This window comes from Miscanthus floridulus, chromosome 2, assembly GCF_019320115.1.
Source record: "Miscanthus floridulus cultivar M001 chromosome 2, ASM1932011v1, whole genome shotgun sequence".
In the NCBI taxonomy this organism is placed as follows: Eukaryota; Viridiplantae; Streptophyta; class Magnoliopsida; order Poales; family Poaceae; genus Miscanthus; species Miscanthus floridulus.
In genome coordinates this window covers 60,545,801-60,617,729 of record NC_089581.1, presented here as the reverse complement: position 1 = coordinate 60,617,729, position 71,929 = coordinate 60,545,801, and the positions used below count along the sequence as shown (strand labels likewise).

General features: G+C 46.1%; 1 protein-coding gene and 2 long non-coding RNA genes across 5 annotated transcripts; all 3 read right to left on the bottom strand.

Moving 5' to 3' along the window:
- Window positions 1-10,400: 10,400 nt before the first annotated feature.
- On the bottom strand, window positions 10,401-16,825 carry LOC136525056 (double-stranded RNA-binding protein 6-like). 2 transcript variants are annotated; one of them, XM_066518136.1, is made up of 3 exons: window positions 14,227-15,207; window positions 12,613-12,832; window positions 10,401-11,995 (listed from the first exon to the last, which is right to left on the bottom strand). In XM_066518136.1, the coding sequence occupies exons 1-3, from the start codon at window positions 14,227-14,229 to the stop codon at window positions 10,845-10,847; spliced, it is 1,374 nt and encodes a 457-aa protein (XP_066374233.1). In that variant the 5' UTR covers window positions 14,230-15,207; the 3' UTR covers window positions 10,401-10,844. The 2 variants fall into 2 exon arrangements, with proteins under 2 accessions (XP_066374233.1, XP_066374232.1); XM_066518135.1 differs by lacking the exon at window positions 14,227-15,207 and adding an exon at window positions 16,434-16,825 and having other exon boundaries at window positions 10,404-11,995.
- Window positions 16,826-46,460: 29,635 nt separating this feature from the next.
- LOC136538948 (uncharacterized) lies at window positions 46,461-48,664 on the bottom strand. Its single transcript, XR_010779490.1, has 3 exons — window positions 48,551-48,664; window positions 48,312-48,421; window positions 46,461-48,098 (listed from the first exon to the last, which is right to left on the bottom strand). It is a non-coding gene; the product is annotated as an uncharacterized lncRNA (long non-coding RNA).
- A 5-nt stretch (window positions 48,665-48,669) lies between these two features.
- LOC136538947 (uncharacterized) lies at window positions 48,670-67,670 on the bottom strand. Of its 2 annotated transcripts, XR_010779488.1 has the most exons (4): window positions 67,554-67,670; window positions 67,227-67,466; window positions 66,467-66,533; window positions 48,670-50,814 (listed from the first exon to the last, which is right to left on the bottom strand). It is a non-coding gene; the product is annotated as an uncharacterized lncRNA (long non-coding RNA). The 2 variants fall into 2 exon arrangements; XR_010779489.1 differs by lacking the exon at window positions 48,670-50,814 and having other exon boundaries at window positions 66,331-66,533.
- Window positions 67,671-71,929: the final 4,259 nt, after the last annotated feature.

Below are 71,929 nucleotides of genomic sequence, written 5' to 3'. Positions count from 1 at the left end.
GTGAGGTAGGGTGAAGTGGGGAGAGAAAAAACCCGAGAGAGGGGAGAAAGAAGAGGAAGAACATTCGGGTAGGAAGGTTGGCCGGGGTTAAATGGCAGTGAGCTCGGTGCCCGTCACTCTAGCGCCGAGCTCGGCGCCAAGATCTACGGTGCCGAGCTCGGCGTCAGAGTGACTGGCGCCGAGCTCACTGCCATGTCATCTACCGTGCCTAGGAGCTCGACGCCAGCACCAATGGCGCCGAGCTAAGCTAAGGATTTATTTTTTGAATTCTTTCTGTCAAGGGTCTATTTGTAAGAAACTTTTAAAAAAAGGGTTAAAATGTAAAAAAATTGGGCGCAGTTAGGACATTAACACCTCTTGATACCTCCTGTTTTTGAAGCAACAAATTGAATACAAACCTCATTCAATTTTACGAGTTTCCACATATCATCCACTACAGTTGTCGAACTCGTGGTAATATCAAATTCTGAAAGATCTTGTAAATTCTTCGTATTCCCAATCCCATCAAGTAACTTTGTTACCCCATGAAACTTCCAAAGAGTAGCTATTGAAGCTTTGTGAGATGAACAATACCCAATGGTAGCTCAGTAGCCCTTGTTCCTCATAGGTCTGGTATCTCCAAGTCATTTAGGGCGTGTTTGCGACCCTGTACCTGGCCGGCCTGGCCAGCCCAACTAGCCTAGGCCTAGGCAGGCCTGCCCCAAGTGGTACAACAGCTCGTGTTTGCGCCTATGTACCCAGTGAGCCTGGCTCAGGCGAGGCTGTGTTTGTCATCGAAGAGGCAGCCGGGCTGAGAGGCTAACCGCCACCAACTACCACACCGAGATAGTGTTTATCATTTGGCTATGGTCGGCCAGGCCCATAACGACAAACAGAAATGGACATGAATGAAAGGAGAATGAGGTTGCTCTTCCATAACCATTACAACAACAAATCAAAGTTTCAGCATGAAATAGTTGGCCTCAGACATGCTAATTTAACAATTCATGGCATTACTGGCTATATGGGATAATCAAAGTCAATAAAGAAGAACAGAAGCATGGGTTAGTCAAGTTTTGAAGGCAACAAACGAAAAAGTTCACAGAAACAGATAAGAGACAGCAAAATGATATGTAGCCAACTAATGCATCGATCCATTGTGTCATCATTGGCCAAAATACAACAACCATCAGCCTTGGCAAGCCGAGAAGGGCAACAAGTTAACAAAAAGCATGTAGCCAGCTAATGCAGTCATCCTATTGTGTCATCATCGGCCTAATTAAAACAACAGCTGTGGCACATGAACAGCTTGAGTGACAGACCAACTACAACCATAAACAAGATCAAGATGATAGCATTTTTGCAACAGCCTTGCAGCCCAGGTGAATGAGGATAGATTTTAGAACCTTGACCTGTCACCAGTTCATGGGATGCTGATGCATCCCCATGAGGGGCATGAATTGGTAACAGCAAGGGTTCTTGAGGTACCCTTGCATTAAAATCTCTAAGAGCATCATCATAGTTGTTGTACTTCTGATAGATAGCCCCTTCTTCCCTAAGCACTTGCTTAGCACACTCATACCATGTAAAATAAATCCCAGGTTTCTTCCCTTCAAAGACCACATAGCAAGGAGGCATTCTCTAAAACCAACCAAATGTAGAACATGTAAGTGGTCTGAATGACATGCCTCAGTCGACCATTCAGTTTGAATGATGGTGAATATCATCGGCAACTTGATAAAAAAATTAGCCTCAGCTGTTATTTTCCTTGTTTAGTCATTGGTGGCTACCAAGAATTGTAAGAACCAAATAAAGAGACAAATAAACAACAGTTGCACTCACTGCCATCAGCCATCACAAGAAGATGTTGTTGCTGTGGAGTACAACTGAGCAAATAAAGAAGAAAGCACAACACTGTAAACCATCAAAACAAGAATAAGGTAGCCACCTCAAGTTTGTTTTATGCATCATAGGCATAAACAACAAAAAAGGCAACTAGTTATCAAATAAAAAGTAGCCAACAGAGGCTACAAATAAGTTTCTTACAATACCAAGTTCAGCCCAACAGCCAAGGGCTCAAATGTTCCCAAATCCTTGCCTATTGTTAGCCACCCTTCTAGGCAAACTACACCATCAAGGTCAAGTATCAAAAGAACAAGCAGACTACACAAAAGGTCATGTTGTCAAAAGAAGAGAGAGTGGGTGAGGGGGGGGGGTGGAGGAACTATACATCTCTATAGTCAACCCCCTCTTGGCATTCTAGCCCTTCATGTGTAGTGGAACTACACATAGTAGTTTTTGGCCAGGAAGGTCCTAAGCCAAAGGGCCCTGTGGGCATCACTCATGTTCACAAAGCCCCTGCCTTGGGCCTTATTGTCCAGGAGGAAGGTGTAGGAAACAATAAGTGCCTCCTCACTGAAGCCAGGCATCTCCATCACAGCAAGGTACAGATTGGCATCAACATGGGCAGGTCCAGTCTCCCTAAGAGCATTGGCCACATTGTTCACAGCATCTGACATGTTAGTCAACATGAGCATCTCCTCCTCAGAGAAGTTCCCTCTCTTCCTCTTTGGGTCAGCAGCTGAGGAGGTAGGAAGTAGTTCAGTGGCCTTGCTATCCCCTCCCTGTTCACTAGGAACTATGGTGTGGGTCAAAGGAGGACCATCAGCCTTGGCACCAACACTGTCAGCCAAGTTCTGCCCTAAGGCTTCACCAGACCCAAGTGCAAACTTGCCTGTGGCCATGGCATTAGCAAAGATAGCCTCCATATCAGTGTAGAACCTAATAGGGTAGTTAAGAAACTCTGCATCTTTAGGATGGTCCTACAGAGTTGGGCAAATGTAGTTTAAGAAAGGCAAATGTAGGTAGTCAAGGCAAAGACGAGATCAAACTGCTACCTTGCAGTGGCCAAGGTAGTGCTCTTGCTCAAGTATGATAACATGAGCCTGGTCATCCCAAAGAGCAGCACTAAGGTCCTTCAACTTGCTCACCCTAGCCCATTTCTACCTCCACTTCCTCAAGTGGTTGTACACTTGAGTTGGGCTAACAACCTCCCCACAGAACTGCTTGAGGGCTTTGGTCACAGAATTCACATCTTTATCCTAGAAAACCTTCTCAGGTCTGCTACCATCACTAACAAGGGCAGCCATCCTCCTTAGCATAAAGCCAGAGGTGGTGTTGGTCCACCTCATTGCCCTCACAGCCCCATTCTCAGCTATAGGAATAGCAACATCAACAGGGTTTGCTGCACCTGGAGCAGCACCAGCACCAGCACCAGCTGCAACAGGGGCAGCAGCACTAGCACCAGCACTAGCTACAACAGGGGCAGAACCACCATTGATGAGCTGCTCCATCACTAAAGTACCAGCAATAAACCCACCCTCAAATGCACCTGAATCCATCCTAGGACTGGCATGTAATGAAATCAACAACAGAATTAGTCAAGAACAGGCTGACAACAATATTAACAGTTGTATGAACTAACCACAGACTAATAGATCATGAAGAACAGAATGTTTCAAGAACAGAATGAATGAGGCATAAAATTGGTCTCAGCTTTGTCCACCAAATTATTATATCACCATCACACACATGAGTTCCATAGCAGGGTACAGAAACTAAATTCAAGAACATATTACATCAACTAGTGTATGTTCCCCTCCCTTCCCACATAGCATTGCAAATGGAATCCCTTATTTCAGCCGTGTCAACAGAGTCTTGGTCCAGATGGGCTAGGGGCAGGTTGGTTGGATCAGCAGAAGTAGTGAAACCTTCCTCATCAGGAACTACTTCATCAATGCCAAAACCTAGGATCTAGTTATGCAAAATGGCACAGGCAACTACAAGCTTCACTTGTGTCCTATACTTGTGGAAGGGTTTGTTGTCCAAGATCCTAAACCTGCCCTTCAGTGCACCTATAGCCCTCTCCACAATCACTCCAAGTGATGAGTGCCTAAGGTTGTAGAGCTCCCTTGCATTGGTGGGCCTGTTCCTTGGGCCATACTCAGACAAATGGTACCTAACCCCCCTGTAGGGAGGTAGGAAACCATTTTTGCATGCATACCCAGCATCTACCAAGAACATTTTACCTACACAAGACATCTACTGTGAGAGTGTGTGTTAATAGGTCATGGAATATGTAATTAGTGTTGGTGTGCAATTACCTTCTGGCAAACTCAAGCCATCTTCCCTGGCTACAGCATCTGCCAAAACAGTTGCATCATGGGCAGAGCCCTCCCAGCCAGCCAGGACATAAGTGAATTTTAGATCACAATTCACAACTACCATCACATTTTGGGTGGGATCCTTTTTCCTACCCCTAAAAGCTTGTTGCATACGCCTAGGAACCCTTGCTAGGAAATGAGTGCCATCTATAAAGCCAATGACATCCTAAAAAGTATGGGTCAGTCATTGCAATAGGTCTAATGTAACTAATGAACCCAGGGTATACAATTACCTTAAAATATGGATTCCATGTATGGCTTCCAAGAATCTTTGGGTGAGTGGTAGTGCTAGCTGGCTTTATCATTTCATTCCTAAGCTCACCCACAGCATACAACACCTGATGGAAGTGCTTGTGGACAGTTTGGATGGACCTCCTAAAGGACTGGTGGACAACCCTAAATCTTTGGTTGTGCCCTACAACATGTAAAAACATGGCAACCTGCTCTTCTACTGACACCCCCTCCCTATCAGTGATAAGACTCCTCTCTCTAAAAGTTCTCACTAACTTAAAAAAAGCAACTCTCTTCATCCTAATCATAGAAATACACTCTGAATCAGTGGAATTGTATATCATTCTCAGTGTTCTCTATCTATGCTGTTCATTTTCATCCCTAATCAGGGCTAGTGCTATAGGATCAGGCAGTGGGGTTTCAGGTTCAGGGGTTTTCCTTTTCAGCCTAGTGGATACAAAGGTAACCATAACAATAGTCAAGGCAGCTGCCTTCCTACACAGCAGTCATGGCTCAAAGACAGATCCATCTACAAGCATGTAAAAATGTAATATGATTTCAGTTAATGAGCCTTGCTAGGCATCAACATGACTGTGAAATGAATGCATGCCAACAAAAGCACGGCTGCATCTTTATGTGATGCCTCCCAGTACTATGTGGACAACATCATCGACCAATGATGGAACAAAAAACTCAGAGCAATAGTAATCAGAAACAGATCAACATCCCTAACAGATCAAGAACAGCAAGGTACAAGTAACACTAACAACTGTATCAAACAGTTATGAACAGCAAGGTACAATACAAATCTGAAACAGATCAACAACCCTAATAGATCACGAGCCCAACAGATCAAGAACAGCAAGGTACAAGTAACTCTAATAGGAGCATGAAGCAGTTATAACAAGTATGAAACCCTAACAGATCATGAACAGCAACGAACAAGAAACCCTAATAGGTTCGAGAAGCACCACAAAAAAGAAGATTAGGGGTCGATTTCACCTTGGCTCGGGGTCCAAACAACAGAGAGGAGGCAGATCTAGAAGTAGAGGATGCAGATCGGGAAAAAGACGAAGCAGATGCAGACGGAGAAGAAGAGGAACACCGCTGCCACGGAGTCCCAGCAGCAGCCGGAGCGGGGAAGCGGCGAAGAAACTTGGCGCCGGTGACCTAACCCACAACCAGCCGGAGGTCGTCGCCGCCACCGCCACGCACCACAACTCACCGCCGGTCTCTCACGAGGGAGGTGGAAGAGCAAGCACTGAGTGGAAGAAGGAGAGAGTGGAGAGTGGGAACCCGTATATAAAGGCCGGCGAAATCGCCGCCATTTCGCTTCGCGCGCGGCGGCCAGAGCGGGAGCGGAGAGCGGGGACGCGCGCGAAGACGTTTCCCCTTCCCGCCAGAGCCTGCGTGAGCCACCCCGCCGCCGCCCAAAATCACCCACGTACGTCGCAGACGAGCTCGGCTCTGAAGAAACGAGGGTTTCGGTCGTTTCCAGAGAGCCAGGCGGAGAGGTCGAGTGTTGCTCTGCGAAGCCAGGCTCGTTTGCGGGCCATCGACCACAAACATGGCAACTTGCAACCCACGGGCGCAGCCGGGCCTCCAGGCCAGGGTCGCAAACGCGCCCTTAGCTTGACGATTTTGAATAGAATCTCTAATATCAATGCATCACGCCGGCTCAGGTATTTAAGGTGGGCAACACTGGCGGAGCCAGAACAATGGCCAAGGGGGGGGGGCTAGATTGAACACTTAGACTGATTTCCACGGTTATTAATAGTTTTGTCCCGATCAACATCAATAGCCACCTTAAATCTTTATAGTTTTGTGCAAATCAAGGGGGGCCGGGGCCCAGGTTGGCCTGAACGTGGCTCCGCCAGGTAAGTCTGTCTACTTTATTAAAGTTGTAGTGATCCATACCAGCACCCCTAGAAATAAATAAAACGTTCAAACCAACTAACTCGTGCAAACTTAAAAACTATCAATCAGGACCACTAGATGCTAATCTAATAGATGGGGTAAGAGGTGGGATTTTTTGCGCTTAAGCCCCCCACCCGCCGGCCTTTTTTTGCGCTTAAGCTCCCTCACCCTATCCATTGGATCAGCATCTAGTCATGATGGATAGTTTTCAAATTTACACAGATTGATTGATTTGCACATGATATGTTGCCTTTAATAGGACCAAAGGCAGTCAAACATGGCACCTTTGTTTAGGGGGAATATGAACCTAGACGTTGCTGTAGTGACCAAATTGGTTAGAAAACGAAGAAGCTTAGGCCTTGTTTAGATTGGGGCTAAGAATCAGTATTTGGCACTGTAGCACTTTCGTTTGTATTTGACAATTATTGTCCAATCATGACCTAACTAGGCTCAAAAGATTCATCTCGTAATTTACAATCAAACTGTGTAATTAGTTTTTTTTATCTACATTTAATACTCCATACATGTGTCCAAAGATTTGATGTAATGGAAAGAAAGTGAAAAAACTTACAATCTAAACAAGGCCTCGGTGTTGAAGCAGAAGTACATTTGCTGTCACTCGTTTTACATGGACTAGTGCCAAAGAGGTGGAAGCAAAGCATGAATTCAGGAAGCTAGTAGACTCTAAAGACCAAAGTCGGTAGTTCTCAGGCTCGAAAATTTCTGCTGACTTATCTAGTTTTCATGACGCTGTCTCTCAAATATGGGAAAATTTCTTTACCTCCTGAAGTTAATGAAAATGCTTCTGAATCTATTGGTTGTAGGTTCACAGTTATAGGGAAAATTGAAAGAACATGGAGTCAAACAACTAAAAAGGATTTGAGTATTACAATGAAATGCATGATTACAAGGAGGGATTATCATATCCCTTGCATGGAATGGCACCACAATAGCTACACGATCAAAGGAAAAGTATACATATTACTCATTTATTGACGGGTAACGATCATTAGACTACTGATGGATCTTGCTTCATATATATTTACTATTTTAAATTGCATTCGTCTCGTTCTTGTGTTCTCGATTCGCTTGCAGAAAAGTATTTTCGGCTAGATTAATACGTTCTGCGTGGTTGACAACCAATGAAGCAGTTGTGTAACGATTGTGGAGACTTGGCTGGAAGCTTAGATGGTAAACGTAGAGTTGTCCGCCAGTCAAAGTTGCGATAAGTTCTATAGACATACAACAGTGTTGTTCGAAATGGACACTTCAAATACAGGAGAAGTGATATAAATAGATGATACTTCGCACAAGCGCGCAGTACTGCGAAAAGCAGCTACTCGTCTTTTGCCTCTGGATGAGGGTCATGAACTCATGATCATGACTCAGTGCTGGTTTAGTTCCCAACTAAGACTTTGTTTAGTTGGCGAAATTTTTGACGAAATGGTACTGTAACACTTTTATTGTTATTTAACAATTAGTGTCCAATCATAGTCTAATTAGGCTTAAAAGATTCGTCTCGCGAATTTCGTCTAAACTGTGTAATTAGTTTTATTTTTTATTTATATTTAATGCTTCATGCATGCGTCCAAAGATTCGATGTGACGGAAAATCTTAAAAAAATTTGTAAAATGGAAGGGAACTAAACAACACCCAAATTCCTAAAAAGTGATACAGTAGTCATCACATCGAATCTTACGATACGTGCATGAAACATTAAATATAGACGAAAAAAAACTAATTACACAATTTGGTTGAAAATTGCAAGACGAACGTTTTAAACCTAATTCGTATTTGCGCCTCCCGTATTCCGCAGCGGACTGTCTGCTACGTCGTCCTACCCTAGAGCCTAGCAGGCGAGCACACGCTAATCTCGAGGCGAGACGGGGACGCGAACGCGGTGGCGAGGCCGCAATAAACTCCCCGTTTGGACGCCATCAGTGCGCCATAAATCGGCGCCACCTGTTAGCTGGGCCGTCCATGGCATGCTGCTGCGCATCTATGGCCATGTTTAGATTGAAAGTTTTTTCAACCTGATGAATAGTATCACTTTCGTCTTATTTGGCAAATATTATCCAATCGTGAACCAACTAGGCTCAAAAGATTCATCTCGTGATTTCCAACTAAACTGTGTAATTAGTTATTTTTTTTACCTACATTTAATACTCCATGCAAGCGACTAAAAATTGATGTAATGGAGAGAGAGTGAAAAAACTTGGAATTTTGAAGGGAACTAAACAAGGCCTATGGAGCGCTAGCTGCCTCTGCCTGCCGCCCCCTCCAATAATTGTCGTCTCTGTTGGGCACAGCAGGCAAGAAAACGATGGCGTCTGTCTTCCTCCTCGATGGCTCGCCCTATCGGCCTTCCCAGGGCTACACATGCTACTCGCCCCCGTCCATCAAAATTCATTGCGAGAATTGCTTGCCGGTCAGACGAACCACTGAAGCAGGCGGCAGGGCAGCCGGCAGGGCAAACCCCTACACTACACGCCTCTGCCTCGCCCAGAGTGTCATTCATGCCCGCTGTACTGGCACGTCGTACTAATTGCTAGTGCTATTGTGGCCCGTGGCCCATGGCCCGGCCCCGTCTCTACCCCCTCTGTTTTTCTATCCATCTTTTCTCTGTTTCGGCCAGACCGCCAGAGTGTGCAGTGCAGTGCAGTGCAGTGCAGCAGAACGGCAAGCGGACAGCGACTCGCGGCTTTGTTTGGACGCGGCCAGCGGCCAAGACGCAGTTGCCACTTGACGGCAACGGGTGTTTCCTACAGGCAACAGCCTCGCTTGGCTTGTTGCCGTGCGGCCGGGTCGGGTCAGCACGCTGTAGGCAGGTCAAATGGGCAGGAACCGCGGCGGCAGGCGAGCACAGGTGAGCATTTGTCCATCATTGTGGAGATCAGGCCGCACACATGCTCGGCATGCAGCCTGGCCCTGCCCGGTGCCCGGTGCCCGCCGCCTGCCTCGCAGTGCAGTTCAGTGCAGCGCGGCAGCTGCGATTCTGGCTTCTGATCGCCTTTTTGTTCTTTCCTAGGGAGAAAAAAAGGAGCGGAGGAGATGCGGTTCAGATCGGCTCATCATCAATTCATCAGCCGTGGCTGGCTTTTGGCCGGAGCCTTTGGTGGTTCCAGGTTACTAAATGCATTGCCATTATATACGTATTTTCTTTTACAGAAGCCCAAGTGTGTGGTATGCGGTCACGACCCAACAACCAATTTCTAGTTTCTAGTGTGCCCGAACTCATTTTTCTCTTTTAAGCCCTTTCGGACGATGACGAGATGTGTAAAGCACATGACGAGCGAGAGCAATACGCGTGGTCCCAACTCCCAAGTTCGGTTGCCACACAAGGGCTGGACCGACCAACGTCAGGGTCAATCCCTGCCTGTGCCTGGCCTCTTGTGCAGCACGCCTGCATCATCCAAAATCCAAACGAAAGTGGTTCAGATTACCCACAAGGATGATGCGCAACAGAAAATCTACCGCTTTGATACAACGATTTCTCTTTCATCATAGAAGCCAAGACGAAAAGCGGCAGAAAAAAAAACCCTTTCATCTGTCTCAACTTTTCATCATACACCAACCGCCAATGCATCATCATTTGCATGGTACTACTGGAAAAAAAGAAGCTGAGGCCCTGTTTCCAAATAAGTCACCTACTTATAAGTTAAAAAGTGACTTATTTTGCCGAACACCACCAACTTATTAGTCACCCCTGCTTATAAGTTTTAAGTTGGTTCACCCCTGCTTAAGGCCCTGTTTGGTTTCCATAAGTCAGGTGACTTATTAAGTCAGGTGACTGAAAACCAGTGATTTATAAGTCATGCCTGTTTGGTTGTAGATGACTTATAAGCTCATTAAAGGTGTGGGCTCCATGCGAAAAAGGTTGACTTATAAGTTTTAAGTAAAGATGAACCAACTTAAAACTTATAAGCAGAGGTGACTTATAAGTTGGTGGTGTTTGACAAAATAAGTCACTTTTTTCACTTTTTAACTTATAAGTAGTGACTTATTTGAATCCAAACAGGACCTAAAACTTATAAGTCACCCTTTTTCACATGAGACCCACACCTTTAATGAACTTATAAGTCATCTACAACCAAACAAGCATGACTTATAAGTCACTGATTTTCAGTCACCTAACTTAATAAGTCACTGACTTATGGAAACCAAACAGGACCTGAATAAGATTGCGGCGGATCGACGCCGCCTCAGAATCCTTCCCTAGAGGCACCACCTCATCATTGGGGTAAAAGCAGACCAACTGCATATCCAGGGAAGTATAACCGTCTCCAACGGGCAAACCGCCTACCACCACTTATGTTTTTTTCGCTCTCGGTTTTTTTTCTCAACAGAAAAACTAGGTGTTCCTACCACAATGCAGCTTGCCCAGACAGCCCTAATCTGAACCCAAGGCATACAAGAACTAAACAGAACAGAATGTGCACGGGAGGCAGCTAATTACAAAATCTGGGAGAAGATGCCGGCGCACATTTTCTAAAGTCAATTGATCTCCAGCTGCCTGATGGCTGCCTCTGCCACTGCTTGAGCCTCGGCCTCGTGCTTAGCTTCCGCCCTATCATCGTCCCCATCCGCAGCCCTTGATTGCCTTGCCATGAGAATGTCTGATGATGTACTGCGTTCCACAGCAGCATTATTCCCAGTAGCAGAAGATGGCACTTCGCTGGTAGCACCGGCTGAAGCTTCCTTGCCTTGAGCAGGCAAATCAATCTTAACGGAAGGCCTGATTGCTGGAACTGGAGCTGCCAGTGATTCCTTTGGGGCTTGGGTTTGCACATCCTTCATCTGAACTGGGATTGCAGTTGATAGTGATTCCTTTGGGGCTTGGGTTTGCATATCCTTCATCTGAACTGGGATTGCAGTTGATAGTGATCCCACAAGAGGCTGGCGTTGTGCATCCTTTACCGAGACAGGAATCACAGGAGACATTGAACTCTTCCTTGCTTGGTATTGCACATCCTTTACCTGAACAGGGATCACAGATGGAGCTGTTTCCTTCCTTGATTGATCTTGCACATTCTTTAACTGAACATGCATCACAGGTTTCGGCCCTTGAACTGCAGCTGAGGCAAACATTGGAGAGGCTGGCCTCATGCGAACTGGAGATGCCATCCGAATCGGTGGTGGGTGGCTCATGAGTGGAGGAAGCTGCTGTGGGCGTGCAGACGGAGGTGGGAGAGGTGGAGCTGAGAACACAGGAACAGCAGTCCTAATTGTGACTGAAGGAGCCATGTTGTGGCAAGGCATACGGTAGTGCCCAACTGGCACATAGGGGGTTGCCTCTGCAGCTGGAAATCTTGACCTTGGACTGGGAGTGAGGCTATCCATGGCCCGACCAGGAATTTGTGATACACCATCAGTAGATGCTGGGGACTCTGGTCTGGATCTTGAATTAGATTTAGGGCGGAATAGAGGGAGAATCTTCGAGTAGCTGGACTGAGAAGATTGACCAAAAGAAGGCTTCCTCTCTGGCTGCATGGGAAATTTCTTAGGGAACGGTGAAACATGAGGATAATTGGCCATCGCCATCTTCTCCTTCAAGCGATAATTGAGGAGGGCTCGGGCAATCCTGATCTGCTCCTGCTCATCATTGTTTTCTGGCTCATTGGATGAATTCACTTCCTCGCGTACCACTGTCGCAGAGAGATGAAACAGTGTGAGGTGTCAATGTATGAATAAAGAATGTCATCCCAAGATATTTCACTTCTTTCAACGAGACCAAACAGAAACAGGCATAATGCACAAGATAAACTTGGTCCAATTCCACTAACATAGTAAGTGAAACCAGGTAACCTACTTGCTTAGCTTTTCACACTAGCATGACTTTTTAAGTATTAAAGGAAGATAAACTAATTCATGTTTAGCTTGATGAAGGGGTTCCAGATGAATTCAGAACATACAGTCCAAATTAATGAGAAGTAGCAATGCTAGAGATAAGATATCACCTGACTTACATATAATGGTATAAAACACAAAAGTACAAATGTTGGATGACTTGACTTGATAAAAATATAATTAGTTGAAAATTAGCTCAAATTTCTCATGATAAATTACTAAGTCAAGATTGAGTCAATATCCATATCCTAACCTAAAAAATATCTTTTCAAGCCATGGTGATACCAATTTTAACCAAGTTGCAATACTTCTCTTTTTGTCAATTATAGTTATTGCAGACAAACATGAATAAGCAACATTGCTACAATTTCATTCATCAATTTGCAATGCACAGAACGCAATGAGTGATACTCACATTGTTTCAGTGCTGACCATGCAGCTGAAGCAGCATTTTTTTCAGCCTGTTTCTTATTCTTAGCAGGATCACCTGTAAATGTAATACCAGCTAGCTCTACTGTGCATGTGAAAACCGGTAGGTGGCCAAGGCCAGATCGCTCTGTTGTATACAATGGCAATGGCGCCCCAACTCTTTGAGCTACTTCCTGCAGAAGGTTCTTATAAACCCCTGTTTCATCCTGTGTAACAGAAATCATCACCATAAGCAAGTGACTGAAATTACTGTAAATCAAAGAATAGAAGTTGAAGATGCAACATTCTATGAAGGTTAAAGAATAATCAATCACATAAAAATATTAAAGCCCAACCGACAGATTGTAGAGAATTTTTTGCCAGGGCAAACACCCGTTATACATTTAGTCAGTGAAAAAGCTTTTATTCCTGGTCATTGAAACAAAAGTAATTGAATCAGAACAAAAAGTAAGGGCTTCCAGAATGCTAAGGAAGATGACTTCGGGATCAAGACAATGCTAATCAGATAATACTTCAACTGCAAGGATTATGATTCAAATGATGCTCAAATAAGTTGAAGTGGTAGTTGAGCTGTCCACTAACTGACTATAAGAGGCAATGAATACAAAGGGACATCTACTAAAGTATAAATCCAAATCGCAAAACCATGATTCACTGAAGTAATAATCCAAACCGCAGAACCATGAGTCAGTTCCAAAATTAAACAGGCAGATAGTGGATATAAGCTAGCCAATAAAAAGAAAATAGCATTCTTGCAGATCAGTTCTGAATATATTGACACAAAAGGTTTTAGACAATAATGCCAGCAGCAGCTGAAGGAGAGAAGGTAGCTAACCATGAAAAATCACTGAGATCAAGTAGTGAGAAGCTACCTGCACACTACAAGGTAAGATCTACGGACCTTCAGATATTTTTTCATAAGAAGACATGGATGTTATAATGTCCGTGACAGGATACATTTCCAAGCTGCAGGACTATGAGCTCCATGCCTTGCAGCTAGTTATTATTTACCACCACATACCAAACCATAGTCACCTACAAAGTTTTCTCATTTTCTTTGATTTTGATCTAGAAGAATTAAATATATTTCAATGATCACGTCACAGTGAAACAGCAATCCTCCAACCAGGTGAATCACTCCTGTGATAGTCCAGACTCCAATATTTTACATACCCCCCCCCCCCCACCCCCCACCCCACCCTCCCCCCCAAAAAAAACTGATACAGTCAACTATGAGGATCATTGACCATGCCTAACATTTTGCTGACCCGATGTTCAAATTTATTCTAGCAACCAAACCATCCAAAATACGCATTGACCAGTGATAGCAACCTATCTACTTGGAGACCAATCTGAACTTACATGATACCGCAGGGCCATGTCACTACAAGCCACCTAATTTTGATCGATACATCAAAGTAAGAACAGAAATAATAAAAAATATCAGAAGTAGACCCCTCTGCCATCCAATTCCAGATCAGCCTTTTTAAAAATTATAGCCAAAAAGTAGCTGCTTTTTTATCATGTGGTCACAATCCAAACTCCCAAATTCAAAGAACAAAACCCCTGTGCAGAACGCCAGACCGACAAGAACACCCACCATTCAACAAGGCGGCCATCGCACTCGGCCCGCAGTCCTGCACCAAGAACCCTGCCTAAAAGGCGGGCAACAAAGCGACGTTCCCGCACTAGCACCAGCAGCTACACCCACATTGTCCCGGCCAAAGCCCAGACAGCAAACAAAGCACTAGGGAGGCGCGCACTTGAGGTAGCAAGCCGGCTCCCAGCACTGGCAGCAGCCCATGGCTGACCTGATCTGACCGGACCCGTATCGGCAAAAGATACCACGCATATCAACACCAGCACCACCCCTTCCCAGTTCTCACTGCCCTTGCCCCATGGTGGGCTGTGAGGGGCCTGCCTGCCACTAAACCACCGGGGCCCACCGGCATTGACCTGCGATGCCCCGGTTAGGTGCGGGCGGTCTCCAATTCAATTCCCCCCACCCACTCGCATTAATACCATGGCACCACTATAAAGACCGAAACCAAATCCCCCTTCCCCACCGTTTCACACTGAGTTTCCACGCGCTGGTTAATCCCGTTCCGTTCAAAACCCCGTGTGTATGTACTGCGTACCCTGCATTCCAACTGGGCTTCCAAGTCAAGCGTACGCGGCAACTTTTTAATTCCACCACCCATCAATGCGCCCATTAATACACAGGTTTGGCTAATCGGGGTTTAGCAATTAATGGCACGCGGACTTTCCAACTCGAGCACCAATAACGGTGCGAGGACGGACGGAACCCTAGCGGTAATTCCGAAGCTGTAAGAATTTCCTAATCGGCAGTTAATGCGGAGTGTATGCTTGGAGTCTGTTTTGACAAGGCTTTAAGTATAAACATCGAGAATATGAATCATGAATAACTTTTAAATTAAAGGTGAAAACTATATATGTATAGATTTACTTTGAAAAATATTTTCATAAAAATTTACATATATCCCTTTTTGATAAATATCTTTATAAAAAAAAATAGTAAAAGTTATATTTTAGAGATAGCGTCGCTGTCCATATAATCGCCCGTACTAAAAAAAATAAAGTCGTTTTAGATAAGGCTGGACCTGGATTAAATATTGGGAATATAAATCATGAATAAATTTTAAGTTGTTGGATTTAGAAATGTAAAAACCATATATAAATTTATCTTGAAAAATACTTTTTAAAAAATTAAATATATTATTTTTTAATAAATATCTTTATAAAAATAAGTAGTCAAAAATGCTCTCGAGAACGCGTCGCTGTCCAAAACACAACTTCATTATTTATACGGAGGGAGTATATATATTATCAGAAGCACCGTCGACGTTCCGGCGCGAGAGCACATCTAACGAGGGATTAAAGTATAGTGGCGTGTTAATGGCCGGCGCAGGGTACGAACAAGTTAAGAGGCTTGATTGCGCTTAGTACATCCATCGCGTAGAGTGGGGAACTAAGCTCTGTTCATTAACTAATCCGCGCCCACTTTTATAATACAAAATGAAATTACGGTGGCAAGAGTACGACATGATTGTATTTTGGTCAAAATAAAATAAAAGATGAGGAAGATTTTTTTTCAACCCGATGTCTGGGGGAAAAAATTAACCGGACTCGAGTATTGCGACTTTTTCTCTCGGGATCAAAGGAATCCCCTTTTATAAAAACAAAAAAAGAAAAGGCACCGAGAGAGTTTTTGGCACGAAAAGAGTTGCAGCTTTCCGTACCAATTATCCGCAGCAATTCATGCCGCTCAAGAGCCAAGCTATGACTTCATAGCTCGTTTTTTTTTTACCTAGAAACCAGATCAAACTACGAGAACGATTCAAAGGCAACGGGTAATGTATTGCTAAATCTATCCAAAATCGCCAACATTATGCTGAAATAAAAAAAAATACATGCCGCGGCGCTGGAACAGGAGTTATCACGAACTAAACAGTCAAACGAGACGCCATTTTTAACCCGAGCAAAACGCAAACGACTCGCCCTGGATAGTCAATAGCCCACGAGAATTCCGTGACGAATTGCAGTAGCAAATGGTTCGAGCGATCTACTTACGATCAATTATACTCGGATTAGAAACACCAGCAGATCCCCAAATTCCACCACCGAGAAGCGTTTGAAACAAGAACCGCGAGAAATACAACCAAAAAAAAAATACCACGACAGGAGAAACGATTCGTAGGGAAGCGAGGGGCACGCGGAGGAGGATAGGGGCAAGGTGGGGGGGGGGGGGGGGGGGGGGGGGGGGGGTTGCCCGCGCGGGCGGCTTACCAGGATGCGGGCAGCGAGCGAGTAGGACGGGCCGCGTCGCGCGAGCGCGGCTAGCGCAACCTCCGCGGCGGCGTGCTCCGCCTGGCGGAGCGTGGTTAAGAACCCGGGACTCTCGAACTGCTCCCCATTGAAGTTCACCGCCGCCTTGAACCGTGGCGCATGGTCGGGCCCCTCCCGCAGGCACGTGTAAGCCGGCAGGTTGAAGCAGCTCCGCTGGGCCAGCTCCTGCAGCTGGTTCTTGTACATGGCCGCCGACCTCCGCCCCGAGCTCCACCGCTACTCCGAGTGCCGGCCGCCGTGGCCGCAGACGACGACCCCGGGAGATCTGCCGTCTACGAGAAGGAGAGCTGTTTAGGGGGAGAAGAGAGAAGTGGTGCGTGTGGAACGGGAGGGGGCCGTTTATATTTTCTTTATTTATGTTTCATTTTTGGAAGATTTTAATGCCACTGCCTGCCTACGGTTACTACTCACTAGCCAGGCGGATGACAGCTGGGTCCCAGCACCAGGCACGCTCCATTGTATGTTCGGGTTTTCCCCCTGAAAAGTACTGACCGATAAACCTAAATGTTAGGCTTGCGTAATTGTATTTGCATTTGCATAAGCATAAGCATCGTGTATTCATATATGAGCATTTACATGTGAAATATATAATTGAAACATGTGAAATATGTCTTGTTATTTTACGTTTTCATATGTATATGCTTATGATCATATATGATTAAGTGCAAGTGCTAGATGTTGGTCACTAAAACACCTTAGCTACACTTAGGATGCCTAATGAAACAATGTTTATGCGGAACACTTTACATAATTAAGCTCCTAAGTGATGACATGCTTAGTTTGATCTAGGAAGTACTTATGTGTGACTAATGTATGAAATGCTTGTGGGACCTTAGGAGTACCTTAAACATGTTTAGAATGTCACTAGGAACAACTTTGGTATTTATGACTAAGGCTAGTTTGGTCTCTAAGTCATATCTATAGTATAAATTACCATTTTCATGATGTATGTTTGACCTATATTGAACTATAGCATAAAGTGTTTGCATGGCTATGTACCTTTAAGCAAAGTTGTAGTACTTGAGTAGTCTAACAACTTTTATTTTTTAGTCATAGGCTAATTCAGCTCCTAACATGCTTGGATTTGGATCACAAAAATCAATGCAGTGCTGTTTTTCAAACTTAGAAAACTTTCTAAGTCAAAACTGAGTTTACAGTTTTGATGTGTCCTACTTTGTGATGATGTAACTTCCAAACCTTTACGAATTAGAGGATGATTTCTAAAACAATCTTGTAGCCCTTACATAGCTCTCTAACTTTTATTAATGGAGTTTGTGCTAACTGACCACGGTTTACGAGTTAGGAGGGGGTAAATCTATGCTGTCAGGCGTTTGATGTCGGGCTTGATGGCCATCGCGTTCAGGCCGTCATGGCCGACCGCCGTCAGACCGCTCGCACCAGGTGGAAGCCGTACGCCGACGGCGTCCCCACCGGTCAGGCCGTCGCGGACACCTCAACGCCCTGCGCCTGATGCTTCACCTTGCTGACCCCGTTCGCTTCGCTTTGCCTCATCCGAGCCACGCAAAGCAACGCACTGCGCCAACGCCATTGCCACCGAGAGCATCGCCGCCGCGTAGCTCCTCCGCCGGCCAGCCATTGCTCAATTGCTCGCGCACGTAGACACGCCCTGCTCTGCTCTACTCCCTCGACCCATTTGTAGCCCCGTTCAAGCCAAGGTGAGGGCCTATTGGCCATTTCCGCCACCGCCGCCATGACTGGAACCTCGACGGACTTCGAGCTCACCGTGGCCCAAGCAAACCATCGTGTCTCTGCTTTTCCTTTCCTTCACCTCGTCTTCCCCGTGTCTCGTAGATGCTCTAACCCTAACTCGCCGAACCTCTATCCCTCTGACCTCACCGGCGCGTGAGCCTCACCAGAGTGAGTTCTGCCGCCGCACGGACATGCTCGCGGCCAGGCTTTCCTAGCGCACCCACTAACCCTAGAGTAGCCTTGATAGCCTCGCCTAAGCACCATGAGTCCATAGCCGCTCTCGCCTAGACCTGCCGTGGCCAGAGATAGCCGACGTACCTCCGCACAGCGCCGTCGTGCCACCATGGCCGACGACAAGCCATCTCTGGTGCGCTTCCATGCCAACCACCTACCTCTATAGACGCGGGAGAGAGTGAGGAACATGATGGTGGGATCGGTTTCGTCAAAAAGTTCGCCGTCGGTGAGCTAGCGCCAGTCAAACCACCTCCCCTGTCTCTGTGTGACTAACCAGTGGGGTCCGCTGACTACTGGGTCCCGCATGTCAGTGTCTGAAGTGGCAGGTTTTGTTTATTTTTTTTCTAAATTTTGTGCTAACTTTGGAAAATGATATCTAGAGCTAGGAGTGTCCAAATTGAGTGAACCAAATTTTGTTGGTTTCCTAATGAAGTGCAGTATTTGATAAAAATATGAAATGAATTAGTTCTGGTATTTTTCTAGAAGAATAAGATAGAGCTAGATAAATTCTTTTAAATGGTTTCAATCTTGTAAAATCTATAACTTGAGCTAGGAAAGTGATAAAAATGTGATTCCAATTTTGTTGGTCTTGTATGTTAATGTACTACCTGGGAAAAATATTGGTTGCATAGTGATCTTGCTAGAAATAGGAGTTTGCTATTTATCTTAAATAGATGTTAGATTCTTGTGCTATTTTTCATGGTAAAAATATGTATTCAATGAGCATAAAATTTATTGTACAGTGTTATTGTGCTATGATGAAGCCAAAAAAATATGAATTATGTTGTTGGACACTTTTCAATAGGATATCCTATTTATGCTATTTTAAGCCCTACTGGCTTGTTATTTTTTGTGTAGGATGTTCTACTTGTTTAAATGCTATGAAATTTAGCCTACTGGGGACATGTATAAGCTACTGTAATTTTTGTGGAATTTAATGTACACTTTTGCTATATGTTTATTATTTCACCTAATTATCTAAATAAATTAATAAAGGCATGAAAATAATTTATTTAGGAATGGCCACTATGTTTTGTAGTGCTCATTTGAGGTATGTTAACTGTTGGTAACATTGGTGGTGCTCTAAGTATCATTTTTGTATGTAGTGAAATATTATTTTCCCTAAAATTCACTTAGTGACTTTCTAGGTAGATTCTAGAGTTGAGCAAATTACTTGGTGAAGATGATGTTTGCTATGAATATTATCTATAACAAAGTTGTAGATAACTCACTTATCTAGCTTGTGTTAAATTTTCATGGTATTTGGTCAAATGGTTTGTGAGTTATGCTTATTCAAATTTGGTCTTCAGAACTTATAGTTCTCTGGAATTTCTGGACCAGGTTTGATAAATGTGTCTGTTTTGTCTTGTTAACTTGGGAATCATGCTATGATGATTAAATATGAATTGTATATAATTTCATAAGATTTCTAGATTGTCTTGTTACATGTCTTTTGGGTTAGTACAACTCCAGTTATAAGTTAAACTAGCAGCTGCTGTCTGCAGCCCTAAATCTGTGAATGCAGTGAATGACTTGATTGCTTTAGATGAGTTGATGTGATGGTTTAGATGCTTAGGCTAATTAAGATAAATTGTTAGTTGTAGGTGCTAGACCTCTTACTAAAGATGAACAACTTTATCTTAGGTTGTTAAAGCTTGGTGAGTGTGTAGTTCTTGTTTTCAAGAAAAGATTTATACCTACTCAGTAAAATAAATGTTAATCTTGTATCATCATGTCATTCATGTGTTCCTCTATACATGGCTGTATATTTCATCATCACCTTCCATCTCTTTTGCATTCATGACTCTTATGCTGTGCATATGCATGTAATAGGTGTTCCAGAGGGAGTCACTCTTCTGAAATTTGAGCAAGGACTTTCGGAGGAGCAGCAGCAAGTTCAGGAGCAGGAGGTGCAGGCCCTAGAAGGAGGAGTCAACAAAGAAGAAGTTCTTGAGTGTCCCGATCACCAACCTTCCTCTTTTCTGAAAGGCAAGCCCCGGAGCATTCTAAGTCTCCTATATTTTAAAAATGTTAATTTGAGTATCTTTATATGTTTGATGCATTAAGTGATAGGGGTTGGATGCAAACACTTATTGCATATCTATCTATTCCTTGTCCAGTAAATGTACCTTGAATCCTATTTAGGTCCAGAAACAAATCAATGCTTAGTCATGCTTAGACCGGTAAAGTTAGGTGATTTCCTGTCACCTACAAGATAGGATGACGTCTGGTCATAGTTGACTATATTTGCTATCATAGAAATAACCATGTGTTAATAATGAATAGAGACGTGGTGGGATGTCGATAGAGAAGCAACAAGACATGGAGGTCTTGGGTGTGGATCTATCCCCGTCTGTGTTGGTTAAGGACCAATTCATTGTATGTTCTCATGTCATGTTGAACGTATGCCTATCACTTAGTTGGCCGGATAACTCGTTCCGACCACGAAGCCGAGTAGCTCAACTCAGGCCAGAAGCCGAGAAGTGAAAGTGCACACTCTGGTGGTAGTAAGGATGTGCGGAGAGCCATTGGCGTAAGTCCAAAGGGCAGATTGACGTCCTGGCAGAGTGGATTCCCTAAGAGTGCGGCGTTGCTTGGACCCGTGAATTTGTTCCTGAGCTGTACCAAAGGTGACCCGAGGCGACCACTGATCAGGTTGCTTGAGTGTGTGTTAGGAATAATTCCCCAACTGGGTAGGAATCGATCTGAGTTACCGTCTCTCCCGGATAGTGAGAACTTGACTGAGTAGCGGCAACGTAGAGACACTTAATTGAACTTGATGGTTATAATGATGATGATGATGTTACAACATTATACCAGATATGGTTACTAATGTTTGGATTCTAATCAAGTGCTTGCAATAGTACAGGTGCTAATCTAGATGACATGTTAATATTGGTAACTTGCTGCTTAACTAATAATTTAAATTATGCTCTTGTATCATTAAAGCTATTATGCAAAATGGTTGTTAAGCGAGATCCACCGATAAAGCCTTGCATACTCTTTGGTGTCATTTATTTTTGGTTTATGATGGGTAAGTCTAGCTGAGTACATTCTCGTACTCAGGGTTTATTTTCTCTTGTTGCAGATGACGTGCTTTATAACGGCTACTACAAATATTGTCTCCACCCTACTAGTGATGAAGACTAGATCAGGGGCATAATCTTCTATGTTATCTTATCATGATGCTTTTGTTGGATATGACTATAGAACTGGCTTGTATTTGAACTAAGTGTGTGTGATGGTTTCCAACTACTTTGCTTCCGCTATTTGTGAACTCGTGTTGTAATAACTATGTGAACTCTGATGTACGAGATATTTGTGAACTACTTATGAAATGGATGTAACATGTGGCTTGTTATGTTGAATCGAGTATGATCTTGGTTGTATGCAAGTTGATTTGAAATCCTTCGTGGTTTTAGTTGACTACCGGGTTTATATGGGTTCAAGTATGATGGTTTGATCACTCCGGTGATTGCTATTATACTTGTACTCTTATAAATTGGTCGGTTCTGTTACAGCTGGCATTGGAGCAAGGTTCAACATTAAACATGTCATATGTGTATTTAAAACAAAGGTTTTTGTTTGAAAAAATTGGTTTTTATAACTATAGCCACTTATATATATAGGTGTGTTCAAATCTAAAAATTTTACCTAAGTGTGCCAGTGGCCATATCCTCTATGCCCAAATAAGTGCTTTTAGATGGCTTATTTAAGTACTAAGTTGGGGGGGTAATTGCTTGCATTTTTTTTTTGTCGTATATACGGCGTGCTATTGTATGGGTGCCATCCGCTTGGGTGGTAATGTATGGATCAATTGCCTCTACACCCAGGTAAGTGTGAGTTGTGAGTGCATGACCATCCAATTGTCGGTCTAGGGGAGAGTTAGCTGTGGTTACTGGAATATTTATATGTTACACACATGTATATATGAAGGTACTTAATTGTGGATATATCTATCGGGTAGCTATGGATACCGAAGTATATATATCTAGGGATGTATATATAGAGAGTATCTTAGTTTATTGCTTTCATTGTGTGCTTATTTATCTCTTGTGGGGATGGGCTGCAATGAATTTGCCTGTAGGTACACTAACAATGCAACGTGTAGCCGATTAGATACGTATATGGATAGAACGTGTGTATGCCACCGCCTATGTCGCTAGAATTATAAATTTTTCCTAAGCTTTGTGAGGATGTACAGAACGTGCATGCATCATGTTCACTCATGTCCTTACATTTTTGCATCACTCCCTCCCTTATCATTAATTATCTCATTATATATTTCTTACCCTGTAAGATAATCCTCTCATGCCTAAATTGCAATGTTACTATAGATGGCCGCACTAGCACTCCCGCCTAGGAGCAGCACATTCCTGAATATGTTTGGCACTCCAACCCTATTATGGAGGGTGCTATATTCAGTGGGATACGCTGAGCCGTCTTGTTATACTTGGAAGCAAGTAGAGACTGAAGGACGGTCGCTGTGGTACGATGTTGAGGTGGTTGTGCCGCCTCATGAAAATAGACCACAGTGGCTTGGCTGGAGCATCGAAGCTGATGGACAAACCCCTTAAGAAGATGCCCAAGTGATAGCCTTGGAAGTGCTAGTTGATATTTGTCAAGAGTTTGGTGATGAGTTGATCAACAGGCCAGCTGAGTCTATTCCTCGAGTAGCCCCGTCAGAGGAAGATTGGCTAGATTTTGGGGATGATCTCTTGGTAATGACTGAGACAGAGCGAGCATAGAGCTCTGGACCAGCCATGAGTGCCATGATGGCTGTTCTAAAGATGTTCTATGATCGTTAGAGCACTTATGTTAGTGTTTTGATAGCTCTTCAGCAGGCACAGAATAAGCAACGCAAGTGGAAGAAACGTGCACGCAAGTATGGTAAAGAGATCAGGGTAGCCCAAAATGAGATAGGTGGTTTTATGGAGGCTTTGGAAACTTGCAGGCATCAGTTTGTATGCGTTATCAGGGAAAGAGATGGTAACCATGATCAGATCATGCAGTTGACTCATGAGCGGGATGACGCAGTCCATCTAGCCCAAACTAGGAACAATGCTAGGGTCATGGCTGAAATTTAGGCTAAAATCAGAGAGAATAAACTCCTCTGCCAGATTGAGGAACTATAGATTGACGTTCACCGTCTCAATAATCAGATCAATCTGATTCCTCACCCTATTCTAGTGTACCTCATGGTGGGAGGACCATAGGTGATCTTCGCTGATGATGATGGCATGGAAATAGATGCCAATGTCATCGCAGTGCCTGAAGCTGTAGAAGAAGAAGAGGAGGAACTGGAGCCTGTCGAGGATGAAGATGGTGAAGGAGTGATTGATGCTGACACCAATGAGGATGCATAGTTTACCTATAGCACTAAGCTAGATGCACTAGTTTGTTATCTTTTGCTTTGTTCTGGAAGGACATGTGTCGGTACAGAAAGTGACCAACTAGTAAATATTTATAGTTTTGCTGTACGTTGTTATCGAAGGTGGCCTAGCACTCAATGACACATGATTTATACTGGTTCAGGCAATGTGTCCTACGTCTAGTTTGGGTCGGTCGGCGACTTTATTCCCGAGCGCAGGTGCTCGAAGTCTGTAGTGGGGTTACAAATGAAAAGGAGAAAGGAGGGGTGTTCAAGAGGCCCGGTCAGGTTCGACCGGAAGGGCCGAGGGTGACCGGAACTCCGCTATGAGCTAGAAGTCCAAGCGTGTGCTTGAGGGGTTGTGAGCTATCGATCTAGTGAGTCTAAACTTGAAGAAGTCGACCTCCTTTGTTGGAGGGAGTGCATCCCCTTTTATAGATAAAGGGGATGGCTTTATAGGTGAGAGGAAGAGAGTACGAATGTTTCTAAGCCTTGTTGCCCACGCCGACAAGGGTAGCGATGATGGTAGGCGGCCACAATACTGTTGATGTTGTTGTAGAATGTCAGATGCACATGGAAGGTTGCGTTGGCTTCTTCGGGAAGGGTGGATGTCGGTACCTACAAAATACCATTGTTATGTGAGGAGCCCTTACCACGTGCACCAGGTATGGTGAATCCTGGCGCCCACTATCGATGCCTAGAGGCATGGGGGGGCTTTTTGCCGTATGGGAGCTCGATGGCGCCTACAATACTGTAGACACAAATGTCGGCGCCTACAATATTGTTTGTGTCAGGGTGGTTGTGGAGCACTGCTCATGCAGGCATACAGGGTATGGTCCCGGTATCATGGTTTGACTTTATGTACTGCTTTCTCTGTTCACCCCTGGTTCTTTCCGAGCGGGCGTCCCCGGTCGGATGGCCCTAGTCGGCCCTAGCCACGCCAGTTGGAGAAGAGCGGTAAACAGGCTTCCTACGGGGTCCTCGGTCGGAGACACGAGGTCGGAGTAGGAAGTAGTGTTCTCACTTACCCCGATCAGAGAGACAAGGGGTTAGAGTCAGAAGTCAGGCTCAGGGCAGGCCTTCCGATCGGAGGGGCCGTTCGGAGGCGGTTGGAGCCTAGAGCGAGTGCTCTAGTCGGATAGGTGGGCCGAAGAAGTTGATGAGCGGGTGTCGCTCTTCTTGGGCCAGACCTTCTAGTCGGCTGCTGGGCCATCCCTTTGCCCTGTTGTTTTTTAGACTCTTGGGTTGAGCCTTGGTGTGAAAGCCGATCCCCGAGGGACCCCAAGTTTATGAACCCGACAGGAGCCCCTGAGCCCCTAGGCGATTCGGGTAGAATTGTTCGGGGGATTTTTTGTCTTGCCGGCGGGTGCGTGCGAGCGCAACCACGGGTGTAGCCCCCGGGCGGTTCTGGTAGAACCAGCTGGGGGGTTTTTCTATGTTGCCAGCGGGGGAGGTTTTTGTTCGGCGGGTGCACATGAGCGCACCCACAGGTGTAGCCCCCGGGCGGTTCGGGCAGAACCGTCTGGGGGGTGTTTGGAGCGTGTGTGTGTTTTTAGTCTAAGATGGTTTTTTGTTAAACCACGGCGTCATTGTGCAGCTGAGGCATTTTTAGGCGCGGGGATTGGATCAAGATAGAACCTACTGATCTCGGTGTTGGTGCGCGCCGGGGATCGAGCGAGGAAGTTTAGTTTGAGACAAAACCTGGCGTCGGTGCACGCCGTAAATGGAGACAACTTAGTTTGGATGCGGCAGAGCTCACTGATCTTTAGCATCGATGCGTGCCATGGGATCGGGTGAGGCGGAGTCATGAGTAGACCCAGGCATCGGTGCGCACCGTGGATCAAGAGAGTTAGTTTTTTGTTAGTTTCAGTTAATGAAGCCATTACATGAGTTCTGAGTCGCGGTCCCAAGAGCCATAGCCGGATGTCGCCGATCCTATCGATGCGAGTTTGGAGTCACGATCCCAAGAGCCGTAGCCAGATGTCACCGATCCTATCGATGCGAGTTCGGGGTTGCGGTCCCAAGATTTCTTTGGAGCGCAGTCAAAAGTGAAGCCATTGCGAAGACGTTGTTAGTTAAGTTAAAGATTGGACGAGGCGGTGCTCGCGGATCCTGGCGTCGGTGCTCGCCATGGGACCGGGTAAGTCGTAGTCGTTGATCTAGCGAGTTCAAGGTCGCTGTCCTTGGTGTTTTTCTTGAGCCCTCGAGCCCTATTGGGCCTTCATGGGGGTCGATGTGAGTATTGTGCGTTACCCCATCCGGTTCCTCACAACTGGAGGGGCTGAGTTTTGTCACCTGTCCCAATCGCTCAGGCTCAAAGACTAGCTCGGTGAGCTCACTAACAGGTGTGATCGAGTGGAATTTGGGTCCATTGTTCATGACGGGGTCAGCATAGCCCTCTTGTGACATTCCACTACTCCTTTACCTGCAACCCAACAGATGCCTAGGTCGTTCCGGAGACCGACCCAGGTGGCCTAATGGCCTCCCCTTCGATGGAGATTTTGTGGGCCTGGTAAGAGGTTCAGGATCGAACGAGAAGGTTGAGATGACCCGATCTACCGGACCGGGCAAGGGCCACACGGTGCTCATCTACAGTTTTCTCCCCTGGCTCTGTTGGTTGCTCATGTCGAATGAGGCTACCACCGCTTCGTGATGCAACATGGAGCGTTCTAGTGCATTTCGCTGCACGTGCAATGCTTAGTTCCCGAGCCCTCGGGCGGTTCATGCCCTAACCGTCTAGGGGGTTCAGGCGTATGAGATGAATGCACGTATGGATGTATGAATGATTTGTAAAGAAATAGAGGGGGTTTTGGTAATGTTTACCTTGACGACTAGAGTGACTGGGCTAGGAGAGCTTCAGTCGGAAATGTCCGACCGAGACCCGTGCTCGCCGTTCGAGACGGAGTCGGCATGGCCTACATGAGGCGTCCCTTTGCTCCTTACCTATTGCCCGGTGTCCCTCCTGAGTGATTCGATCGACTCAGGGAGGTCCGGTGGTCTCTTCTAGTGGAGATTTCATTTTTGGTGGTGGCGCGTCGGTTCCTAGTACGTCTCATCTGCATTTAAATGGAAAAGAGAGAGAGATGGTCGCAGTAGTATTTGTAATAGTAGAAAATGTAATAGTTAAGTTTTTTGGGTAAGTCCTCGTGTAAATAGTTCCTTTGTATCAATGAATACAACCGTACTACCCCTATGATGAAACCACCATATATGTTTCCTTGTTTTTTGTCCTAGCATAACCTTTGTTTTTATCCTTTCTTTCTCGTACCTACCCATTTGTCCCATAGGGTGTGATCTTGGGAACCCGGGGCGTGGCCCGTGAGGTTCAGTTGCTCGTGCCCGTAGGGAAAGGCGGGGCGTGTTCGGTTTGGGAGTAAGAACAGGGTTACATAGGGTAGTTAAAGGAATGGAATGTGTTTCTGTTCGGGGAGAAAGTTGTATGCCATGTGATAGTAAAGAGAAAGAGAGGTAATACTCAATATTTGTACACTTATGGAGCCCCCGAGCGACCCAGGTTGAAAGTGTTCGGGCGGGGGCGCTCTTACAGGAGCATGTGCTTTAACCGAAAGTGTTTAGACCAAATTTAAGGAAAAAAACGATGTAGCTGTTTAATGTTCCAAGTGTTGTTGAGAACATTGCCGTTGTTGTCCTCCATTTAGTAGGTGCCCGGTTAGATTACTTCGGTTACCGTATAGGGTCCTTCTCAGGGTGGAGAGAGCTTTTGTTTTTCCTTCATCGATTGGGTCCTTCGGAGCACGAGATCACCGACTTCGAGAATCCTTCCTCTGATCTTCCATTCATAGTACCTATGGAGGGTTTGTTGATAGCGAGTGGAGCGAATGATGGTTGTCTCATGGGCCTCTTTGAGCAGGTCGACTGCGTCTTGTTGAGCCTCCGTGGCTCGGTCGCGGTCGAAAGCTTTTACTCTTGGTGCGCCGTGGTCGAGGTCGGAGGGCAACACAACTTCTGCTCCGTAGGCCAGGAAGAAAGGTGTGAATCCCGTGGATCGGTTTGGGGTCGTTCTTAGGCTCTAGAGGATCGCTGGGACCTCTGCAACCCATCGCCTAGCGTGTTTGTTGAGTCAGTCGAAGATGCGCGACTTGAGTCCTTGGAGGACCATGCCGTTGGCGCGTTCGACCTGACCGTTAGTTCATGGATGTCTGACCGAAGCCCAATCAATTCTGATGCCGTATCCATTGCTGAAGTCTAGGAACTTCTTCCCGGTGAAGTTAGTCCCATGGTCAGTGATAATACAGTTAGGAACGCCAAATTGATAGATGATGTCAAGGAAGAATTTGACCACCTCTTCTGAGCGGAGATTGGTGATGGGCTTGGCCTATATCCATTTGGTAAACTTGTCGACTGCTATGAGTAGGTGAGTACAATTGCCTAGGCCTTTCTTGAGGGGTCCTACCATGTCAAGGCCCTAGACCATGAATGGCTAGGTGATTGGGATGGTTTGGAGCTCTTGCGTCGGTAAATGGGTTTGCCGAGCGTAGAACTAGCATCCTTCGCACCTATGGACGACCTCCTCTGCATCTTGTAGCATGGTGGGCCAGTAAAAATCTTGGTGAAAGGTTTTTCCGACCAGGGACCTTAGGGCCGCATGATGCCCGCTGATCCTAGCATGGACCTCAAGGAGGATCTGTTTTCCCTAGCTAGCGGGAACGCACTTCATGAGCACTCCTGACGGACTCCGTTTGTAGAGTTCATCACCGAGCATGATGAAGGTCTTGGCGTGTCAAGCGATTCATCGGGCTTCTGTTCTTTTAGGTGGGAGAACCTCCTCGAAGAGGTAGGCAAGTAGTGGTACTTGCCAGTCGGTTTGATCGAGTACCAATACGGCGACGTCCGCGGGTGACGTTGTTATAGAGGTACTAGGATCAGAGCCCCCGAGCGCCAGCTGACCATCGGGGTGTGTTTGGGTTGGACCTTCTAGGATGTGGGCAGATGGCTCGTGGACATTATTGATGAAGACTCCGCCCAGGGATGGATCCTGCCTGGCGGCTAGTTTTGCGAGGAAATCAACGGCGTCGTTGTCCCTTCGAGGGACATGATGTAGTTCGATTCCCTGGAATTTGTCCTCGAGCTTACGCACCTCTTAGCAGTATGCTGTCATGAGGGGGCTTTTGCAGGAGGACTCTTTCATGACCTAATCAACGACTAGTTCTGAGTCGCCACGGACATAGAGTCATGTAGCACCGAGCTCGATGGCGATGCATAGTCTACTGATAAGGGCCTCGTATTCTACGGTGTTGTTTGAAGCCAAAAAGTGGAGGCGGGTGGCATAGCGGGGCCTACTCCCATCTAGGGAGATCATAACCACTCTAGCCCCCAAGCCGGGCGCCATTATGGACCCATCGAAGTACATTGTCCAGTACTTGTGGGAGACGTCCAGGGCCAGTAGCTGGACCTCCGTCCATTCGGCGAGAAAATCCACGAGAGCCTAAGACTTAATTGCGGTTGCGGATGATGTCTCCGAGTGGATATGAAGTGACGACTATTACTTTGTGGTCGGTGAAGTAGTGTAGGAGCTTCCTAGTGGCCATTAGCACGGCGTATAGGAGTTTATGCACCTGGGGGTACTGGACCTTGGGGTTGGTAAGTACTTCTCTGATGAAGTATATGGGTCATTGTACCTTGAGCTGGTGTCCTAGTTCCTCCCTTTCGACGACCAGGGCGACACTCACCACGTGGTTACTTGCCACGACATAAAGGAGGAGGGGCTCTCCCTGTTTAGGAGCAACGAGGATCAGGGCTGACGTCAGGGATGTTTTGAGGCTTTCGAGAGCATGCTGGGCTTCCTCAGTCTAGACGAAGGCGTCCGTCTTTTTGAGGAGCTTATAAAGTGGCATCCCCCGTTCGCCGAGCCAGGAGATGAAGCGACTAAGGGCTGCCAAGCAGCCGGTGAGCCTTTGTACGCCTTTTACATTGCGTATGGGGCCCATGTTGGAGATGGCTATGATCTTTTCGGGGTTGGCCTCGATGGCGCGCTCGGATACGATGTATCCAAGCAGCTTTCCCCTTGGAACCCCAAAAACACATTTTTTGGGGTTTAGCTTGATGTTGAACCTTCGGAGGTTCGCGAACGTTGCGGCCAAGTTTGCGATCAGGTCGCAAGCTCGAGCCGTTTTGACCACTATGTCATCAACATAGATGGCGATTGTTGGTTTCGGTTGTTCAGCCTGATCAGGCCATTTAGGTGGGTCGATTTGGTTGGCGAAGCATTGCTACATGCACCTTTGGTAGGTGGCGCCAGCGTTCTTTAGACCGAAAGACATGGTCACATAGCAGTATGAACCATACGGGGTGATAAATGAGTTCGCAAGCTGGTCAGAATCTTTCATTGCGATCTGGTGATAGCCTGAGTAGGCATCTAGAAAGGAGAGGATCTCGCAACCCGAGGTGGAGTCAATTATCTGGTCTATGCGTGGTAAAGGAAAGTGAGCCTTCGGACACGCTTTATTAAGTCTGGTGTAATCGACGCACATTCTCCAGTTCTCGATCTTCTTTTTGACGAGGATAGGATTGGCGAGCCAGTCGGAGTGGAAAACCTCCCTGATGAATCTGGCTGCCAGGAGCTTGGCGATCTCTTCGCCTATGGCCCTGCACCTCTCGTCGTTGAAACGACGTAGGCGTTGCTTGGTGGGCCTTAAGCCCAAGATAAGGCATAGTGCGTGCTCGGTGACTTCCCATGGTATCCCCAGCATGTCAGAAGGCTGCCATGCAAAGACATCGTGATTGTCGCGTAGGAAGTCGACGAGCTCGCATTCCTATTGGGCTAGGAGCTGGGTCCCAATTCGCACCGTCTTGGCTGGGTCAATGGGGTCGACACCCATCGCCTTGGTTTCCTCGAGCAGCCGGAAGGCCATCAAGGAGGTTGGTTTGTTGCAGTCTGGGACTACTGGGGTTGACGACTCCCCAAGCTGCAGGAGCTCAGATGAGTTGACGATCGCGGTGGTGAGCTCGTAGTGCTCGCGGTCGCATTCGAAGGCGTGTGAGAAGGCGCTACTCAAGGGATGACGCCGTTTGCTCCCAGCATCTTCAGCTTGAGGTAGGTGTAGTTGGGGATCGCCATGAATCTTGCGTAGCATGGCCGCCCCAAGATGGCGTGGTAGGACCCCGAAAAGTCTACCACTTCGAAGGTGAGGACCTCCGAGCAGAAGTTGGCCTGGCTACCGAATGTGATGGGCAGATCGATTTGTCCGAGCGGGTATGCCTACGCTCCTGAGATTACCCCGTGGAAGGGGGAGCCCGCTAGGCGGAGCTTCGATCTGGGGATGTGCATGGCATCGAGGGTGTCGACGTACAGGATGTTGAGGCTGCTGCCCCCGTCCATCAGCACCTTGGTGAGGCGCTTCTTGCGGACGATGGGGTCAACGACGAGTGGGTAGTGTCCTGGTCTTATGACGTAGGAGGGATGGTCCCTCTGATCAAAGGTGATGGGGGATTTCGACCAGCTGAGAAAGGAGAGGACGGTCGTTTCGGTGGCGCACGCCTCCCTATAGCGTACCTTATGTTGGCATTTGGACCAAATGGCGTCGGACCCACCGAAGATCATGATGCACTCCTCAGGTTCAGGGAAACCGTCCCCGTCCTTGTTGAAGTGGACAGGCAGTCCCTGTTGGGGCTACTTGGGTGTGCGATCAGCCACGGTGACTAATGTGGTATCGTCTGACCGGTGTCGATCCTTCTAGTTCTTCTTGCCCCTCTGAGTGGAGGGGCCTTCATCTGGATCCACGTGCTCGGACTTACCTTTATACTAGCCTCCTCTGAAGACCACTCTAACCGCCTCCTCGCCAGAGGCATGGTTGGTGGCGACGTCGAGCAGATCGTGGGTGGTATGGGGTTTTAGGCAGCCAAGCTTATGGATCAGGGACTCGTAGTTTGTCCTAGAGAGGAATGCGCTGATGACGTCTGCGTCGATGACATCAGGGAGGGAGTTGCATCATTGGGAAAACCTATGGATGTAATCCAGCAAGGACTCACTAGGCTCCTACTGGTAGCTCTTGAGGTCCCAGGAGTTTCCGAGGCGGACGTACGTCCCCTAGAAATTCCTGACAAAGACCCTCTTGAGGTCTGCCCAGTCATGGATGCTGTCGTGTGGAAGGAATTTGAGCCATGCCCAAACATATTCCCCCACGCAAATGGGAAGATATTGGATGATGAAATAGTCATCATCCACTCCTCTGGCTCAACAGGCGAGCCAGAAGTCTTCGAGCCAAATGCCTAGGTTTATCTCCTCGGTGTATTTGGTGATGTTGGAGGGAGGCCAGAAACGCTGTGGGAATGGCGCTCTCTGGATGCGCCGGCTGAAGGCCCATGGCCCCAGGCCCTCAGGGCTGGGGCTCCGGTCGTCTGGCCGGCGACCGCGCCTAGGGCGCATTTCACCGCTTCCCTCGATGGTTCGGTCGGGATCCGTGTCGCCTGCTGCCGTATGGCAGACGTTGTTGCCATGTTGGGCCCGACGCCGGTTGCTGATGATGCTACAAGTGTCGTAGTGCGGTCAGTGTGGAGTAGGTGCCCGGTCAGACCGTGGCATGGCTACTGCACCCCGAGCCAAGCCTAACGACTGCGACGGCGAGCGAACGGATCGATCCGGCTACCGCATCCCCATCCCCCCAGTGGGGAGAGAGGGCACGGGTCAGAGTCGCAATGCGGAGCTTTACACCTGTTGGACGGCGGCGGCCTCTACTAGAACCTGGAGGTTCTGGTAGACTACCCGCTCCTAAGAGTCGACGGGCTTGGGAACACCGCGGAGAAGCATTGCTGCAGCAGCGATATTCTGGCTAGCCCGAGCAAATTGTGGGACATCATTCCCCTAATTCATGATGTCGTGCTAGACCTAACGAGCGTGACCCCAAGCGCCACCCGCCAGGCCATGCGCATGGGGCGCAACGTGCCACACCGACCGTGCCGGCATAGGCGGCGGCTGGCTCTGCCGCTGTTGTTGTAATTCCTCAGCGTGTGCTTGCGCAGACACAAGGGCCTCCACACACGGGTCTAGAGGGGTGTGAGTTTGTGCGGATTCCGCAACCACCAGCTACTGTCCTAGAGCGTGCACCATAGCGCATTCCCAGGACGGATGGTGGCGGGGCGCCACATCACCGATGCTAGAACCATCGCTCTCGCCCTCGTTGTTCAGGAGTTCATGGGAAACGACAGGAGCAAAGCCTACCATTCCTATGAATTTGGACGTGAGTGGGGATCGTGTCGGTGCCCTTTAGAGCCCCTGAGCGCAAGCATCCGCAGAGGACGCGAGGCCGTAGGGGAACCAACGGTACGGTGTTTGTGGTGAAGTCCCCCCGGGTGATCGGTGGGAGGTAGTAAATAAAGGGCGAATAAAAGTACGCGTATTACTTATAGTGGGGTTTGAGCAGAGAGTTTGGTCGGAATGAAGCACGGATGCCGCACCGTCGAAGTCGCGCATCCCAGAGTCGATGGAGGACGTCCCTCCGACGGGTGCCGGGTCACGAGCCTTCTCACGGAGGTGGAGTACGCCGAGCCGGTCGGTGACGAAGTCTAGGCTCCCGAAGCAGAAGGCCTAGGATGGCTCGAAGACGGGTGGAACCCGCATCCCGACGGGCGAGAGTGCGGGGAACTCCAACGAGCTGAAGCGAATCGTATTGCCCGAGCCCGCCACGGTGGGGGTGGTAGAAAAATGGGCCATCCGATTACCAAAAAGTGTTGAACGTACAACATCTTCCCCACAGATGGCGCCAACTATCGGTACAGAAAGTGACCAACTAGTAAATATTTGTAGTTTTGCTGTACGTTGTGATCGGAGGTGGCCTAGCACTCAATGACACATGATTTATACTGGTATAGGCAATGTGCCCTATGTCTAGTTTGGGTCGGTCGGTGACTTTATTCCTAAGCCCAGGTGCTCGAAGTCTGTAGTGGGGTTACAAACGAGAAGGAGAAAGGAGGGGTGTTCAAGAGGCCCGGTCGGGTTCGACCGGAAGGGCCAAGGGTGACCGGAACTCCGCTATGAGCTAGAAGTCCAAGCGTGTGCTTGAGGGGTTGTGAGCTATCGATCTAGTGAGTCTGAACTTGAAGAAGTCGACCTCCTTTGTTGGAGGGAGCGCATCCCCTTTTATAGATAAAGGGGATGGCTTTATAGGTGAGAGGGAGAGAGTACGGATGTTTCTAAGCCTTGTTGCCCATGCCAACGATGGTAGCGATGATGGTAGGCGGCCATAATACTGTTGATGTTGCTGTAGAATGTCAGATGCACATAGGAGGTTGCGTTGGCTTCTTCAGGAAGGGTGGATGTCGGTACCTGCAAAATACCATTATTATGTGAGGAGCCCTTACCATGTGCACCAGGTATGGTGAATCCTGGCACCAACTATCAATGCCCAGAGGCATGGGGGGGGGGGCTTTTTGCCGTATGGGAGCTCGGTGGCGCCTACAATACTGTAGACACAAATGTCGATGCCTACAATATTGTTTGTGTCAGTGCGGTTGTGGAGCACTGCTCCCGTAGGCGTATAGGGTATGGTCCCGGTATCATGGTTTGACTTTATGTACTGCTTTCTCCGTTCGCCCCTAGTTCTTTCCAAGCGGGCGTCCCCGGTCGGATGTCCCTAGTCGGCCCTAGCCGCGCTAGTTGGAGAAGAGCGGTAAATAGGTTTCCTACGGGGTCACCGGTCGGAGACGTAGGGTCGGAGTAGGAAGTAGTGTTCTCACGTACCCCGGTCGGAGAGACACGGGGTCAGAGTCGGAAGTTAGGCTCAGGGCAGGCCTTCTGATCGGAGAGGCCATTTGAAGGCGGCTGGAGCCTGGAGCGAGTGCTCCGGTCGGATAGGTGGGCCAAAGAAGTTGACGAGCGGGTGTCGCTCTTCTTGGGCCAGACCTTCCGGTCGGCTGCTAGGCCGTCCCTTTGCCCTGTTGTTTTTTAGACTCTTGGGTTGAGCCTTGGCATGAAAGCCGGTCCCCGAGGGACCCTGGGTTTATGAACCCGACAACATGTAACTTAAGTTCAGTTAGTGACGTTGATGTAATCTCTGAGACTTGCATGTTTTCTCCATGTGGATGTGAGCATTAATAAAAGTCCAGCTTCAATGTTGGCAAAATTTTGGCATGTATGCATATGCATCGCGAGAATGTGCGGAGTAAAATATTGGCGATGTTATGGGGATGAATTATTGTGCCTCTATTTATTGTATGAAATTATTCTCTCCAATAAATTAAGTTTATCATAATTCTACAATTCATTTGTAATGTTCCTGCCATTGTCCATCATTACTCACTATTGCACTTCTACAGATGTCACACAATCTGTACTCGGGCAGAGGTGGGGGCAGTGGCGAGGAGGATCTTCCACCGCCCACGCCAACTGATCTGTTGGCCATGCTTATGGAAGGTCAACGTGCTTTTTGAGATGCCATGCGTACCCTAGCGCAGCATCAAGCATAGGGTCACAATCAACATCAGGGGCCAAAGCCAAATCAATATAGTGGTTTTAAAGAGTTCCAAGACACCAAGCTGCCAATTTTCAAATAAGCTGAAGAGCCGCCTATGCTAAAGAGTGGATAAACACGCTTGAGCACAAGTTTTGTTTGCTTAGGCTGACAGAACAGATGAAGGCGGAGTATGCTTTGCATCAGTTGCAAGGACCAACATGTATATGGTGGCATCATTATAGGTCCACCTTACCTGAGAATGCTCAGATCACTTAGAACCAGTTCTAGGATGCTTTCAAGGGGTATTATATTCCTCCTAGCTTAATGGCCATGAAGCACACTGAGTTCATGAAGCTGGTACAAGGCACCAAGAATCTTACTGAATATCCTCATGCATTCAATCATCTGGCAAGGTATGCCCCAGAATTTGTTGATACAGAGGCAAAGAAAATTGCTAGCTTCAAGAGAGGGCTCAGTCCCAAACTGATGAAGACCCTAGGGAACAACAAGAGTATTACTCTCAATGAGTTCATGAGTGACGCTCTCACTCAAGAGTACAACAATAATGTCTATGCAGCTTCCAAGAATTGCAAGAGGGCCTTTATGGCAAGTGCATCTTAGGCTAAATCTCCAGTGGCTGTAAAGAGTCAGTTTCGCCCACCTGCTGCAGCCACATGGTATCGTCCGCCCCAAAAGAAGAATCAGGCCAAGATTGGGTTCCGTAAGGCCTTTACTATTCCTCTTCCAAAAGGCACCATAGGACTAGGGAATTCTTTTATTCTGCCAAGTTATAGGCCCTGCTAGAATTATGGCAAGATGGGTCATTGGTCCAAGAGTTGTCCTTATCCTCAGAACAATAATTAGAAGCAGAAGAATTCTGGTGCTCGTCAAGGACATGTTAACTACACGAACATGATAGAGATACCCTCAAGCGAGGTGGTCACTGCGGGTAAGTTTCTTGTGAATCAACATCCTACAGTTGTACTATTTGATTTCGGTGCTTCGCATTCATTCGTGAGTCCAGTATTTGCATCAAAGTACAATCATGAGGTAATTACACTATCCACGGGTAGTTATTGCATTAATGCAGCTGGAAGTAATATTTCTACCAATCAGGTAGTGCAGGATGTGAGTATCAAAATAGAGGGACGAGTGTATACGTCTGATCTGGTAGTTTTGCCAGGATTAGGTATAGATGTAATCTTGGGGATGAAGTGGATGAGCGGTCATGGAGTGCTCATCAATACTTCCACTAAGGTCATTATGTTGAGGGATCCTATCAGCAATGAGGCTTTCCTAGTGCCACATCCCAAAAATCTAGACCTCCACCACACCACCAATGCTATCCAGACCCCAAGAATTGATGACATTCTGATAGTTTGTGAATTCTAGATGTATTTCCTGATGATCTACCTGGTTTACCACTGGATTGAGATATTGAATTCAAGATCGAGTTATTGCCAGATACTGCACCTATTTCTAGAAGGCCTTATAGGATGCCACCCAATGAGTTAGCGGAGCTAAAAGTTTAGCTACAAGATCTATTAGAAAAGGGTCTTATCCCATCGAGTGCATCTCCTTGGAGTTGTCCCGCTATATCTGTGAAGAAGAAGGACAAGTCATTGCGCATGTGTGTGGATTATCATCCACTCAATGCCATGACAATCAAGAACAAGTACCCATTGCCTTGCATTGATATTTTATTTGATCAGTTGTTTAAGGTAAAGGTATTCTCTAAAATTGATTTGAGATCTGGCTATCATCAGATAAAAATTAGACTAAACGATATACCTAAGACCGCTTTTTCCACTAGATATGGGTTGTATGAGTATCTTGTTGTCTTTTGGTTTGACCAATGCTCCTGCATACTTCGTATATCTGATGAATTTAGTATTCATGTCAGAACTAGACAAATTTGTGGTTGTCTTCATTGATGACATTTTGATCTTTTCCGTGAATGCTGAAGAGCATGCCGAGCATCTGAGAATTGTTTTATCTAGACTACGAGAGCATAAGCTTTATGCCAAGTTTAGTAAATGTGAGTTTTGGTTAAAGAAAGTACCTTTCTTGGGTCATGTGTTGTTCGATGAAGGGATTTCGGTGGATCCAACTAAGGTGCAAGAAGTCTTAGATTGGAAAGCACCAACTTCAATGCATGAGGTTAGGAGTTGTCTTGGTTTGGCTGGCTATTATCGTCGCTTTATCCTAGATTTCTCTAAAATAGCCAAGCCCATGATCAGGTTGCTTCAGAAAGATGTGAAGTTTGTTTGGACTACGGAGTGTGAAACTGCTTTTCACACTTTGTGGACTTTATTGACTTCAGCTCCTGTTTTGGCACAACCTGACATCGAGAAACCTTTTGATGTGTTTTGTGATGCATCAGGTATTGGTTTAGGATGTGTTCTTATGCAGGAAGGTCGGGTTATTGCTTATGCATCGCGTCAGCTATGGAAGCACGAAGTCAATTATCTAACTCATGATCTAGAGTTAGCTGTAGTTGTTCATGCTTTGAAGATTTGGAGGCATTACCTGCTCGGTAACGTGTTTTATATCTATACCTATCATAAAAGTCTCAAATATATCTTCGCTCAACCAGAATTAAATATGAGGCAGAGAAGGTGGCTAGAGTTGATCAAAGATTATAACTTAGAAGTACATTATCATTCTGGCAAAGCAAATGTGGTTGCCGATGCTTTGAGTAGAAAGTCTCATTGTAACTCTCTCTTGGAAGGAGATTATCATTTGGCACATCTGTTACATCATGCTGTGTTGTATATTATTACTCTTAGTTGCTCGCTTGAAAGTAAAATCATCGAGCTTCAGAAGTCCGATATGGGTGCGTTCCACATAAAAAGTAAGATGAAGGAGCAAGAAACAAAACACTTCCAAGTAGATGAAAAGGGTGTCCTATGGTTTAAGGATAGACTTGTAGTGCCAAAGGATAAAGAGCTTAGAAACCAAATCTTAGATGAAGCTCACTCCTCCAAGTTATCTATTCACCTAGGAAGTAGCAAAATGTATCAAGACTTGAAACCTCACTTTTGGTGGACCAAGATGAAGAAAGAAATAGCAGCTTATGTTGCAAGGTGTGACAATTGTTGTAAAGTCAAAGCAATTCACTTGAACCTTCTGGACTTCTTCAACCATTGTCTGTTCTAGGGTGAAAATGGGAAGAAATTAGTATGGATTTCATTGTTGGACTTCCCCCTACCCAAAAGAATTTTAATTTTATATAGGTAATAATGGATTATTTACTAAGTCTGCCCATTTCATACCAGTTAGAACTGACTATCGATCAAGTGACTATGATGGGTTATATTTTAATCAGATAGTACGTCTCCATGGTGTTCCTAGAACCATTGTATCTGATAGAGGACCTTAGTTCACTGCTCATTTTTTGGAACATTTGCACAGGATGTTAGGCACCAACTTAGTTAGAAGTTCTGCTTATCATCCATAGACCTTCGGATAGACGGAGCGGGTGAATCAAATACTGAAAGACATGTTAAGAGCTTGTGTAATATCTTCCAAGGGTTCATGGGAGAAGTGGTTACCCTTGGCTGAATTTTCCTATAATAATAGCTATCAGGAAAGTATCAAGATGGCTCCATTCGAAGTGTTGTATGGCCACAAATGTAGAACTCCTTTGAACTAGGTTGAATCTGGAGAAAGGAGATACTGCTATATTGATTTCATCGAGGAAGCTAAACAACAAATCTATACTATCTAGAAACATATGGAAGCTGCTCAAGCTAGGTAGAAAAGCTATGCGAATAAAAGAAGGAAGCCCATTGAGTTTGAAGTTGGTGATTACGTTTATCTAAAAGTATCACTGATGAAAGGTGTGCAATGGTTCAAAGTAAAGAGGAAGCTTGCACCTAGATATGTAGGTCCATATCCGATCATAGAGAAGAGTGGGAGAGTAGCCTACAAGATAGAGTTACCTTATGAGATGAGAGCTATCTTCAATGTTTTTCATGTATCTCAATTAATGAAATGTCTCCGCGTTCTAGAAGAAAGAGTTTCACTTAGAAATATCATGTTGAAATCAGATCTATCCTATGAAGAAAGGCTGGTATAGATTATTGATACTAAAGAGAGAGTAACCCAGAGTCGGGTGGTCAAGTTTTACAAGGTCATGTAGAGTAATCAGGGTAGTGAGAGCGATGCAACGTGGGAACAGGAAGATTATTTGAAGGATGTCTACCCTACCTTTTATTCAAAATGGTACGCTTTTCAAATCTTAGGACAAGATTTTTATAAGGGAGTAGGGCTGTAACACCCTAGGCCGTCGTGGACACCTCAATGCCCCATGCTTGATGCTTCACCTTGCTGACCCCGTTCACTTCGCTTCGCCTCATCCGAGCCACGCAAAGCAACGCGCTGCGCCAACGCCATTGCCGCCGAGAAGAGCATCGTCGCCGCATAGCTCCTCCGCCGACCAGCCATTGATCAATTGCTCACGTAGGTAGACGTGCCCTGCTCTACTCTACTTCCTTGACCCATTTGTAGCCCTGTTCAAGCCAAGGTGAGGGCCTATTGGCCATTTCCGCCATCGTCGCCAAGACTAGAACCTCGTCGGACTTCGAGCTCGCTATGGCCCGAGCTGACCGCCGTGTCTCCGCCCTTCCTTTCCTTCACCTTGTCTTCCCTGTGTCTCATAGATGCTCTAACCCTAACTCGCTGAACCTCTACCCCTCTGACCTCGCTGGCGCGTGAGCCTCGATGGAGTGAGTTCTACCACCGCGTGGACATGCCCACAGCCTGGCTTCCCTAGCGCACCCACTAACCTTAGAGTAGCCTTGATAGCCTCGCCTAAGCACCGTGAGTCCATAGCCACTCTCGCCTGGACCTACCATGGCCGGAGACAACTGGCGCACCTCCACGCAGCGCCGCTGTGCCACCATGGCCGGCGATGAGGCATCTCCGGTGCGCCTCCGTGCCAACCACCTACCTCTATAGATACGGGAGAGACTGAGGAACATGATGGTGGGATCAGTTTCGCCAGAAAGTTCTCCATTGGCGAGCTAGCGTCGATCAAACCACCTCCCCTGTCTCTGTGTGACTGACCAGTGGGGACCGCTGGCTGCTGGGTCCCACATGTCAGTGTCTGCAGTGTTAGGTTTTGTTTATTTTTTTCCTAAATTTTATGCTAACTTTGGAAAATGATATCTAGAGCTAGGAGTGTCCAAATTGAGTGAACCAAATTTTATTGGATTCCTTATGAAGTGTAGTATTTGATAAAAATATAAAATAAATTAGTTCTGGTATTTTTCTAGGAGAATAAGATAGAGCTAGATAAATGCTTTTAAATGGTTTCAATCTTGTAAAATCTATAACTTGAGCTAGGAAAGTGATAAAAGTGTGATTCCAATTTTGTTGGTATTGTATTGTCATGTACTACCTGGGAAAAATATTGGTTGCACAGTGATCTTACTGGAAATAGGAGTTTGCTATTTATCTTAAATAAATGCTAGATTCTTGTGCCATTTTTCATGGTAAAAATATGTATTCAATGACCATAAGATTTAGTGCACAGTGTTATTGTGCTATGATGAAGCTAAGAAAAATATGAATTATGTTGTTGGACACTTTTCAATTGGATTTCCTATTTATGCTATTTTAAGCTCTACTGGCTTGTTATTTTTGTGTAGGATGTTTTTCTTGTTAAAATGCTATGAAATTTATACAGTAGCCTATGGGGACATGTATAAGCTACTGTAATTTTTGTAGAATTTACTATACACTTTTGCTATATGTTTATTATTTCACCTAATTATCTAAATAAATTAATAAAGGCATGAAAAGAATTTATTTAGGAATCACCACTATGTTTTGTAGTGCTCATTTGAGGTATGTTAACTGTTGGTAACATTGGTGGTGCTCTAAGTACCATTCTTGTATGTAGTGAAATATTATTTTCCCTAAAATTCACTTAGTGACTTTCTAGATAGATTATAGAGTTAAGCAAATTACCTTGTGAAGACGATGTTTGCTATGAATATTGTATATAACAAAGTTGTAGATAACTCACTTATATAGCTTGTGTTAAATTTTCATGGTATTTGGCCAAATGGTTTGTGAGTTATGACTGTTCAAAGTTGGTCTTCAGATCTTGTAGTTCTCTGGAATTTCTGGACCAGGTTTGATAAATGTGTCTGTTTGGTCTTGTTAACTTAGGAATCATGCTGAGATAATTAAATATGAATTGTAGATAATTTCATAAGATTTTCATATTGTCATGTTGCATGTATTTTGGGTTAGTACAACTCTAGTTATGAGTTAAACTAGCAGTTGTCTACAGTCCTAAATCTGTGAATGCAGTGAATGACTTGATTGCTTTAGATGAATTGATGTGACGATTTGATACTTAGGCTAATTAAGATAAATTGTTAGTTGTAGGTGCTAGACCTCTTACTGAAGATGAATAACTTTATCTTAGGTTGTTAAAGCTTGGTGAGTGTGTAGTTCTTGTTTTCAAGAAGAGATTTACACCTACTCAGTAAAATAAATGTTAATCTTGTATCATCATGTCATTCATGTATCCCTCTATACATGGCTATACATTTGATCATCACCTTACATCTCTTTTGCATTCATGACTCTTATGTTGTGCATATGCATGCAATAGGTGTTCTAGAGGGAGTCACTCTTCTGGAATTCGAGCAAGGACTTCTGGAGTAGCAGTAGCAAGTTCAGGAGCAGGGGGTGCAGGCCCTAGAAGGAGGAGTCAACGAAGAAGTTCTTGAGTGTCCCGATCACCAACCTTCCTCTTTTCTGAAAGGCAAGCCCCAAAGCATTCTAAGTCTCCTATATTTTAAAAATGTTAATTTGAGTATCTTTATATGTTTGATGCATTAAGTGATAGGGGTTGGATGCAAACACTTGTTGCATATCTATCTATTCCTTATCTAGTAAATGTACCCTAAATCCTATTTAGGTCTGAGAACGAATCAATGCTTAGTCATGCTTAGGCAAGTAAAGTCAGGTGATTTTCTATCACATGCAAGATAGGATGACGTCTGGTCATGGTTGGCTATATTTGCTATCATGGAAATAGCCATGTGTTAATAATGAATGGAGACTAGGCGGGATATCGATAGAGAAGTAACAAGACATGGAGGTCTTAGGTGTGGATCTATCCCCGTCTATGTCGGTTAAGGACCGATTCGTTGTACGTCCTCATGTCATGTTGAACGCATGCGTATCACTTAGTTGGCCAGATAACTCATTCCGACCGTGAAGCTGAATAGCTCAACTCAGGCCAGAAGCTAGGAAGTGAAAGTGCGCACTCTAGCGGTAGTAAGGATGTGCGTGGAGCCATTGGTGTAAGTCCAAAGGGCTGATTAATGTCCTGGCAGAGTGGATTCCCTGAGAGTGCGGCGCTGCTCGGACCCGTGAATTTGTTCCTGAGTTATACCAAAGGTGACCTGAGGCGACCACTGATTAGGTTGCTTGGGTGTGTATTAGGAATAATTCTCCAGCTGGGTAGGAATCGATCCGAGTAGCCATCTCTTTCGGATAGTGAGAACTTGACTGAGCAGCGGTAACGTAGAGACACTTAATTGAACTTGATGGTTATAATAATGATGATGATGTTACAACATTATACCGGATATGGTTACTAATGTTTGGATTCTAATCAAGTGCTTGCTCTAGTACATGTGCTAATCTAGATGACAGGTTAATATCGGTAACTTGCTGCTTAACTAATAATTTAAATTATGCTCTTGTATCATTAAAGCTTTTATGCAAAATGGTTGTCAAGCGAGATCCACCGATAAAGCCTTACATACTCCTTGGTGTCATTTATTTTTGGTTTACGACGGGTAAGTCTAGCTAAGTACATTCTCGTACTCAGGGTTTATTCCCTCTTGTTGCAGATGACGTGCTTTATAATGGCTACTGCAAGTATTATCTCCACCCTGCTGGTGATGAAGACTAGATCAGAGGCATGATCTTCTATGTTATCTTATCATGATGCTTTTGCTGGATATGACTATGGAACTGGTTTGTATTTGAACTAAGTATGTGTGATGGTTTTCAACTACCTTGCTTCCGCTATTTGTGAACTCATGTTGTAATAACTATGTGAACTCCGATGTACGAGATATTTATGAACTACTTGTGAAATAGATGTAACATGTGGCTTGTTATGTTGAATCGAGCACGATCTTGGTTGTATGCAAGTTGGTTTGAAATCCTTCGTGGTTTCAGTTAACTGCCGGGTTTATATGGGTTCAAGTATGATGGTTTGATCACTCCGGTGATTTCTTTTGTACTTGTGCACTTATAAATTGGTCGATTCTGTTACAGATAAGTTCATGCGAACAGGGCCAATTCGAGCGAGAATTGTTTTTTTCCATCTTTGCATATTTTTTCCTGTAAAATTTCCTTATAGTTTTGGTTAAATTCTTAGGTTACAAATGGTTCATTTTACTTCCTACTTTCTCCGTCATAAGATAAGTGATATTTTAGGTTTATCTTAAGTCAAATCATTTTAAGTTCTTATCAAATTTATAGGAAAGAACGTCAATATTTATGACACCCGTTAGAATACGAAAGTATATTTCAAGATAAAAATAATTTATATCTTTATCCATATATATTTCTATCTATCTCTAATATTAAAGAGGTAAATTTTCTCTTCATCTATTTTTTCGACCACCTCCCTCTGATACCTTGATAGTGGACAGTCTCTTCCATCCCGCTTTTTTCACTTTCCAGACTGCACTCACAGTCTCACGTCCTTTGTCTGGTACGTGACCCGTAATCATGACTCATATACATATGTTATCGCAACTCCTGTGATGATAAATACGGAGTCTGATTCTAGTACGTACTGGTTCACGTGTTACGTATCTCGTATGTAACCTAGGTTCATTACCTACGCTAATACGAGTTAGAATAACTTGCATCTAGCGATAATCCAGAGTGCGGTTCCAATACATATTGGGTCCCGGTGCAACGCACAGGCACGTTTGATAGTCTATACCTATACCTAATAATAAAGGGGCAAAATTTCTGGCTATTTTTTTCGTCCATCCATTTCTTTCGGCTACCTCCCCCTAACTACCAGACAATGGCAAGATTTTTCTATCCCGATTTATATATAACTTGTGTCCATATATGTTAGAATAGCTCGTCTAGTGCGATACAGAGTCCGATTCTAAAATATATTAGGTTATATATGTGATTCGGACTCATAAACTGCTAAATAAATTTTATCTCATCCAAAATAACTTGAACAGGAGTCTTAAGCCAAATAGAAAAAATAAGAAGAGTTTAAATATGCATTTATACGTTTCTTTCTGTATTATTTTAAATGTTTCTTTTGTGTTTTAGTTTCAATTTTGATTGTCCTTGTTACCCTCCGTTTGTGTCTTTTTTTCCTTTCTTTTTCTTTTCAAAATATTTTCCTCCTACGCTATTCTTTTTTTAGATTTTTTTTGTTATGGTATATATCTATGATGAATAAATATTTTTGTCTTTACAGAAGAAAAAATATACTAAGATTGTGTTTTAATTTGGTATATAATATTGGTAACATTTACTTATATTATGGATATCATGGTGATCATAGATAAATATAGCTTTTAAATTTTATATAAAAATAATAAAATATAAATAGATATGTACTATTATCGTCATTGTTTTCCATAAATTCGTTGCAATGCACTGATATATTTGTTGTAATATTAAAAAGATCAAATTTCTATCCACCTAATAATTTTCATCTAACCCAGCCCAACCCTTGTTCCCAACGGCGAACTACTTGCTCACCTCTTGGTCGTTACTCGCTAGCGGCTCATGCTACAGGCTCGCTTTCGCACCCCCCCCATCAGAACTGTTCGCGCCCCCTCTCAGAACGACCCAACCACTCGCTCACCTTCGAGTCGTCACTCGATACAAGCTCACTTCCACACCCACTCATTAGAGTCCGACAGTCTGGCCCATCATTCTACATCTCCCTCAAAGCAACTACAGTAGGGTCCCTACTTGAGCCTCCATAGCTAAATATGGGTGCCCAAGCCAAAAACACAGCTTCAGTAGGGCCTCTACTCGAGCACCCAAATCCTCCCTCCAGCACCCATTTTGGGGCTGCCTTAGGCCAAGCCCCCAAAGGACAATTTTCGTTCATTTCTTCCCCACGCGCTTGCCTTCTCCCCGCTTCCGCCGTCATTTCCCCCACGCGCAACTCCCCCTACCCGTGTGCGACTTCCCGGCGGTCACCATGACTACCCTAGGGCACACTCACGGAGCAGGAGGTCTGGGGGTGGGGCTTCACCAACATGGGTCGTGCCACCCACGCTTTGGGGGAGGGCTTCACCCATGAGGCTCACGCCGCCCATGCACGACGGGCTCTCGGCGGCGCACCTCACTACGATGACCGCGATTCACACGCTCCTCAGAATTCAAGTCTGGCCTATGTAGGTTGTGCACATGAAGGATAAAATTGGAGGAAATGGAATAGTGAAGAGGTTGTGCACATGAAAGACAAATAGGTGGAAATAGAGTAGAAGAAAAAAGTGTATAGAGAGGAATCAAACTCACAACCTGTAGATTCAGAAACTCATCCTTTTCCACTATACCATGTAGTTGATTTCTAGCAAGTATGAAATTTTGACTCTATTAACCATACTATACCAGCAGTTCAATCAAGTGGACTAAGCAAACAGTTAATCGAGGACTTTGTTGTCCCTTCCTAACAACTATGTGCACCCATTGGCCTCCTCTCCCAGTCTTTGTACTCGATCTCCGAAAAAATTAGTGTCTTACCTATCTCGTTGTTGCAATATTCGATCGAAAATGGCAGCGGGCAAGTCCCCTGACCCTAGCCTTGGCAGGTGATTAGGGGGGGTAGCTCTATTACAGCCACCAAATGGGATCTACGTCCAGTTTACCTCGATCGCACCTTCGATGTGCCTCCGTAATGTAGATGGGGATCCCGATCTTCCGTCAGGTTCAAGATAAACAACGATTTGTTCGGAGAGTGACACACCGATCCAGCTTTAGATCACAAAGACCCAAACCCTGCAACCTTAGCACCACGTCTCCTCTGGTTATCAACCGTGTCACAATCCGGTTGACCTCGCCAAGAAGGCTAATCCCTGCTGTGAATCAAAGAACACAAGCAAGAACAAGATAAAAAGCAACTCAATTAAAGTGACAATTGTAGATGAATGATTAAGCACTCGAAGTTGGGGTCTTGCAAACCGATAACGGCGACTATTCAATGACAGATTGATCTAAAACAAAACCCTAAAACCTAATGACGGAGGCGGCGTATGATTATAAAGGTCTTAGGGTCGTCGCCTACCCTGGACGCGCCCCCTAATGGGCCCAAACACGATACACGGTCCAACGGACCAAAAGTAGGTGTCGCAGCACCCTGGCAGATTATGGATGCTGACTTGTTTCGACTATTCTTATTGATTCCAAAGAGGTTTTCACGTGAAACCACTTGGATTGGCTTCCTTATCAAATTAGCTTTCCATCCATATATGGATCATCGAAAACGGAGTTCGGATGCGTCCTGGGCGTCCGTTTTATTGCAGGCTGGTCCTGACGGCCGAGGCAAACTCAAACTCGGATTGGACTGGGCCTCTGCCTTGGGTTGGACGTCCTTGTTGGCCTCCTAAGGTGGTGGCCAAGGAGGAGGACGTCCAAGGCTATCTCTTAGGTGTTCTCCATCTTCTTGGGGCATGCTCCAACTTGGGCCTGGGTCCTAAGGATGTCTAACAAGCCCATGACGACAGTGTAGCTCCCGCCAGAAATAGCGACCGAATATATTGGTGATTTGGAGGCCTTGCCAATGTGATATTGAGATGGGACCAGATCTATTTGAAAGATTATCAAAAAAGCTTTCCATCAAATGCTCATTGACCTCGATCGCACTCCGGATGGATGAGTTATGGCCTTTCCAATGAGACACTGTCGGGCTGCCGACGAACCAAAAGTTCAACTTTGATGAACTTCCATTATGAAACACATTTGAACCTATAATCAAATAGTGACATGTACATGTGGAACCAAGTGAATTATAACCAAAGCCACTATACAAATGTAGGAACGAGCGCACCTTATAATCATTGTTCGTATCCGAAGGTGCCATGTCCGCATCATCCTCCCCTTCTTGACAACAAACCGTCCTCGGTTTGGGATTAGCTGAAGGAAACGTTGTTGGTAGTAGCCAACATTGCTCCCCTTCTTGAAATTTAACATGTTTCTTTATAACAAAACTAGGGAAATTTGACATGACAAGATTATAGCAATTGGGATCCTTTGGTTGATCATACTTTTGCACAATATTAGGAGATTTTAGAGTTGAACAAATATAGACACGATGCACCATATACTCTCCTTTACAATTATATTTTCCAATAAAATGATATGTACAAGTAGACAACTATGGCAATTCAACACATTTAAGTTTCTCTTCTAAACTACTAAGAGCATATAAAGTATAAAACTCAATATAACCCAAAGTATTTGAAGAATACAATAATTTCTTTTCTTTTTTTCGGTAGCAATGGGAAGCAAACGTTTATGCTCAGCATAAGTAATTGGTTCCAAAACATGGAAAATGGAAGCATCATCAACTAATTCATCTTTATCACACGGAACATCAAGCAAATTATCACGGGACAAAGATAAATCAAGAGAGGGTTCCACTAACAATTGCTCTATGATAGCATGGTTTGTGGAAAAATTTAGTACATTAAGACAATTTTCACCTTCCGTGAGTGTAGCACCATGGGCATTACCTATGTTCTCAGCAGGAGTAATAGGTGCATTGTGAAGTGATGGTTCTGAATTTGCATATGAGGTTGTGAGCTCCTCATTTTCTTCCATGTCATCCTCTCGCTTATGGATATTATCCTGCAGAAGGTTAGTCATAGTAAGAGGAATAACAACATATTCTTCCTCCAAATGGTGCACCTCATCATATGAAATCAAAACTGGAGGTGGATTAACAAAGGTTTCTCGCATAAGAAGTTTCATATCATTCCAAGTTTGAGATTTATCAGAAAGATCTAAAGACTCCCACCAAGATAAAGCAGAATGTCACAAAACACTAGCTGCATTTTTTACCTTCCTCCTTGGACACATAAAGCGAGTAGCAAATATGTTGTCGATGGCAATTTCCCATTCCATGTACTCATCAGCACCTATACCATCATAAGTTGGTGGATACGAACAACCTGTCATTGTTAGAAGACAACAAAAGACAATATAAAAATATTATCCCTATCAAATGACTACGTGGTTGTAGTGGTGTCACTTTTGACAGCAAGTGGAAGCGTCTTACCAAGCTCTTATAAAGTTCTTACCAATGCAAGCAGTGGACGGTACAACCGGCGGCTGATTCGTGATACCTATGAGGTAGTGGTACCGAGATTGCAAGGACCTTTTTTCTGTACTGATCTGAAGTATATATGTGGAGCTTGGGAGGCATGAAAAAAATAAATATATATATGTGGCACACAAGTCAGTGACATACAGCAATATTGAATAAATGTCCAGAGCACTTGTCCTAGTTACTGGCCTATACGTGTTCCTATCACCAGTTGTGATAAACAAGAGAGGAAACAAGGATGAAAGAAAACAAGTATTAAAGGTAGCAACGGATATGAACAAGGTAAAAGGTACCACAAACAATAGAGCTATTGAGTGTTCCTTATGTGCTCCTTTTCGATATCTTCTATTCTATTTTACTATTTTTTCTTTTATTTTTTTTGTCCAATCTTTTTTTTCTTGCTTTTGCTCTTTTGATTTTTTTTTCTCAACAAGGAGCACACAAGAATAAACCACAAAAAATTTGAGCTCAATTGAATAAAAGATGTGGCCTATAAAAAATTAGGACTGTGCTCTAAAAAGCATACCAAAACTTGTGGGCCCAGAAACTCAATTTTCCTAATCGAATTTCGCAAATCTAATTTTTGCGAACCCAACTTTGCTGGGATGAAATAGATCTAGAATTTTCTGGCGTTCTCCGTAGATATAAAATTTGTCCCGTTTAGAGTTCGGATGTAAAAGTTATGACTGTTTTAAGAAAGCGGCTCGAATCAGGGATTTAGTGGACACAAGATGCAAACCGATGGTGATACGGAATAGCGGCGGGTGGAGGTATCAACACAAATTAGAAAAGAACACAATCTAAACCAGCAACAAGACTTTGACCTAGGACACAAACTCAACAAAGCGGACTCTGAAACTAAATCATGCAAAGGCTATGGCGTGGATGGTTATAGGATAGGAAAAACGAGTATGGCACTGGACTATGGAACGAATGCGAAACACTCAAACTAGGGAATAAAAGTGAACCTGACGGTATACCTTAGCTCTGATTACCACTTAATGTAGATGGGGATCCTGATTTTCCGTCAGGTTCAAGATAAACAATGATTTGTTCGGAGAGCAACACACCGATCCGGCTTTAGATCATAAAGACCCAAACCCTGCAACCTTAGCACCACGTCTCATTTGGTTATCAACCGTGTCACAATCCGGTTGAACTTGCCAAAAAGGCTAATCCCTGCTGCGAATCGAAGAACACAAGCAAGAACAAGATAAAAAGCAACTCAATTAAAGTGACAATTGCAGATGAATGATTAAGTACTCGAAGTTGGGGTCTTGCAAACCGATAACGGCGACTGTTCAATGATAGATTGATCTAAAACAAAACCCCAAAACCTAATGAAGGCGGTGGCGTATGATTATAAAGGTCTTAGGGTCATCGCCTACCCTGGACGCGCCCCCTAATGGGCCCAAACACGATGCACGGTCCAACAGACCAAAAGTAGGTGTCGCAGCACCCTGGCAGATTCTGGATGCTGACTTGTTTTGACTATTCCCGTTGATTCCAAAGAGGTTTTTACGTGAAACTAATTGGATTGGCTTCCTTATCAAATTAGCTTTCCATCCATATGTGGATCATCAAAAACGGAGTTTGGATGCGTCCTGGGCGTCCGTTTTATTGCAGGCTGGTCCTGACGGCCGAGGCAGACTCGAACTCGGATTGGACTGGGCCTCTGGCTTGGCTTGGACGTCCTTGCTGGCCTCCTAAGATGGTGGCTAAGGAGGAGGACGTCCAAGGCCATCTCTTAGGTATTCTCTATCTTCTTGGGGCGTGCTCCAACTTGGGCCTGGGTCCCAAGGATGTCTAACAAGCCCATGATGACAGTGTAGCTCCCGCCAGAAATAGCGACAGAATATATTGGTGATTTGGAGGCCTTGCCGATGTGATATTGAGATGGGACCAGATCTATTTGAAAGATTATCAAACAAGCTTTCCATCAAGTGCTCATTGACCTCGATCGCACTCCGGATGGATGAGTTATGGCCTTCCCAATGAGGCACTGTCGGGCTGCCGACGAACCAAAAGTTCAACTTTGATGAACTTCCATTATGAAACACATTTGAACCTACAATCAAATAGTGACATGTACATGTGGAACCAAGTGAATTATAACCAAAGCCACTATGCAAATGTAGGAACGAGCGCACCTTATAATCATTGTTCGTATCCGAAGGTGCCATGTCCTCATCACTCCGCCTCCTCTACAACTGCAATGTCGTTGTCCCCGTGACCCGTCTACCATATGACGAGTTCACGGCCACCATCACCGAGTGTGAAGGACGAGTCAGACAGAAGTTAGAAACTGATAACTACTACATTGCAATGCATGTATATTTTTGCTAGTAATACTTATTTGTTATCATAAACATTAGTACTTTTGTATAAATTTAGTCAAACTTAAAAATCTAAAACATCATTATTTGGAACGGAGGGAGTATATGATTGTGTTTTTTATCCCTTAATAATTAGGCGAATTTTGTTGTGGGACATCGAAAAAACATGTAATTCGCCATCTCACACCACCAACCCCGTAATTTGCTATGTGACATTACAATATCACGTCTATTTACCGTAAGACATCGCACTCACTATTTTAATCATTTATCTGTTTTGGAGATAAAGAAGATGAGGAAAAATATCAAACTACCCTCATCTTCGACCTTTGTTTAATGATATTTGTCGTAACAAATCGCCGCCGCCGATCTCACCATCCTTCTTTGACCAACAGTGTGAGTGGCGCGCAGCCCTCTCTAGACTCGCACGAGTGTGGTGTGACCTCACCGGCCTTGCGTGGGTAGCGGCCAAGGATGAAGCGGCGGGCACAGGAGAAGACTGAGAGCAAACTGGCCTCGATGCAGGCGGTGCCCAGGGAGAAGCACGCGCAGCCGGCAGCCAGGGAGAAGCGAGATGCCGCAGCGGGCCTGCACGTGCACAAGCTCCGCGGCGCCCATCGGTGAGATTTCGACTTGCCGCGCCGAAGATCCCGACCGCCGTAACTCCCAAGCTCCTTGCTCATCTGCACATGCACGAGCTCGGCTCTTAGCTGCACCTGCACGAGCTGAAGAGCAGCAGTGTTGGGAGGAGCTCAGCTCTGAGAAGCGAAAGAGGAGCGTTGGGAGGAGATCAAACGGCTAGTCTCTTGCGAGCTTACCATGTAGAATTTAATCCAAAAGCACACAAAACGACTTTGATTCCTCGATCTGAACTAGCTTCACCAATGGTCACCGCCCGCGCAAGGCCTGGGAGGCCATGCCACCACTCGTGCAAGGCTAGAGAGGGTCGCACCGCCGCTGACGCTGTTGGTCGGAGAAGGACGGCGATGAATCGGTGGCAGCGATATGATATGGCAAATATCACTGAACAGCCATATGAAGGGTAATTTGGACATTTCTCCTACCTTCTCTTCAAAACTGAGAAATGAATAAAATAGTGAATGTGGTGTCTTATGGCAAATAGCCTCGATTTTGTAATGTCCTATAGCAAATTGCGGCGTTGGCGGTGTGAATTGATCAATTACACGTTTTTTCAATGTCCCACGGCAAAATTCACCTAATAATTACTAAAAATGGGATATGTGGGCTACAATACTTTCTACGAAGTTTGACATAAGAGAAAATTAAGTAGGGTCTGTCATGACCCGACCATGACTTGTTCATAATCATCGTCATCATGAGCATCATTTGTATTTGAAATTTAAAAATAAAACTAAGTGATAAAGAATCTGCACATTTTTAGGCACCGCATGTCCCAGCGGATCATCCGCCACACCAGTGGAATGTTTCGCTAGAACATTTACATAGACTTTTAGTTATTTCAGACTGTCAAGCTCTGACGGATTTTCCCGTGCTGTCCGCTAGAACACTTCATGCACATAATTGAGGTGTCACTTGTGGAGCTTTTCTAGCCCCACAAGTCAGGCCACACGTATCCACTTCGTGAGAGGAGCACACCCGGCACCAAAATGCCCATTCACTCACTCTCACACTCCCACTCTCGCTCACCATCCCATGATGGCTCACCCATGGTTGAAGGGGAGGAAGGGGAGAAGGGAAGGAGAAGATCTAGGCAGAGGAGGCCGCCGGTGAGGTGGACGCCGCGGCCAAAGTGGCCTACGGCGGGCTTCTCGCTCTCACTTAGAAATAGCTTTGTGAATGTGCAAAACAAAGCATTATTACCTTGTTGCAGGTTAATATTAGCTACTCTTGCTACTACGTGATTCCATTCCAATAGTTTTTTCCTACTAAAGCCCTTCTAAACTCAACATTAAGTGAAATCGTGTTTAATATATCTGCAACCTTTGCTTGTTTCCTACGACCAATATTGAACAAAGTTGGGTATTGGGTTTTTAGCGGTTGGTCTTCTAACCAGGTATCTTCCCAGAACCTGATCTGATTAACATGATTTAGGCCTTGTTTGGTTCCGCTCATTCTCCAAGGCGAAAATCCCACCAAACAGGTTGCGTCACGTCCGCGCCCGACCATCTTGCGTCCGCTTATATACATGAAAAATAGACTACGGCCGAAACGCAAGGCAAGACCTACGATTTGGAGAACCTGAGTTCACGTTCCCTAACTCCCTCCATCCCTGGCACTGCCTCCCTCACCGGCGTAGTCTCGATCTCCAACGCGATCTCTGTCGACAGAATATTGTCGGCAGTCCTCCGAGGGGTATCCCACGAAGATAGATTGATCGGCAGAGGTGCGTGAGATCAAGAACAAGAAGACAATAGAGACACATGAGTTAGATAGGTTTAGGCCATCAGTATGACATAATACCCTACTCCTATGGTCTGTTGGTTTGTATTAGCTATCGTATGATATTGCCTGAGTTTGGAGGGGGTCCCTGCCCACCTTATATAGTCCGAGGAGCAAGGTTACAAGTCAATTAGATCTGAGAGAAATGAAAAGTAATAACTGATTATAGGAATCTTGGAATCAAAAATATCCTAACAGATCTCGTAGTATCTTCAGGATATCCTCTAGATGTCTTGCGGAAGGCGCTAAGTAGAGTCGTACCCCATAGGGCTTCGTCTTGTGGGCTGGACCGCCCCTGAGGGTGCAGCCCATGTGGTCTACCATGGGTATCCGGGGTCATACCCCCCATAGCCAGTCCCTGAGCACCTTGTACCTGTTGTGCAACACCGCCTTGAGCTTGTCCGAGCAGGTACGAATGAAGCCGAGCAGTCGAACTCATGGTTCGACCATCGTGATGTGTTGCCAAGCAGTTGTACAATTGCCAAGTAGCGTGTATTGTCATCGAGAAGCACAAATCATAGCCGAGCAGCATAATCCAAGCACGGCTTGCCATAAGGGTGTAAGGAGCTCAAGTTCAGAAACGAAAATTTCTCCATAGTGGACCAAGTGTGCCCACTTAGAGTCCGACCACAAGAAATGGAGGTAGTCTTCTTCAACTTTAAGAGGCCCATAGTCTTCGAGAATAAAGCAAGCACATTCACCATGAGGTGAAGTGTGCCCACTTAGTCCCCGAGCCTGATAGTAGATGACGTAGTCATGTGGTGCCAAGGTCCAAAGTAGAAGGATAATAAAAGACTAGCCAAGCAGGCAGCTAGCCCTCGATCGTAGCCCTGAAATGAAAGAGCACATCTTCACCACAAGGTGAAGTGTGCCCACTTAGTCCCCGAGCCTGATAGTAGGTGATGCAGTCACGTGGTGCCAGGGTCAGAAATAGAAAAATAGTAAAAAGACCAGCTGAGCTAGCAGCCAGTCCCCGAGCCATTTACGGAGATATCTGAAAAACCCAACCGTGGCGAAAAAACCGAAGCATTGGCTGTACAGTAGCTGTTACTGAGCCACAATAAATGGCGAAGAAGTCAGCGATTATTCGGTGAGTGATAAGCATCGACAGCGATAACTTAGCGACGTGGGATGCAGTTGCGTGAAAGCCCATGTTACAGCGCAACAAGTTGCAATAGAGAATTCAGAGGGGCTCAAATCGCGGGAACGGTTTCCCAAAAACCCTCGAATGCGAAAGGGTGGGGAAAGTGCTTTATAACTGCGCCGCCGCATCCCTCGTTCATACCTTTGCCACTTTGCCATTCTGTCTTCATCTCCAGCCCTCACATTTCTAGATTCGCATCCACGCACGCTCCCGATGCTAGTCCCCATCCAGATCTGAGAGATGGCGCCAAAGAGGAGAGCTATGAACCCGAAGAAGGCGAGCCCAAACAAGGCAGGAGCGAGAGCCAGTCGCGATGAAGAGTGGGTGCTGTCACGCATGGGGGAAGTGGAGCTCGAGAGATTGGTGCAGGTGGGCGTGCTTCCTGACCGCGTCATCGCCAGATGGCGGCTAGCCAATGGTGAGCCCTTCCCGATGCCTAACACGGATGAAGTTGTAGTCTTCAAGGATTATTTCTAGCGTGGGTTGGGGTTCCCTATTCATCCTTTCTTACAGGATCTGCTCGAGTTTTGGGCGATTAGTCTGTGCAATCTCCACCCCAACACCATATTACACATCTTGATCTTTATTCATTTCTATGAGACATTTCTAGGGGTTCTGCCACACTTCAACCTCTTCAGACACCTGTTCTGGTTAGGGATGAAAATGGTACAGATATTTTCCGACCGTATTCGAAACCGAATCCGTTTAAAGGGGTTGAGATCTGTCCGTATTCAAGTCCGGATATCCAACATCCGATATCGTATCCGTATCTAAATACTCAAATCGCATATCTATGATGTTGATATTCAATCGTATCATATCCGACATAGTTGACACTATCCGTATTCGAATCCGAATCCGGACAGAAATATGAAAACAAATGTAATATCGGTGATATACATCCGTATCCGATCCGTTTTCATCCCTAGTTCTGGTTGAAGAAGAAGGGTGGCGGTGGATCCAAGGTGGTCGGCGGTGTATATCTACAGCTCTAGGATGGAATGGCCAGCGAGTACATTAACGTACCGCTAAACACTTCTCTGAAAGGGTGGAACTCCAAGTGGTTTTACATGAAACAAAGTCACCCTACAATCCAATATGACATCCACCATATCCCGGAGAACTAGAAAAGCTGGTCGGAGAAACCGAATAGTGCTGACATGGAACAAGTAAGGGAGCTCCTCAACCTGCTTGAAGCCATAGAGATTAGTGGTGAACTAGTGGCGGTGAGCTTCATAGTTTGCCAAATCCAGCCCTGCAAGGAGAGGGCCCACCCGGGCTTTGACTATAGAGGTGATGACGATAGGACCCGGGAGAGGATGGAATGGCTGACGAAATGAATTGTCCTAGAGTGGGCCACAGACCTATTCGCTCCCAGCACCTCGTTCAGCTAGCCAAAGCAAACGAGGGCCTTCAACTATACAAATCCACCTCCTCAGGTAACCATCTCGATTATTTTTTCCCGACACTTTTAATCCTAAAGCATTGTCGAGCAATGAACTGATGCACTTATGTAAAGATCCATTCATAGGAAAGAGCAGTGTACTTCTATGGCGTGCCGAGGGGTGATTGGCTGAGGGGTGTAGACGCCCTGCCACCGGCTCAGCCTAAGGAAGATGTGGCCAGTGCTTCGTCAGAGTCTAGGGATGGTCGGACAAAAAATTCACCCCCAGTATCGGAGAAAGTCCGAGGAAAAATAGCAGCGGCACATGAGCCGACCCGAAAGAAGAGGAAGATGGCGGTCGCCAGTCCCCTCAAACCAGGCGGCATCTCGCTTGGTGGCGACCAGACCACTCGACAGCGGAGGACCACGGTCCTCGAGTGGTCGGACGACGACAAAACTTTTGTGGCTCCTCCGCCGAGCACTGAAGCACCTCCGCGCAGCACTCGCGTGGAGGAATAAGCGAGGAGAGGTGAAGAAGTTCTCGAGTAGCAGGCGACAGGAGTCCCCAAGCTATAGACGACGGGAGTCCCTGCAGAGCAGGCGGAGGGAGTCGTAGAGAGACATGCGAATAGAGGCCAACGGTGGAGGAAACTAGACCTCCACCCTAGAGTACGAGAGTCGACCCCATGGCCGCACCTGGGTGCTCTTGTAGGCGTCATCGGTTCAAGAAATTGTTCCGGCAGACCAAACCGTGAGTATACTTTCCTTGGAGTTACTTTGTTGTCATTTCTTAGTTTTTTTGGTGCTTGATGAGCTGATCTGATGTAGAGCAAAATGTGTGGAGGGTCTGACCTCACCAGTCTAGACTACCAAACCGCCGAGGGCTGATCCCATAGTGGAAGCAACACCGACAGCTACTGTCCTAGAGTCCACGAGAGCTCAGCAGCCAGAGGAGGAGCCAACAGCTGCTGCTAGTGATCTTGGCAATGGTGAACGAGCGGCGTTGGCGACAGATGGATCGGTGGCAGTGCCCGAGGCAACAGCGGGAACCGCTGGGTGATTAGGAGCAGAGGTTGGTGTTGCCAGCAATGCGCTGGAGTCTAGGGCGGTGAAGCCGGTGGTGCCCGAGGGACAAACGACGCTTCCTGAGGCATCGTAGGGCATGGTCGGAGCCACTGTCGGCCATGGAGCCCCCCGGTGGTGCCTCGAGCTTTGGCGAAGAGGATGAGGTGGAGGAGATCGAGCGCGCTGAACCTCGACCCCAAGCTGTCCAAATCCTCCACAAGCATGGTGATGAAGTGGCGGTTATTGAGGAGGAAGATACCACCAGGGAGATGAGGAGATTGAAGACCGCCCTCACTAGAGTGATGAAACAAATCGAGGTCAGTTTTGCATCTGGAGTGGTCATCTTTGACGTTGGAGATTGAAGTTCATCATTATAATTGCATATTTGCAGGGGATAACTCGAACTGCCAAGCAGTGGCATCAGCTAATAAAGAGGATGGAACCCCTCACCGAAGAGAACGAAAAACTCAGAGAGGCGATGAACCTGATGGAGAGAAACATCCAGAGAGCCCGGCGTGAGCGAGACCTTGCTGAGTCCAATGCGCGAGATCTGGAACACCAGAAGGGGGTCCTGGCCATGTAGCTAGCGGTTGCATCCGAGCAGCTGCGGTGCAAGTCTGAGGAGCTAGCGAGTGCCTCCACACAACTGGAATAGACTTTCGAGCAGCTTAGAAGTGTATCCGAGCAGAAAGCAGGTATGGTATATCGGTGAATATGCTTTGTATTGCTGAACAACCATATTTTTAGCGATCACTATTGTGCTTGTAGAGCAAAACATGGAGCTCGGCCAGCTGCGCCAAGCCCTCAAACAACTCCAAGAGGAGAAGGCGAAAGAGATAGGGTGAGCAGATAAACTGGCCAAGGAGTTGAACGGTAAGTATTTCCTGGTCGGAGTTAATGCTGAAGTAGTTTCCTTTCTTGACGGAACTTTGTAATGCTTGCAGACTACTGTCAGAGGGTCAAAGCACAATTCAATGTGTTGGAGTAGGACGCCTAAACACATAGGGACAAGTTTGATGCCATAGTTGTCGGAGTCAAACCACTGCTCGACTGCATCGACCTAGAGGTGGCTCCTCAAACCGATGGCAGGCCGCCACGCCCGGACATCATCATCAAAAGGTGCAAGACGGCATGGGAGAGCTTCAAGAACTTGAATTGCGACACCGTTGTTACCGACATTACTCATGCCCCTGTGGTGGTCCAGTCCCACTATCCATCCATTGACCTTCAGGCGATAGGGGGCGGATTCGCTGAAGGACTGAGCAAGGCAGAGACCCAGCAGCTAGAGGATGAGGTGGAGGATGCGGCGAGAAAGCTGGCCAGCGACATCGACCTGTTTGGTGAGACGAGTGGCGATGGCGAAGCTCGATGATATGCTCGGAGATTATCATCTGTAATTTCTAGACAGTGTAGTTAGAACGTGTGATAGCGCAAAAGCACTTATGTATGTGATAAATGTTATAAGGTGCATGTGTATGCAGTTTGCTTGTAGTTCAGCAAAAAAATCTTCACGGTTTTAACCATAACGCAATTATATGTAATATAAGTAGCGTCCAAGCAGTTGGTTTGCTACTGACCCCCATGGCCTCGGCTAGCCCATAGTCCATAACGTTGAGCGCGGAGCCCATGCACGTGTAGGAGGAACAGGCGTGACCAAGGAACCACAACTGACCACCCATAACACAGAGCGCGGAGCCCGTGGCATGTGTAGGGAGGGATTGGAGACTGGGTCTTCTCCATAGAGAACAGAGCAGAATGTGCTGCTCGGTGGTTGTCGAAATAACTTGGAGATGTACATAGTAGAAGTGGCGTCCGAGCAATAAGTTATGTGCTATGCTCTCGGCCTTGGCCAGCCTATAGTCCATAACATCAAGCGGGAGCCCGTGGGCGTGTAGGAGGAATAGGCATGACCAAGGAACTATAGCCGACCACCCATAACGCAGAGCGCAGCACCCGTGGCACGTGTAGGGAGGGATCAGAGACTGGGTCTTTTCCATAGAGAACAAAACAGAATGTATGCTGCTCGCTGATCGGTGAAAGATCTTGAAGATTTTGAGAAAAATCTTTGACGATTTGGAGAAAAATGTGTTCGGCGATTTGGAGAAAAACATGTTCAGCGATTCAGAGAAAAACATATTCGGCGATTCGAAGAAAACGTGTTCGGCGAAAATGTTGGAGATTTGGAGAAACATGGTTGGTGCAGGTATGGCGATTTCAATTTGGAGTTCGTCATGGAGTGGCGTAGAGCTCGGCGACCATAAGTGGAGATTTAAACCATAATGGAGAAAAAAAGAAGACAAATTAAGGAGATCAAAACTTTATTCATCATAAAGTGGAGAGTACATATTTGGGGTGTTTCAAGGATAGAAACATATGAGGTGCTCAATGTACCCAGAGTTGGGAACATTCATTCCATCTATGTCACATAGGCGATAAGACCCTGGTCGAGTAACGTCTTTGACGATGAAAGGTCCTTCCTAGGGGGAGGAAAGCTTATGCATCCCTTCGGTTTTTTGTTTCCTACGGAGAACGAGGTCGCCAACAGCAAATGAATGATCTTTGCTGTTGTAGTTGTAGTACCTCTGCAAGCCTTCTAGATACTTAGCTGTGCGGACGCAAGTGATTAGGCATTCTTCCTCAGCCCTATCGACGTCCTCTGTTCGAACAGCTACGGCTTGCTCTTCATCATAATTTTCCACCCTAGGTGCTCGGAAGGCAATATCCGCTGGTAGTATGGCTTCTCAGCCATAGACCAAGAAGTATGGAGACACACTGGTGCTGTGACTAGTGTGAGTGCATAGTCCCTAGACTATAGCTGGTAGCCCTTGAGCCATCTGCCCGGGTACTTTTCTTCTTTCTGATATAGTCTCTTTTTGAGGGCATCAAGGATCATGACATTCGCCCGTTCGACCTGGCCATTGGCTCTAGGATGGGCAACGAAGACGTATTTGACAGAGATGCAATGGTCTTCATAGAAGTCCCAAAAGTGATGGCCAATAAATGTAGTTCCGAGGTCGGTGATGATGCTGTTCGGGAGACCGAATCTATGGATGATGTCTTCGAAGAGCTTGACTTATTTCTTTGTAGTAGCTGAGACGAGCGGTTTATACTCAATCCACTTGGAGAACTTATCAATGGCGACATATATGTACCAGAAGCCACCTGGCACTGGCTTAAAAGGGCCAATCATGTCCAGTCCTCATCATGCATAGGGCCAGGAAGCTGGAACGGTCTGCAGCTGTTGTGCCAGCATGTGTATTTGCTTGGCAAAAAATTAGCATCCTTCACAACGTCGGACGAGATCTTCTGCATTGGAGATGGCCGTGGGCCAATAAAAACCAGGTCGGAAAGCTTTGTCGACCAGTGTTCTCAATGCCGCGTGATTGCCGCAGGAACCAGAGTGAATTTCGAGAAGTAACTTCACTCCGTCTTCTTGGGTGACGCATTTTTGCAGAATCCCTTCCTTGGCACTTTTCCTCAGCAAGTTGCCGTCCACCAGCACGTAGTGTTTGCTTCGACGGATTAGGCATTCGGTTTCAGTCTTATTGGCGGGTACTTCGGCTCTAGATAGGTACTTGATGAATTGTTCCCTCCAATCGGTGGTCGGTAAAGGTACCATAAGTACCAGCTGCTCGGTAGGGGGAACTTTCTGAATTTCCTTTTCTTCCTTAATGGACGGTGCTAGAAGATCTTGAACGAAGACCCCCGGTGGAATCGCGGCGCGAGAGGAGCCCAACTTGGACAAGTAATCGGCGAGCTAATTTTGATCGCGTACCACATGGTGGTACTCGATACCATAGAACTTCCCTTCAAGCTTCCTGATTTCAACGCAATATGCATCCATCTTCTTATTGGAGCAAGAACAGTCTTTGTAAAGCTAGTTGATGACCAGTGCGGAGTCCCCGTATACCATGAGGCATTTGATGCCGAGCTCAACGGCTATACAGAGTCTGTGGAGACATGCTTCATATTCGGCGGCGTTGTTGGAGGCCAGAAAGTGTATCCAGAGAACGTATCGGAGCTTATCCTTGGTCGACGTAATGAACAGAATGCCCGCGTTGATGTTAAGGGTGCATCAAAGTACATCACCCAGTGCTCAGGGCAGGTGGCGGCGATGGACTCTTGGATCCCGGTCCACTCAGCGACGAAATCAGCAAGCGCCTAAGACTTGATTGTAGGCCTGCTTCTGAATTCAATGGAGTAAGTGCCGAGCTCAATAGTCCACTTGATGATATGGCCGTTGGCCTCTTTGTTGTGGAGGATGTCCCCCAAAGGGAACTCGGTGACCACGATGATCTTGTAATACTTGAAGTAGTGGATGAGCTTGCGCGATGTAATCAGAACGGCATATAACAGCTTCTAGACCTAAGGATAACGAGTCTTGGGCTCGTTAAGAACCTCGCTAATGAAATATACCGGATGTTGCACCTTATAGGCGTGCCCAGCCTCCTCATGTTCGACCACAATTGCTGTGCTGACGACACGAGAAGTAGTAGCGATATAGATCAGGAGAGTTTCATTTGACCATTGCGCCGCCATGATCAGAGGCTTTGTTAGGAACAACTTAAGCTGCTCAAAAGCTGTGTCTGCCTCTTTCGACCAGGAAAAGCGCTCAGAGGCCTTGATGAGTTTGAAGAAAGGTAGCCCTTTTTCGCCGAGGCGCGATATGAAGCGGCTTAAGGCATCCATGCAGCCTGTAAGCTTCTTTATATCCTTGATGCATGGTGGTCGTTTCATGTTGGTGATGGCAGAGACCTTGTCAGGATTGGGCTCGATGCCTCGTGCGCTAACAATGTAGCCTAGGAGTATACCGGACGGAACTCCAAAGATGCACTTTGAAGGGTTCAGCTTCCATCGGTACCTTTTTAGGTTGGCGAACATTTCTTCAAGATCCATCGATAAGATCATCAGCAGTTTTGGACTTGATGACCACATCGTCGATGTACGCTTCAACGTTGCGGCCAATCTATTGATCGAGGCACATCTGGATAGCCCTTTGATAAGTCACCCTAGCGTTCTTGAGTTCGAAGGACATGGTGGTATAGCAATACGCACCAAAGGGCAGGAAGAAAGACGTCTTGGTCTGATCTTCTTCCTTGAGGGAGATCTGGTGATAGCCAGAGTAACAGTCAAGGAAGGAGAGCAGTTCGCATCCGGCGGTAGAGTCTACAACCTCATCTATCCAAGGCAAACCTAAGGGGTCTTTAGGGCAGTGTTTGTTAAGATCAGTGTAATCAACGCATATTCTCCATTCTTTATTCTTTTTTTGAACAAGAACAGGGTTTGCTAACCACTCAGGATGATACACTTCTTTTATCAATCCAGTAGCTAAGAGCCATTACGCACATTCTCCATTCTTTATTCTTTTTTTGAACAAGAATAGGGTTTGCTAACCACTCAGGATGATACACTTCTTTTATCAATCCAGTAGCTAAGAGCCATTTTATTTCTACCCCAATAGCCTCCTTCTTGTCTGACGCGAATCGACGGAGTTTCTGCTTGATCGGTTTGGCGGTCAGCGAGACATTCAAGGAGTGCTCGATCTTCTCCCTTGGTACCCCCAGCATGTCTGCAGGTTTCCAAGCAAACACATCGGCGTTGGCATATAGGAAGGAGATAAGCATGCTTTCCTATTTGGGGTCAAGGTGAGCCCCAATCTTCACGGTCTTGGAGGGGTCATCGAGGCCGAGGCTGACCTCCATTATTTCCTTGGACTTGGTGGAGGCACGGGGAGGCTCTAGCTCTAGGATCTTCATGTCGTCGACGGACAACGTCTTGGCTTCGGTGACCACGCTGGCCATTTGGATGGAGAGGTCGGTGGCTTCGGCGAGGGTGATACTCTCTGTCTCATAGGCGTAGGCGATGGAAAGGTTGGCCCATAGGGCCAAAACTCCTATAGGCAAAGGCATTTTCAGCACCAGATACACATAGCGCGATACAGCCATGAACTTGGCCAGAGCTGGCCAACCAAGTATGGCGTGGTAGGCGGTGTTGAAATCGACGACATAGAAGTTGATATGCTCGACGCAGTAGTTGCTTGCCGTGCTGAACTGTACTGGTAGGGTGATCTCTCCAAGCGGTTTGGAGGCCCTACCAGGTACCACACCCCAAAAGGAGTCGAAGGGTGTGAGATCCGCTAATCCGAGGCCCAGCTCCTTTAGGGCTCCGACGAAGAGGAGATTCAGAGCGCTCCCACCATCGATGAGCACTTTTCTAAAGAGCACCTTCTGGACGGTTGCATCGAGGACGTGGGGGAAATGCCCTGTGTAGGGAATGTCTGCCCACTGGTCAGCCCTGCTGAAGGTGATAGGGACTTCGAACCATGGGCAATAGTAGGGGTTGGCGACAGCATCCTCCGTAGTGACATTGAGCACCTACCGTGCGGCGAGCTTCCGCTCTCTTCTGCTCTTGGTGGAGACAAGGCCCTCGAAGATGGTGGCGACCACCTTGTCATGGTCCTAGAAGGCATTGTCCTTGCCCCTAGGTGGTCGGCGACCTCCGGCTCCATCGTTGACGATGTCGTCCAGCTTTTTGTCCTAAAACTCCTTAGCCAAACTGAGGTAGTTCTTCATCTTGTGCTTGGCATTCTTATGGAGAGGGCATGGGTCGTCGAGGATCTTCTTGTACTATTCGTCGTAGTTGCGCTTGGCGTGAGGTTCATTGATGGCAGTGACATTGTGGTCTGGCTGGCGGCGGCAATTCTGACTAGTCATGGGTCCTTCTGGCCGATCATGGCCGCTGTCATGATGATAACTGCGGTCATCGTGGCGGTGGTCGTTGTGGCGGCGGTTGTCGAAGCGGTCATCATAGCGGCGTGTTGGGCGATGATTGCCCGCATCCTCATTGAAGTGCACCTCGGCTTCCTCGGTGTCGGCGTACTGGTTGGCGGTTGGGATCATCTTGTCGATCCCTATGGGTGGCTTACGGTTGAACTTAGAGCGAAGCTCGCAGTGATGGAGTCCTTGGATGAAGGCAGTGATGACCTCGGCTTCCATGATGTTTGGAATAGAATTCCTTATCTTGGAAAAGCGTTGGATGTAGCTGCGGAGGAGCTCGGATGGCTTCTGGTTGATGCGGTTGAGATCATGCTTGGTTCCCGGTCACGTACACGTAGCCATATAGTTATCGGTGAAGACTTTTTTCAGCTCATCCCAGGATCCGATGGATTTCGGGGCAAGGCTAGTAAACCAGTTCATGACAGTTGGCGTTAGCATGATGGGAAGATAGTTCTCCATGACACTGGTGTCTCCTCCGATGGCGTGAACAGCAGTGGCGTAAGCCTGTAACCACTATGTTGGATTCATCCTCCCCTCGTATGGCTCGACCCTAGTGATTTTGAAACCACGGGGCCATTGAAGTGTTTGGAGCGCCCTTATGAATGTCGAGGGCCCCTCAGGGTTGTCGACGCCATCATCTACAGCATTGCCACCAGTGATTGGCTCGAGGGTTGAGTCTGGGTTGCCGTACTCTTGCTCGTACTCCTGGCGATGGTGTACTTTGTCCTCATGGCGATTGAAACGGCGTTCATCGATACATCGTCATGCATCTCGGAGATTGTTGAGGTGCACCCAGACGTCCTGGTCAACCTCCTAGTCATGTTGGCGGTGATGTTCGACATGGTTGCCCCTAGCTCTGCCCTAGAGGGGTTGCCTGTCGTCGTGGAGCTGGTCGGTGAAGCGACTTTGGCAGCGATCGGTTCTTGTGGCGACTGATCGGTGAATCAAAGTAGTGGAGTATGAAGGTCTCTAATCCTGTCGAATCTCATTGACCTAGTAGTGCGCCGCTTTAAGCATGGTGGCAACCTTGGCGAGCTCGGGCGTCTGCGGGAGGTGGGTGAGCTCGTTGGCGGCCACTGCTAGATTGGCGCTTGGAGTCTTGAAGACATTGTGGCCGTCAACACGGAGAAACTCTTCGTCGAGGTTGCGCTGGAGTGGCCTTCCTTGTGAGTCGAGCTGCTGCTCGGCCATCACGAGGGCATTCTTGTTTGCTCGACATTGTGCGCGGTTGATGTTTTAGTTCTCACGAGCAGCGCGTTCCTCCTTGGTCTCATCGTTCTGAGGGGGGCTGTCGATGCTGACATTGAAGATCGCACCACCCTAGAAATGAGGGAGAGGAAGTTGCTCGGTGAAGGTTTCGACGAGGGTCTCCGTAGAGCCTTGGGACTCAGAGTTTGGATGCTCCTCCGGGATGGCCTGGAGGGATGCTCCAGAGCGTCAGCTGACGTGGAGCATGTTGATGGCCGGCGGAGGTTGGTCGGCGATCTAGTCGGCGAGAGGAAGGATGTCTCCCACCTGGTCGGCGAATCTGCCCCTCAGGGCATGTTGGTAAGCGGCGGCAGCGTTGGTGAACCCGAAGGGTAGAGCCGCAACTCCTAGAGTTTTCTGAGTAGCCTCCAAAAGATTTGGATCGAAGGGTGGTCGATGATTAACCAAAGTGTCCAGAGTCGATTCGGCGATGGAGAGGTAATCGGCGAGCTTCAGACCGACCCGATCGCTGGATACAATCAGATCATTGTTGTTGATCTACCTCCTCTAGTAACGAGGAAGCGGGCGGCAAGTTGTTGATAAGGGTGACCTCGGAGGTGGTTCTGAGATCGGATCTGCAGTCGCAGGTGCGGGGATGATCGACACAGAATTAACCTATGCCGGCTCGAGGAGCTCTCCGACTCTGTTAGCGTTGATAATCCAGGAGATCGATCCGACCATGAAGATCTAGCCAGGCTACAGGAGGAATGAAGAGCCTGCGAAAAAAGCCATCTTTTTCGACAAGGAAACAACACGCAATCCCCTACCTAACGCACCATCTGTCGACAGAATATCGTCGGCAGTCCTTCGAGGGGTATACCATGAAGGTAGATTGATCGACAGAGATGCGTGAGATCAAGAACAAGAAGGCAACAGAGACACACGAGTTAGATAGATTTAGGCCGTCAGTATAACGTAATACCCTACTCCTGTGGTCTGTTGGTTTGTATTAGCTATCATATGATACTAGAAAACTCAGCGCGGCTTTGCCGCGCCTCTTTGGAGTTCGCCGGTGTAGTTTTTTTATACCATTATTAGTGCAAAAGGTTGAGCTACGAGATCACCCACATTAGTAATATATAAGGATTTTGATGTTGAGCTAAGTTGTCATGGAGTCATGATTAATATTTACAGCAGTAGCACTATCAGGAGTTCAAATATTTCCTCAAAATATCACTCTGTGCCTTGCTCGATCCAACTGTGTTATACTACCTAAATTTGCATGCACATATATACGTTGTTGTGAGGTGTGAAAAATCTGTACTACTAATTCTTAGAGTTGAATAAGGCACTTGAACGGGACTGAAGCACCAAATAACTGACATAGGTCATACATTATACGACTGATTTCAGATACGAAATTAAAATAGAAACAAGGTATTGTTGAAAGAATCAATGTTTATAAAATCTAGTATTAGTTTGCTGGTAAAAAAAGCAATGCAACAGTACCGTTTCCTATCATTAATTAGAATGTGAGGCACTGAAAGACCATGCTAAGAATGTCGAATGGCCTTACAAGATTCACAAGATTCCCAATGCACTTCAACATTGTACTAGCAGCCCCAAAAGATGATGTATTATTCCTGTGAGACAAATAATGTCGTGTTTGTACAGTAATTAACAAACTTGACTTGCAATTAGCAGAGCAAGTATTTTCAGACTAAGAAAGCAGTAGGAAAGGCAGTACATCAAAACTGAAACTACACATGAGAGAACGGCGAGGATGTCATCTTTTGTGTAATGCTCTGAATTCTGAACTATCTAAGGATTTTGAGTTATAGCATGTTCATATGATAGTGCTGCCTCATAGTTTTGGATGAACAGGCTCCGCACTGAGGAGCAGTCGTGGATCTAAGACAGGAATAGTATGATAGAACACATACTAAGTTAAATGGGATGCTTCAATTGTCGTAATTGAGAATAGTATGATATATACTAAGACAGGAATGGATGAAGAACATATTAAACCCCAACATGAATAGGTAATCTCGTGCATAGCTAGTCATTCACAAAGCATATCAGATGATCTATGTATCAATTGTCCACTAATATTTCTGCCAATGCAAAATCAAGCATGCTGAGTTGAATTTTACAACTCAAAACCCATAAAGTTGCAAACAAATTAAGCAGCATTTTCCACCTTTAACTCAAACACATTCAGACATAAGAAATCAACTGCGTGTATTCTCTGATTCAGGTCTGGAGTTTCATTTACCCATACTGAACTACAGTTTTACGTTTTATCAGAGAGTTTAAGATGGGATATTTTGGCGCACCTTTCCGGGATTGAAGTTTGCAGCTGCAATTGGAGCTGCGGGTACAGTGAATATCACCAGGCACAGGCCGCCGAGCCGGAGGAAGAAGGAGCCTAGGGTCTTTGCTCGAAGGGGACTTGGATCTCCAGCCCGAGGTCCCAACTCGGCCGACGACGAAGCCGCTGCGGCTGCTGCCTCCTCCTGCGCCCTACGCCGACGCAGCCTCCTCCTGCGTTGTCTACACCATCCTCACCTCTTGACCTAACCAAATCAGCGCCATGAGAAACAAAGTACGCCAACCCAACCCGATGTCGGGCAAAACGAATCAGTGCAAGGAGCATCTCTTACCTGCGTCTTGCTCGCGAATCGCTACACTGGCTGCTGGAGAGTCGAGGGCGGGAGAGACGGCGGCGCACGCGATAGGGCTGCGGGAGAGAGGCGGCTGCGGGGCTGTGGGAGTTTGCACGATAGGGTTATCGACAGGAGAGGGAAGAGGGATGCGGGGTTGATTTCGAAATAATCTGAGACAGTTTTTTGCAAAATATTCTGAGAAGGCCTCTGAAGACGGGTTGATTTCCGAAAAGTTGAAGGGGTTTTTCGTAAAATGACCGCGGATCGCCCGATCTGACCCGTCCGCGCGCCCGATCGAACGGTCGCGAAAAGCCGGTGACGTGGCACGCTATCTGGTCGCGGTTTGGGCGCAGGTTTCATATAGAAAGATTGCCTGAGTTTGGAGGGGTCCCTGCCCGCCTTATATAGTCCGGGGAGCAGGGTTATAAGTTGGTTAGATCTGAGAGATAACCAGAAAGTAATAACTGATTACAGGAATTTTGGGATCATACATATCCTAACAGATCTCGTAGTATCTTTAGGATATCCTCCAGATGTCTTGCGGAAGGTGCCGAGCAGAGTCGTACCCCGTAAGGCTTCGTCTTGTGGGCTGGACCGCCCCTGAGGGCGCAACCCATGTGGTCTGCCGTGGGTATCCGGGGTCATACCCCCCACAGTCTCCCTCCTTGGTGCGGCACCATCTCCGGCGCGGCCTCCCTCCCCGGCGTAGTCTCCATCCCCGGCGCTGCTTCCCTCCCCGGCGCTGCTTCCCTCCTCGGCACGGCTTCCATCTCAGGCGTCGCCTCCATCCCTGGCGCGGCCTCCATCCCTGCCCCCTTCTTCCTGCGCGAGCACCCTCCATCTGTCAACGCCTCCCTCCGGTCCGGCCCCCGCCTCCACGACCATCATCTCCTCTCTCTAGCCTAGCCCTGGACTAGATCCGCCATAGGAGAGCAGGTCCCTGTCGGATCTGGCCTTCGGCCGGCGGCCTCCATGACCGGCTCACTCCCTCACCGCTGGCTCTCTCCCCACTGCTGCCTCCCTCCAAGCTCGTGCGTCGACTAAATAAGAAGGGCCAGAATGTAAATAGAAACTCTTATCTGGGTCTAGATGCAAAGCTATAAACTCACATGAATAGTAGTAAATAGTGGTATGCAGTTTGAGAAATATCCCGGGTTCTCAGTGCAAAATGTCCTACCCAAAATAATCAGGCTAACCAAATGCATAGCTTATTTAGACAGCAGATTCTCTACATGATGGCTTATCTTACAATCATACTCAACTTATAAATGAGACTCACATAAGCTGAACCTAAGAGGGCCTTAACTTGATAGTAGTGTTTTGCTTACGGATCAAATCTCCAACGAAATGGTTATACACACGTGGAAGCATTTAGCACAGTTAAAGCACGTGTCCGCTTCACATGATTTCTGTGCCTTCGATCACGTTGTGTAGGATGCATATATGCATGTTGTGCGTATGGTCGTTTGTGTAGTATGTATGCGTATGTACTTCCAACTTATTGCACTATCAAATGAAAACACAAATTAAATACCAAAGCCCCATGGTACGCAAGTACGAAAAGAAATGTAGTTACATACGAGTGGGATTACCACACCGAACATCCACACTTCTCTTGTTTAGCTCTTCCTTGATGTTACTGTCTGGATTCCGTTGAAGAAAGGCATCACGTCGATGGGCCTGGTTTAAGTGAGGATTAGTTAGTGTGCTCGTGCGTTGCTATGGGACAACTAAACTTTTATACTAAAAACACATGGATCGCACGATAAGATAACAATACTATAAAATTAAATATGCACGTTAATCACAAAACAAAGTTCGTGAAATTAACAGTCACGCACAGCACGGCGTCACAGACTCACAAACTGTATAGACCTTTCCACACGACATGGGGGCAGTTGGCGTTTGCATTGCCTCAGGTCATTGCGTTGCGGGTCAGCTCCGCCGCGTGTGTCGCCATCTCCGTCACCTCCGTGGCACATCAGCTAGCGCCGCCAGCCGCCGCGCCTCAACCATGAGCGTCGCATGCCGCCTTCTCCGCCCGCTGCGTAGGCCACACCTCGCCTAGCTACGGGCTACCGTAGCGTCGACACCCTAGCCTCACGCATGGGTTAGGACCGTGCCGGTAGCGACGGCGGCCCTGCACTTCTTGCTCTATAGTGAGACATGAATTTTCTTCCTGAGTTATAGCATCTTCCATGCTAGGATTTTTAGGAACTTCTTCAGATTCAATAGGACTAACACAACCAGATTCTTCATCGAACAGGAACTTCGCTCAGTCATTTAGATAGGAAGAACAGATGTATGATAAAGAGATAAAATACACATGTTGAAGATTGTACCTGTTATAGGTCTCAAGTACATTTCTTTGTGCTTCAGAACTGTCAAGGCTATAATTGTATATTCAAATCCAGATTAGTGAAGTCTATCATACTGAACACACACACCTGCATTCTACAATGCTTATGAAATCTGATAGCACGTAAATCTGGTTGAGTTGTGGCAAATTAAAGAAAATGAACTAATATTACTTGTTCATTTGTACAGCTAGCAAGCAAATTGAAGAATTTTATTGTGCCCATTTAACAGTCTATAACCGCTTAAATTCAGTTAGCTGATATGGTCTTCCTAAAATGCAGGCTCATTCATCTCCATGGACCATGGTTAATGTTATTACAATTACAGTAAAATCTCTTTCTATAAAGTAGTAAAGGATATTAGCATGAACATATTTTGTTCTAAATATCTTGTGGATCTAACTGTACATCTGATGGATGCACTCGTAAAATGACCAAGGTCAACAAACATTGCTTCACTGCCTGAAAAGTGGAAAGTAGACCTGGTGATTAAATCCTAAATGGCAAACAGGTTATAAAAAAACAAAAAGGGAAAGGTAACATGATACATCACTCCACTGTCATAGAAAGAAGCTATATCAGAGACATTGTTTAAAAATTCATATCATGTTTTGAACATTTCTATCAGGCCAACAATCTCATCCTCCGATGAGTTTTCTTCGATGCAAATAAAAGACATGAATTAAAGTCTCTGATATAGCTTGGAAATAAACTGTTGAATGTTTCCTGTATAGCTCTCTATCTTGCAAATAAAAGACAATATGCATAAGCTAACAGTCAGTAGATCTCAAGGGGCACACGAGCTAAAGGATGCAACATTACGGCCATTACCTAGCCATGTACTTGTTGGTGAGAATTTATATAAATATAAAGAATGATAAAGACGACAATTAAGATTGGCATTAGGCCAACTCCTTTTGATTCTTTACAAACACATCTGAAAGTTAACATATGGGCTATGGGCATCAAATCAAAACAACAAAAAGAACATGGATTCGACCATAAGTAGCATTTGCCCTCCTTATTTTGAATAAATAGAAAGATACTATAGAGTTACAGGATTGTCAATCTTATCAGCACCATCAATTTTTGACAATTGTAGAACTCAACCAAGACTCCCATTGAAGTGCTACATCCCTAGCTCGCAACCCAATTAAGAGTAAGTTCTCGTAAGTCTAGCTCCCAGCCATTATTAAACTGCATGAAGGGCTCCGAAATAAAGACCACTATTTGAAAAAAGAGTAAATGATAATCCCAATTAACTAATTGTCTTAACTTCATTTTCTTGGTAAAAAAATAGTTTATGCAATTCAATAATAGTAAAAAACAGTTGGCTGTCGGAGACCCTGCGCATGGACATCTTGACATACAGATTCTCCAGCCCATCTAGCTCACCCTAGCATCCGCAGGCAGCACTTGAGCTGGTGCCACCACTTATTCCGCAATCGCCACCAGCTGTGGAGTCCTTGATTGACGAGTATCAATGCTGAATGAAAATGTATTGCACACTGTTTCAAGTATACAGACTCCTAATACTATCTATATTGAGATTTGAATTATGAACATATGATGACTGATGATAGTGAAAAACTAAATTTATTATACAACTGAACTGAATTTGCTGAACTCTAACAAACAACCATTAGTCTGAGAATTGAAACAAAAGGGCAATGACGGCTACACTTACATCAAGCAAGTCGGCGTCGATCCTAAACTTCCACGATGGCAGACCAATTCCGTCGCCTGAGTTGTCGTCACTCAGGCCTTCTTGTCCAACAGGATTGAACAAGAATACACCAGGAGCCATCTGCAGCAACGCACGACTTAGTACAGTCCCTCGTAGCAGTGTATCGAGAAATAAATCAAATAATACACCAGAACCAGGATGCTTCTAATGGATCTCGCTACCACGTGACTCCCTCAACCTTGTTGCCGCTAGATCCTATGGACCTCGCCCCGGTGGAGAGGGCACTGTAGAGGAGGACGGCGTCGGAGGAGATCTTAATAGCAACGGTG

Excerpts from the sequence above, each read along its gene's own strand:
- LOC136525056 (XM_066518135.1), bottom strand. The coding sequence starts at position 16,679 with ATGTACAAGAACCAGCTGCAGGAGCTGGCCCAGCGGAGCTGCTTCAAC. Across the intron at positions 12,833-16,433 it reads CGCTCGCTGCCCGCATCCTG|GATGAAACAGGGGTTTATAA; the intron begins GTAAGCCGCCCG and ends TCTGTTACACAG. Across the intron at positions 11,996-12,612 it reads ATGGTCAGCACTGAAACAAT|TGGTACGCGAGGAAGTGAAT; the intron begins GTGAGTATCACT and ends TCTCTGCGACAG.